We start from the raw sequence: 72,089 nt of genomic DNA, 5'->3' as shown, positions 1-72,089 counted from the left end.
GCGTGTGTAATACGCGTGGGTGGAGGCGAGGATTTAACCAGTGGTGGCGGAGTGGACGAGCAAGGACTGAGAGAACGGGGGACCGAAGCTCGCCGCGGTACTGGTGTAAAGCACGGTATGGAGCGGCGAGTCCTGGGGCGAGAGGAGGGCTCAGGAATGACTGGCGTAGGGATGTCGGGGGAGCCGGGGCTGTGGGTCCCTCGAGGCGGCAGCTGGGATGGTGTAGGAAGCTGGGAGTCCCTAGCCAGAGGAGGGAAGTCGTGGAGGGCAAGGGTGTCATATTTATTCTTCAGCTGGACATCGAAGTTATGGGGTGTAGGAGAGGGATGTCTCCCTATCCGGCTGCTGCGAGCACAGACCAGGGACCAGGGCTCGTGATGTGATGGAGTGGAGCTGACCAGGGCTTTAGGCTTAGCTCCGAGCCGTAGCCAAGAAGCCTCAGGAGCTGTGACCGGAGGAGGGGCCGCGGCAGCAGGACTGGAAGCGATGGAGTCATGCACATGGTCGCTGGCTGTGTCGGTTTGTGCTGGACCGAAGATGATGGTGTCCATGAGGTTCTCGGCATACTGGATCCTGTAGAGCGTGGATATTCTTCCTTCCAGCTCTGTGATTTTATCAACCAGGCGGGCGCAGCTGACACAGTCAGATGGAGAGGTGAGTGGAGCCATAGCAGATCTGGTGGACAATTGTGCTCCAGCCCGTAGTCCACAGCCTTGTCCAGGTATTAGCAAAGGTGGAAGCTGATTCACAGACGGTTCCGTTTTCAGTTTGACGTGTGTAGACACTCTATATCTGTGGTCTCCGTAGCGTTAGCTAGCTTCAGAGCCCAGGGCTAACAAACGAGCCAGTAGTAGCCCAGCAGGCTAAGCGGTCTGGGGAACGCAAAAACCTAAGAGGTCTAGTACGTGTTGGCTGACATCGTACTTCTAGTTCAATTCACACAGATCAGAACAGCTAGGATCTCAAAAGTATAAGGCAAAAAATGTGGCCAAAACTGGAGAAAACAAATGCCAATTTGTGAAAAGGGGTGAGCGGAGAAACAGACACGACGCCACAGAACGCTGACGTGGAAACAGGAAATGAATCGTCAATAGACGTATTCATATTAAACCGTTCGGTACGAGTCTTATGAACCGAACAATACGTTTGAATAATACTAGTGCATTTGGAAAATGCAGAAGCTTAAGTTGTGGGAAATATAATGTTTTCTGCGCTCACGTAGGAGACAACGGGCTGTGTGACCTCTGAACCGGAACAAAAAAACCACAACAAAAACAGCTGAGGCACCGCAAGTGTTCTGGGAGGCTAAGCTAAGTAGCTTAATGGGAAAACAGCAGCAGCAACACGCATTCTGCTACACACTCAAGGGCCATTCAGATATGAGATGTAAAAAAACAAACGCAGTTGACTTAAAGACAAACTCCATCCTCCTTTCTTTGTTGTTTAATCCCAACTCACAAATCCGTTTCTCCTCCTTCAGTCATTGAGTGTTAAAAAAACAAAGCTAGGTAAAAAAAATAAAAATCTACACCAAGCAAAATGCAAAACATGTCATAATTTCTTCCATATCTTACAATTTGAACTCTCACTACTCCGGCTAAACTCTGATGGCTACTTTAAGTTTCATTTTCCAATAGTGACGTGCTCGCCCACTGACCAATCACAGCACACGCTGCACCTGAAAACTGAGCTGCACTTAATGCTGACGTAGTTGTAGGCCAGCTAGCAGCTCTGACACATCAAAGAATACGCCCAACATGTCAAACTAAAGATCTGATTGGTTGAACACTATGACAATCAACAATATCGTCCCCATTCACTTAAACTGCACATGGATGCACTTGTGAGTCTGCAGGCCTCTGTTCTTACCTAGAGACACAGAGGTGAGATCTGATTGGATAAAAGCTCTACTTAAAACAAGCTGCACTGGAAGCAGAGCAACTGAGGAAGACAGGAGCTGTGCAATGAGAACATAAGATAATGGGGAAAACATTTTTAGAAATTATAATACATGTAGTGTATTTAAGAAAAATTATTAAATTATAAAATAGATATAGCTTTGTGATTCTGTTTAGGCCAGCAGAGAAGGCCTTGCAGGCCCTGACGGCCCACCACTGATATACACATATAATTGTATATGTGTATGTATATATTTCTCATATTTGGTTTGATTGTAAAAGTTCTTCACAGAGAAGAACCAGAGTAAACTCATTATATATGTGGATCAGCATTATATATCATGGATTGCTGTAACGGTCGTTGATCTTCATGAAGAAGCTGAAGAGGAAGCTGAACAACTGAGCTGCTCAGCTGTAGTTTGTGGTGCTGTTGAGCTTCACTGAGTTATACTGAAGCTGCTTCTCATATTTATTCATGTTGGATGGAAGAAACTGTAACCTTGCTGAGCTTAACATTTACTGCAGGGCTGTTATATCACAGTGCAACGTATTAGCTTTATAGAGGTCAGATAAGGTACAGGGGAGGTTTGATACAGTAACAGCAATAAAACCGTTAATATTTAAACGAGCCTACATTCCACATACACACCTACCGTTTGTCTTCTTCTACTCAAACATCAAGAGGTTGATGATCAGTGTGATCGTCCTCGTACAGTCAGATATACAAACATCACTGTACATTAAATGTAAGAAGTACCTGAACCTCACGTGTGTCTCGTACATCATTATTCATTAACCAGGACAGACTTCAACACAGCAGGACATTTCATGTCTGTGATACAGAGATCATGGAGGCTGCAGTGACTTTTGGACTCTGATAGTGTGTTGTTACACCGCCTGTCGAGCAATAAAAGAAATAGAAACCTTCTCAAGCAGCAAGCACCTGAGCAGACAGGTCAGAGATTAGAGGGACATTTCATTCTAGTAGACTTCAGATTCTTATCAGACTATTCCTATTTAGAAATAATTATTTATTATTTTTACAATTCAAAGTCTGTTTCAAAGATATGCACAAATCAAGCACCATGTCCCGATCCGTGCCATGTTCTGTTCTAACGCTGACTTGAGACCAGCCTTCAGGCTCTCCAGGAACAGCATCAACATGCTGGTCCAGATGGATGGAGCCATCAACTTGAGGTGCTGGTCTACTGGTCTAATGGTCTACTGGTCTACTGGTCTATTGGTCTAATGGTCTACTGGTCTAGTGGCTTGCTTGTGGAGCCTCCACAGGGTCCCTGCAGACATCTTTGTCATGCCACTAGCCACAGTTTGCAGGACTGTCCACAACGTTGTGGAGGAAATGATGATTGTCATCCACAGAATGATTAATTTCCCCAAACCAGAGGAGATGGAGGCCGGCTTTGTCCACCTTACTGGCCGTGAGGAACTCTGCTGTGCTGCTGGTGCCATCGATGGGTCTCACACGAGGATTCTTCCTCCTGCAGAGCCACACAAGAGATGTTATATTAACAGAACATGTTTCCCTACACTGTAACGAATTACTGTAAATTTACGGTGGATTTTCAACGGTATCTTACAGTATTTCATAATAACTGTAACATACAGTTAAATGTTCATCCTCACATGTAAATTAACAGTCAATGCTGTAAATTAACAGTTAATGCCGTCAATTAACAATAATAGCAGACTACTGTAATTTATCAGCATGATACAGTATTTTTTGTGAAGTGGTGGATACATGCTTCTCTATACAAGTTGAGTGAATCACGATCCATCTACATCGTACTGTCTATTGTAGGTTAATGTGTCTGTAATGACGATAGAATATTTTTATTATTCAAACTGCTCATTGCCTAAAAGTCATTTTTGAGTGACAAGACGTGAGCGACTGCTCCTGAACGTGACTTTGGACACAACAGCTTCAGTTCATCCTTCTGAGCGACAGCCATGTGGAGATCAACCAAGGAGCCAAGGTAATTTATCATCCGAAATTCAAATTCAAAGTCTCTAGTATTGTTTTGTCTTCATGATTATTGAATTGTTGACATCTCAGATAATGTTTCACTTGGTCTGTTTCATTACATTAGGTTGCTAGTGTTGGCGGAGCTAACGTTAGCTCTGTGACGTTGGCGGAGCTAACGTTAGCTCTGTGACGTTAGCTAGCTCAAGCTCAATTAGCCTTAGAAAGGTTAGCTAGCTAACAGCATAGCAAGTTAAGTTAACATAAATAAAGTTAATCACCAATTACAGTGTTAAGATGTAACGTTAGTAACCTAACTTGTGTTTACTTGTGCTCTTATTGAACTGTAGAACCGCAAACAGGACGATTATCAAAAGGGAGAGGAGAACAGAGATCACCAACGTGTTCAAGACGATGAACAGTTGAGGTAACGCTAACAGTAACGTTACCCGTGTGTGTGTGTGTTATTCCAGGAGCAACATTAACACCAGATCAAACTCATTTTAGTGTTGAACGTTAGTCCATTGTGGTCCATTGTCTTAGCTTTATTACTTCACCTAACGTAATCAGCTCATCACATAGTCTGTTCATTTCAACTGTACGGTATTCTTGTATTAGCTTTTTACAAAGACTTACATTGATATGTTAACATGTGTGAGGCACAGGCAAACCCACAGCTGCACACCCAAAGCTTCTTTTGTTTATCCTGGATGTCATAGAACTTTCCAGAAGTTCAGAACATTGTGTTTCTAAAGTTTTTATTTTGTTTGTTTACAGTCACTCGTCATCAGAGATTGAGGAAACCAGCCAGACGCTGCAGTCAAGTCCTCTTTAAGGTGTTCTCTCTCCTTATTGTTTCATTCATGTGAGTTCATGCTGTTCAAATTAACTATAAATGTGTATAAGACTTGTTTACAAGCTAGACTGTGAAGCAGTTCTATTACACTGTTCTTGATGCTGTTTTAATTCAGTGTCTGAGGGAGTGACAACGACATCGAAAAGTGGCCGATGGTATGCTGCTGTTGTTCAGCAGCATACCACTCCAGGGATCGGTACCTACCTCTGAACAACAACAGAATACCACTCCAGGGATAGGTACCTACCTCTGAAGAACAACAGCATACCACACGAGGGATAGGTACCTACCTCTGAATAACAACAGCATACCACTCCAGGGATAGGTACCTACCACTGAACAACAACAGCATACCACGCTGAACAACGGCAGCATACCACTCCGGGGATAGGTACCTACCACTGAACAACAGCCAGCAGCATACCACTCCAGGGATCGGTACCTACCACTGAACAAGAGCCAGCAGCATACCACTCTTGGGATCGGTACCTACCACTGAACAACAGCAGAATACCACTCGAGGGATAGGTACCTACCTCTGAATAACAACAGCATACCACTCCAGGGATAGGTAACTACCGCTGAACAACGGCAGCATACCACTCCGGGGATAGGTACCTACCACTGAACAACAGCCAGCAGCATACCACTCCAGGGATCGGTACCTACCACTGAACAACAGCCAGCAGCATACCACTCCAGGGATCGGTACCTACCACTGAACAACAGCAGAATACCATCGCCCACTTTTCGATCTCGGCGCTGCTGGTCTGAGGTTATCCTCATGAGTTCAGTTAAGCCGGTCATTCAAGATTTTATGATTTTATTTGTTTTCTTCTAAACATGCAGTACATTGTGAGTTTTGTGATGTAATACAAATGTCCCTTTATTATTTGTCTTGAGAACATGTAATAAACTGCAACAATTATGTATTGAATGTCTATTGTTATTCTTTTATTTGTTGGAAATTAAATGCAAAATTATTGGGTTGTATTACCTTTTCTAAATAAACGGTAACATTCTGGCATATTCCGTAAAATCACCGTAAAACCCAGTTATCCTACTATCACATACCGTAATCCAGTATACGGTAAAATACCATAAAAGTAAATTACGGTAGCTTTACCGTAAAATAATAGCAGCAGGGACGCCAGTACTGTACTGTTTTTTTACTGTGAAGTTAAATTGTTGAGAGTGCAGCTGTTTAATACATACCATCACACACACACACACACACTCAGGCTACATCCACACTACTACGTTTTCAAACTAAAACAGAGTTTTAAAACTAAAACGATCTCCGTCCACACGGCGTTTCAGCATCGTTTTCGAAATGATCTCCGTCCAAACTAAAACGCCTGAAAACGAATATCACGTGACTCTTCACATACACTGGGCATGCGTGTGGGTGTCGATGTAAACAGGAAGTAGATTGGTTGCTTAGTTAAAAGAAATATGACAGAGTAATAAACTAGTCTTTGATAATTAAAGGTTGTGTTTGATACTTAAAATCTTCCTCTATGAACTCAAACAGACATTTTGTGGAAAGTTTTAAAAGTTTTATTTTTCAGACTTCGTTACAGCGCTGCAGGTCTTGCTCTATCTCTCTCTCTCTCACATGTCAAATTTACTTTAAAATCAACACTTACACGTAAACGTTTACTAGATTATGGATCCATAAATGTGGTCAACACACGTCTCTCACTCTTTCCCTCGTTGTTGTTGTCTGTTCTCACTCGTAGCTCTGCTGGTGGCTTAACTATCTGTCCTACTGGATAGCATTTACTGCTAACTGCGACTTCAGACGTCCGCTCCGTAGGGCTGATAACGCCCTACTGGAGAGCAATTACTGCTTTTGTTCCTTTACATTTTATCTATGGACTTCACAATAGATGTGCAGAACAAAATAAGCATTAATAAGGACAGGACAGTCCTCCGTCTTGTGTCCATCACCCTCCCTAAAGCCGCTAACAGTGACTTCAGACGTCTCCGTAGGTCTGATACCTCCGCTGGACACGCTGCTCACTGATCGCTCCATTAACAGCTGCTTCCTCCGTAATAAAGCAGACTTTAACTGAACAACAGCTGCTAGTAAAGGCAACAAGGTCAGCAACGCCTGTAATCAGTTGTCCATGTTGAGTTAACCTGGTAGTCGATCGGTAATCAATGTTGTTGTTGGTGATCTTCAGGGTAAGGGTCACGTGATAGACGTCTGACGAATCAGGGAAGGACATGTCATGACTGCTAAGAACCAATCAAGTAGAGAACGCGTGGGTGTGGGCGTCATCGTTTCTAAACTTCTCAGTTTACGACCGTCCACACGAAAACGCAACCCGGAGTTTTCAAACTTATCCATTTTCGGTGCTCCAACACTCCAGCGTAGTGAAGACGCTCAGTGTGAACGTAGCAAAACATATGAGTTTAAAATAGAAACGGAGTAATGTGGACGTAGCATCACTCTCACACTCTCACAGTCACACACACACAAACACACACTCTCTCTCACACGCATACACACTCACACACACACACTCTCTCTCTCTCACACGCATACACACACACACACACACTCTCTCTCACACGCACACACACACTCACACTCTCACACACACACACTCTCACACACACACACACACACACTCTCTCACACATACACACACACACACACTCTCACAGACACACTCTCACACGCACACACGCACATACACACACACTCTCTCACACACACACACTCACACACACACTCTCACACACACTCACACACACGCACTCTCTCACACACACACACACACACACTCTGGCATCAGGGAACACAAGTTGTACTTCTAAGTTGATAGTTTTTTATTTGATGTTAGTACTTCGTTATTTTATCCAGAAGTTTGCTGATTTGGAGTAGATTTCTGATAGATTTAGATATCTTTGTCTTTTTTTAGTTATTCTTTTAGTTTAATTATATTTGTTGTTTCGTATATTTAGTTTTTTGGTTTGTGTTTTATTCTAAATGAACAACACAACGAGCAGTGGAGTCTGAACTTTGTAAAACGCTGCTGTAGTTGTTAAGTGTGTGTGTGTACACAGAGACAGTTATGAATGGATATTTCCATCAAACATGTGTTTTGACATCATGAATGTGTTCATCATTACAGCTTTAAAGTGCTGGAGAGTTGATCTGAGGTTCACCTGACTGCAGCTGCTCTTCATCTCCACCTGCTGTCACAGCAGCTTCCTGCAGACGAGAGCCTCAGTGTGGAACAACTGTGACAACGTCTCTGAACAGTTATGAAATTAATTTCATGTGTTCGGCTTTGTTTCTTTTCCTTCTTCTGTGGAACTTATGTGAGATGTCATATGATCCATAGAAGCTTTCCATCAAATGTGAAACTGAATTTATGCATTTAATTTCATAAATTGTTTTAGGGTGAAGGTGTGTTATTGGTTTCTTTACTACACCGAAGCAGGAACATTGTAAAAATATACATATATGTATACACTCGTTATCTTTTTCTTTGTTCCTCCTGTTTGTCTTTGTTTATAGAAGTTGTAGAAGTGAATATTTAGTCTTTTTCAGATATGTCGACTTGTATTCATTTTCTTTGAATTCATTATTTTTGGACAGTAGCTTAGATCAGCCCAGAGGATTTATTCTTTTTCTACCGTCCACAACTTTTATAAAGAGGGTAACTTTGTACATTTTGGAGAGGTAGAGTGTGTACACATGAACAATGAAAAACATGTCGGGGGGGAATGGAATAGAGGTCGATGAGGTTAAAACAAGCTGAAGCAACGTTACAGGGTCATTCATTCAATATCTCCACCACATCTGTCTGTCAGGGTTTCACAATCTCAGGAAGCAACCGAAGCTTTCTTACAAGCAGTTATTAAAATGACAAACATTCATCTGGACGCCCGGCTTGGACCTCAAATGTTCCTAAATACGAATGTGGAACATTGCAGTCGCAGCTTGAGAATGATTTGTAATGCTTTGTGAAACTCACACAGAGGTTTTTATCAGTCACCGTCTCCAACATGCGGCCTCCCCTCCACAAAAAGGTGCTTCCTGCTTCGGTGTAGTAAAGAAACCAATAACACACCTTCACCCTAATTCACGCCACACGTGAGAGTTTGCACACATCCTATGTGTCGACTGTAAATACTAAATATCTAACGTACATTAGTAGAGAAGATTTGGCAAATTTTTCATGGGCGCAACCCACATACTCCGCTCTGCTGCTCATCCCACAAATGCATGTTCCTTATGAATGTGGCACCGTTTAAAATGGAAATAAACAGGCTTTCCAACGGTATAACATTTATAGCCAAGAAGCATTGTTACAACAGAGAAATAATCTACCAAACACTAATGTCCTTACTTTTTGTGCGATGTTCATTTGTGACTGTGCGGCGCATTCAACAAATTACAAAAATGAGAGGTGCACGACCAAGTCCCGTGATCACTTAAAGACCCTTCACACACGACGCCAGGCCGTAATTACGTCACTTTCTGGTGCCGGCTTCACTACAGTGAGTGTGAATTAAGCTTAACTTCTGGGCGTGTGTTCATTGGGCTCCACCCACTCTACCCATAGAGTCCAATAGAGGGCGGAGCCTGTGTGAGTCAGGACGAAGGTTACGATATTGTAACCCTAGTTCTATAAGCACAGGCTGAGCCTTCTACCAGCTGTGCTGATGCAACTGTTATAGTGTGCATATACAGCTCGTTATTGGAGTAGATTATTACCCATTAGATCATATTTAAGAGATAAAGTTTGTTACACAACACTGGACAGTTCCCGCAACATCCCACCACAAACCTTCACAACATATAGTCTCAGTACCAGCATAGAGAGAACAACAATCAAGAGACTGAACTTCTTCTTTTAACTTTTAACTTTTATGGCAGATGGCATCGAGTGAAAGGTGCATTGCCGCCACATACTGTATTGGAGTATGGACCGGAGTATGGGCCGGAGTATGGGCCGGAGTAACCTATCCCAGAGACTGAACTCCTGACGCTTACTTTTATACTGGGCTCCCACTCTGCTGATTAGCCAACTTGAAGTTGGTGCAACCCATGGAGCAGCATGACTGGCCTTCACAGGTGGAACCCAATCAACTGATTGACACCTGAAGAGGAAATGAGGGAGAGAGAAAGAAAGAAAGAAGGGCAGGAGGGGAGAAAGAAAATAACACGTAACACATGGGATAGCATCATCTCATTCATTCAGAATGTTCTTCATAGTATCTCTAAAGCTACTTCTCGCATTCTATTGTTCAAGTGGATCTTCTCTCATCACGTTATAATGCCGTTGCACCCCAGTCTGTTTGACTCACACTATTCTCTGGTCTAACGTGACCATGGTCTATATTTGCTGGTCTATCTGACGGTTTCCTGTTTTAGGGGGATTAAGCCTTGTCTGACCTCAGCATCCCTATCCCTCGGTTATCCTACTTCAGGACATCGACAAAGACTTTGCACTATTCATATTTCATACATGTATAATACATTGTTTTCATCGACAGTGCATTTTTCTGACAAAGTGAAACTCACGGCATCGGAAAACAATCCTAACTCTTAACCACAACCCAACACAACGAAGAGGAGTCTATGGCAGCTATACCAAAGGAATGAGCTAGTGACTCCAAACTCAATACACTGGTGCTCTGGCTAGATACCAACAGGCACATAACATTTCGTGAGGCTAGCACTAACTTTTCAAAACTTTTCTCTCTATTACCCGAACCCAATCCGACAAACACCGTCACCTCAATGAACACCAACAGAGGACAACGCTAAGCAGTGGAAACATGACAGTCAATGCTGCGCTCTGTGCACGCTTACTGCTTTGCCTTCCTTTGTTTTGGCGTCTTGGCGAAAGACAAAGCTCATCACATGAACTCCAGAGAATCCGACAAATGTTCCTTTTTGTTCCAGGAATCTTTGCTCCAAGGTTGTTGTTTTTTAACTCTCTGTAGTGGCTTTCTGTCAGAGAGAAAAATATCAAAACAAAACTTACATCAGGATTTGCAGTGAAGGTTGATTTTATTGTAGTGATCAAAAGCAGTCTCTCTCTTAAAAATAATAATCAAGTAAAAACCAGTTCCCTTCCTGGTGTTCAGTGCCCCCTAGTGTCAACAAAAATAATTACAATAACAACAAATAACACAATAAGCAAACTAATGAAATAAATCCAACAGTCATAGTATTGTATGTCGTCAGAAATCACAGTATTATAAATCGTGAAAAGTAATAAAAAGTCATAGTATACATGACATCATACATGACTATAACATACAATACTATCACTTTTGGCAACATACTATACAATAACTTTTTAGTCAATTTCTTCGACATATATGTATGTTTATATGTAAACATATATACATATGCAACACTTCTTTTTACAATCAACACTTGAAATGATGAAGGCACTTGCAAATGACAAGCTAGTACAAAATGTGAATCACACTGATGTTTTAACTCTTTACTTAAGATTTCATTAAACTTGTTTTTGTTCTTTTTACAAAATGTACCAAAACACCGGCAATGAGGAAGATCTTAGGTAGATAATAATAATAATAAATATGATACTTTTTTTTATCATACCCTATACATATACAGTACATGTATATATACACATATCTATTGAAACATATACTATGTATATGTGTGTATATATATATATATATATATATATATATATATATATATATATATATATATATGTGTGTATATATATATATATATATATGTGTGTATATATATATATATATATATGTGTGTATATATATACACAGAGAGAGAGAGAGACGTCTACATTCTCTTCCCATCACTTTGTCCCATCAGAGGCCTCATCATGTCAGACAGAGATCAACTTTATTGTAGAAGTTCATGTTCCCGATGACGCTGCTGTAGCACCAACATCACGATGTTCACTTTGGTCTGTTGAGCTGCATGAAAACCAGAAACTTTGAAGTTCTTTTCTCAAAGATTCAGGTTCATCTTGAAGAAGTCAGCAGTGCTGGAAAATCTAAAACTAAAACTCGTAACAAGATGGAAACTTGAACTTTAACATAAATATTTTAATGACCCATAAACAGGGTGTTTTGGTAAGCAAGTAGTTTTCCAGTTGAACCAGTTATAAGCAGTTGGTTTTCATGTAAATCCAGTAATAAAGAGGTCGTTCTCCAGTTAAACCAGTGCTCTTAAGAGAAAGGACAGAGCAGCCCCTAAAGCCAAACCCAGTGACAGAAAGAAAGCCATGATGGCCCCGGCTGTCTCTGCTTCATGAGGAAGAACATTCCTGAAACAACAAGTACTATATATATTAGTTACTCACGCTTATCACTAAATATTAAATAGTTTTTTATAACTACAGTAATTAAGATGAAGTTTACATGTACAAGAATACAGCAGTATTTTCATGAGACAGTTTGGGTTATTTTCAATGTTATTAATATAATCATAAATGCAGATGATGATACTGTAACTGTGAGTAATATGAATCAGACACATCAGAAGGTTACATTACTGTAACCCTGGTTCTATAAGCGCAGGCAAAGCCCTCTACCTCGGAGATCTGTCGTTCCTACAGCGCTCACTGAAGAGGATGTGGGACAGCAGTGTGTGCTGCCTGATGTACTGTGGGCTCCACACATGGAAGAGAGTGTTACCTATTGAGTCCCGTTGAGGGCTCAACCTTTGCTTATAGAACTAGGGTTACATTACTGTAACCACTGTTTCTTACTTTGGACCAAAGCACATGCAGAGGCTGGCCAGGTATCCATTACTGAAGCCGAAGAGGATCATGAAGAAGATGAACCAGCCGTCGTGATGGAAGAAGATGGGAAGGTGAAGACGAGGCTGAACGTTACACAGCATGAAAAGAGGGATGAAGATGTACTGTCTTAATCACCACGGTCATTATCGTGCTACCTACTGCCACCCACTGGCACGGAAGAGTATTTAATTACGTAGCCAGCTACTATGTTGCAGGCCCAGATGCTCAACCATGGCCTTCTTCAAACCCAGCACACGGTCTAAACACTCGGCTTTCCTCCACCAGATAAAATAAATAAATAGAATCAATAGATTAAACAAAATCCTCCTTGGCACACATCCCGTTAGTCCCCGCCGCCGTTACAAACCTCCATGACCACGTCACACTTGACGAAGCACGTAAACCGAGCTAAACTGACACCAGTTCTTCTCGGCATCTCCATCTTCCACGACGAACACATCACTAAGCCGGAAGACATCCAGCTTTTCACAGACGCAGCACCCTTGATCAGCTTCGACGGCTTCTACAGTGACAATCGGTCCTTGGCCGCTTGAATCTCATCCCCCACACCGCATTTAAGTCCACGTTCTTGCCAGCTTCTTTCGCTGCTCCGAGTTCACCACCTTGAACTCCATCCGTCCCGACATGCCACCGCGTCAGACATCACATACATCCTCCCGACACAATCGTCTATCAGAAACTGCCATCGGCATCAGTCTTTATGGAGCTATCTTTTGGGGACTCTGCTCCGCCAGAGCTTCCAAAGAGATGGCCCCCACCCTACAGTCTCCAGTCCCCCCGTTCCCGCCAGTTGCCGGACATCAACGGTCCCCCATCGATCGCCTAACCTCCTTTCTACAAACCCTCCTCATTTCTTCTTCCTGACATCCCTCTACCCTACATCCCTTCATCCCTCTAACTCGAGCCCTACCCCTCATCCCTCTACCTCGACCCCTCATCCCTCTACCTCGACCCCTCATCCCTCTACCTCGACCCCTCATCCCTCTACCTCGACCCCTACCCCTCATCCCTCTACCTCGACCCCTACCCCTCATCCCTACCCTTGATCCCTCTACCTCGACCCCTACCCTACATCCCTTCATCCCTCTACCCCTACCCTACATCCCTCTACCTCGACCCCTACCCCACATCCCTTCATCCCTACCCCCACATCCCATCATCCCTCTACCCTACTCCCCTTCATCCCTCTACCCCTACCCTATATCTATTTCATCCCTCGACCCCTTCCGCTTCTTGAATCCGCCAGATTCAAGAAGCTCTGCCAGAGCTTCCGAAGAGACGGCCCCCACCCTACAGTCTCCAGTCCCCCCGGTCCCGCCAGCTGCCAGACATCAACGGTCCCCCATCGATCGCCTAACCTCCTTTCTACAAACCCTCCTCGTTTCTTCTTCCTGACATCCCTTCATCCCTCTACCCTACATCCCTTCATCCCTCTACCTCGACCCCTCATCCCTCTACCTCAACCCCTCATCCCTCTACCTCGACCCCTCATCCCTCTACCTCGACCCCTACCCCTCATCCCTACCCTTGATCCCTCTACCTCGACCCCTACCCTACATCCCTTCATCCCTCTACCCCTACCCCTACCCTACATCCCTCTACCTCGACCCCTACCCCACATCCCTTCATCCCTACCCTCACATCCCATCATCCCTCTACCCTACTCCCCTTCATCCCTCTACCCCTACCCTATATCTATTTCATCCCTTGACCCCTTCCGCTTCTTGAATCTAACAATCTTTCCACTATGCAATAAACCTCTCAAAACTGATACTGTTATTGGCGTGGTCCTTGTTAGTGAATCTTCAAATCCTTTTGAACCTTTTCCACTTTGAAATGCTCATCTTTCTGTCATGGATTTAATTATATTAATTACATTTTATTTTACATTATTTTCAATACTTACACTTTAATTAAAAATACCTTTCAGTGAACACTCTCCATGCTGTGCTTCAACTCAAACTTATTGTCGTGCTTTGTTCACTTCTGTCACTCATCTTCTTTATGTGATCGGGGTCGCGGGAGCCGATATATGTTCGCCAGACTATCATCACAGACAAACTATTAACCTGAGCTGCATGTCTGTGGACTGTGGGAGGAGGCCAGAGTCCCCATGCTGACACGTGAAACACACACTAGCTCCACACAGAAGGGCCGTCCAGCCGGGGACTTGATACCCGGCCCCTCTGTGCTGTGAGGCAACCACAGTGCAGCCCTTTTATATGAGCTCTTTGTATGGCGATGGTTGAAAACATAAGACCACCACAGAAGAAGAAACCTTTTCTGAGCACACCCAAAGGGACGACTTACCCCAGGAGCCTCCGTCAGCGAGGGTGGATTTGGTGTCGGCAGTGATGGCGGGAAACGTTCCGATGGTGACGGTGAAGGTGAAGCAGACCAACAGAGCCAGCCGCCAGATCTGAATAGTCAGCCGGCAGGAAGACACATATTTACTCAATTTAATTAGTGACAACAACATCATATAAAGGTGCATGTACGGTATGTCCTGTTATACCTCAACATGATGTAAAAACATAGAAATGAGTGGATTGATTATTGATAGTTTTCTGTTTGTATTCTTTTCCTCAACGCAGATCATCAACAGTGAGCTGAAGCCGATCGATTGACTTGATTACAAATGGTGATTCGATCAATGGTTCTGAGATAAAATCAGTGAAAACTTTGTGATTCTTGTGTCTCTGACCTTCTTAAAGATGTTTATCATTGAAACGGTCTGCTTTATGTCCTGGTCAGCAGATTCACCTTCACTCAAAGGAGGAGGAGGAGGAGGAGGAGGAGAAGGAGAAGAAGGAGAAGAAGAAGAAGGAGGAGGAGGAGGAAGAGGAGAAGGAGAAGGTTGTCGACTGTTTGGAGCTCACACACTGTGTGCAGAACAACAAACAGTTATGGGCAGAAAGAAGACATGAACACTGGTTGTGTTACCAAAGATGTGGAGTGGATACCTATATAGTGAGTTTGCATGACTTTTAACTTCATATCTTTTCTTCAAGTCATTACAAGTTTTACCAATTCATTATAAATGAGTATTATAATAAATGATACAAAACTCTGTTACACTAAATATATATATATATATATATATATATATATATATATATATATATATATATATATATATATATATATATATATCTCACAGGGTGACTCTGGTGGAGGAGTGGTGTACGATGGCAAGATTTATGGTGTCATTGTATTGGGTAGTGATTATGCCTGCAATAAAGGATCTGCATCGATGGATGTCTGTAGTTACAAGGGATGGATTGAAAGCATTATTCCCTGACCCTGACAGTGATGTGTAGGCTGAGCTCTACTTTAAAATGTTCTGTCATTAACAGACATTTCTCATGCACTAAGAAAACTGTTGAATATTTAGCCAACAATAAGTCCATTGTCCGGACAATATTTTCAGGGGGGCTGAACGGATCGAGGTCGCCGGCGTCCTCGCGGGGTGGAGGAGATTTTAACAGACATTTGCATTAAGAAAACTGTTGAGTTACTCTAAATTTGCAGTTGATGAATTTACTATTGATGAAATGTTAGTAAAGCCCTTTAAGACAAACAATAACTGTTATTCTATGACTTTATTGTTCACAGTGTAGTGTCTGAGTTATAACTGTTAGTTCACACATTCTTGGTGTCAAACCCTTATGGTAATAAATAATATTCAAAGTATATACAAACACATCTGTAGATTTGAACATGTGTTATTTTAGTCATTGTATTGAAAAACAACAAAGCACCAAATGTCATAGTCTGCTATTCTTTCAACAACACTGATAACTATGATCATCAATGTGACTCTTCTTGTACAATGTTGTCAGTTTGAATAAATGAAGATGACTCACAATCGTTTGTTGTTGTTTTTGTTTTCAGTGTCACAGAAAAAATCCACAAACAGATTTCTGTGACATTTAAAGCTCCACTAATCAATATCTCTAAACCTACAATAAGATGTATTGTGGCCATGTGGGGGCAGTGTGTTCTTATGATAACAGTGGTTATAGCTGCTGTACTTACTACCTTATTATTTGTGGGGGAAGGGCAGGAAGAGAAGGGATGCTTTTCTTTTTATTAATCCATTTTATTTATGTATTTATTTCTGGTGAATCAGGGGAGGGTCTTTTACTTTCTCCTCAGAGTTCTATATTTAAGTTGAAGCCCTCCATGTGAAATGTTAGTTGTGAAGAAGGATCAAACTGTGAGATCACAAAGTGATCTTTTTATGTGCCATGGATCATAAAGGTTTGAATTGTGCCATATCCAGAAGACAACAATAGAATCCGTTTGACACAGGCCAAGGTTAAAACATCTTGTTCAGTTTAAAACAAACGTAAAGACATTAAAGCACACGTGAGATCACCTCCACTGTGCTGCTGTTTGAAGGTGAAGGAGACGCTGTTGTCTTATGACGGTAGAAACAACAGGTTAGTCTACTTCAGTCATGTGGAGAACCACTAATCGCTCGTAGAAGAGTTCGTTGTAACGTCGGTACATTCAGCATCCAACAGTAAAAGTGATCTGCGGTCAATGAGCCTGTAAAGGCTTCCAACGGCCACAGAGCCCTGAGGAGTTGGTTCGATAAAGAAAATGTGAATTTGAATTGAATCAGGAGACTCATAAGTGTTTTCATTATTAACATTCAACAATCTTTTTCCCTAAACTACACCGAAGTATTGCTTTAACTTTAGGCTCCGTAGGATTTCACTACTTTGCTCCTGGGAATAAATGTTCCCACTGGACAGACTCCATGTTAGCTTTAAAGTGCACTTCTATCGTAATAGAACAAAATAATGAGCAGAATGAGAGCTTTAGATGACGTCTTTAACACCTGATTCCCTTCTCACCAACACACACACCTACACAAGCGATGAGCGATGTTTCCCACCTGGCGGGGAGACAACGATGACCTCTCCCCCATTTACAGCATTAGTCAGCTAATCTGTGATTAGAGTCAGATTGATGTCTCTGTCCTGATGTTTCGGCCTCTGGGAAGGCAAAGTGAGACGGATGATGCTCGCAGCAGATGGTAGAAATGCAGTCAAATACTTCAGCGTTACCTGAGCTCCTCCATGTAGACGATGACCCGCGACTGATGCTGCTTTCAAGGAGACGCGGAAATATGCAATAACTGGAAAAGCACAGGTTTGATCCTCACATGTGGTTTACTAAAAGTGGAAATAACATTTTCTCCGCGGGTGTTCTTTCTTGATAAAATGTCTTTTATTTCAATATCACAACAAATAATACGTTTGTTCATAACTTTTGTTCAGATACAACATTGTTCAGCTACAAACTACATTCCTGATCCTCGTGTTTTTTCATTGTTCATCACTCTCAAAACAACAGTCGAGAGACGTTGTGAACCGATCTCGCTGCAACACTATCTTTGCACTCAGTACCAAATATTATCACTCAAGACGGGTTTATTGTTGCCCCCTGAAGGGCAGTGAGTGGATGAATGGTGGCACATTGGACAAAGCTAGCACTCTGCTCCAGGTCTTACATTGAAGGGGGTGAATCTGTGTGAACCGGGGCAGTGTGTTCCACATTTAGTGATTTATTCCGGTGAATTTGTATTTTGTACAGAGGAATTCTGCCTGGCACAGAATCTATAATGCACTTTAAAGATCAGTCTCAGTGTGCTGTACAGACAGGTTTGCTTCCGTTTTATCATGACTGCAAAAGCATTATTTATTATTATCTAGTGGAACTCTATTTGTAGTTTTCTATTAGAAACATAACAGAACTTTCAAATCTTCTTCTTTAACCTTCGGGTCATCGGTCTGAATCTCTTGCTGTCTTCGTTCTGGTCCTGCAAGAACCGAAAAACAGCGCAGTCCACATAAATCTGTGACATCATCGTACACAAACCAGACCGGTCTCCCAAAAAACGACATTCCAACATATCTGCTTTTTCAATTACGTATTGAGAAAAACATATTTTCTCCCAGATTGAAGTTGTTTTTTCATCACAAATACGTTTCCAATCAAAGTCCACAGAAGTCAGTTGGTTTGGGTCAAACACACACAGGACCTTCACTCAGGAGACTGCTGTTCACGTCCCGTGTGAGACCAAAAGTCTGTTATCTGAATTTACGTCCGGAACTTAAAGAACGTAACAAACGTTTTTTGTTTTTTTAAAACCTAACCATGATATTCTACTGAACTTAACCAAGTACTTTTGCTGCGTTTTTGTTTTGTTTTGTTTCAATTGACAAAGTTAACCATGTTCCATAAAATTGCGACCGTAATCCGAGAGAAACTACGTTTCCCTTGAAACGTATATGAGGATGCAGTTTATATTAAGAACAATTACTATCTCAGCAAAGAAGGGACTCGTTATTCCACATGCAATTGTGGAAAAATAATTGCTCTGACACACGTCTTTAAAGTCTCTCTGTACATATTGAAATAGCAGCGGGATGCAATGAGTCGACAATGATTATGCTAATAATAAAGAGCGACAGCTCAAAATGAGCTCCTCTTTGTTCTTCAGACTGTGTTTTTTAATCACAAATGTTCTCCTGTGGAGAGAGAGCCTTGGATCGTTGTTTGTCCAATCAGGTCTGTGTTCAGTCTCCTCTTCCTGAAGGTTTGGAAATAATGACCCACGAGCTTTTTATTTCATCACTATTCTCGTCGTATCACCCCCCCCCCCCCCCCCCCTTCATTCGTTCTGTCTTCACCTTGCAGCATCTCTCTCTATGATTCTCTATGATTCTCTATGATTCTCTTTGTCAAGTGTGTGAAACTGCTTGTGTGGTTAAAATAGAAGCCTTCGGATCGTCTCTCGGCGATGGTCCAGTTCTCGCTGCCCAGTACGTGATCAAGAGTCCTCGCAGGTGGAGCGGGATGTGTTCAGACTTATGATCCAGGAAAAGCAAACTGAGGAATTAATGGTCGTGACCCCTCCTTCCTTCACTTGTGCGTCTTTCAATAGGCTTTTTATTATCTATTTACTTGTTAACCATAATTAAATGAATGACAGCTGAATTCCATTTAGCTGCTTTGATATCTTGGTATCTTGCATGTCTCACTGGGACACTTGAATGGAAGGCAGCCATCGTTAGGCCTCTCTGCCTCTGTGTTCGCGTCAGTCTTACCGTCTAGAGCAGTGAGCAGGGCTTCTTCTTCACCTTGGTGGGCTGAGGACAGAGCACGGCCCGGATGGCCTCATCAAACACAGTCTTCAGGCCGCGCTGGGTCAGAGCCGAGCACTCCAGGTACTTCACTGAATCTGAGAAAGTGACAAACGTAAAGTGAGGTTTAGTAGGCTGAAGGAAACAAGCTGCAAGTGTCATCCAGCACATTAACGTTGTATGTAAACGGCACTTTTTGTGCTTCTGTCCACCTGGCTCATGAAAGTCCAATATTTATTCTGCTTTAAAAAAAGGCTGTTTAGCTGCTAATAGCTCCACTTTGCTTTTGTTTAGGAACTCATGTTTACAATGTTTACTGAGGTAATAAATCAAGAGAGAAGTAGAGTCATTTTCTCATAGACTTCTATACAACCAGAGGAGTCGCCCCCTGGTGGACACTAGAGAGAATGCAGCTTCAACACAAGAAACTTTTCAGACCCGGATAAATGAATACGTAAATCAACCGACATCAAGCGCAAACTATCCAAAATATCACATTGACCTCCATCCCAGTATCTTAGTTAAAAGGCAACACATTCCCGTCACAGAAGACCTGAGAGGAGCCCAGCAGCATCACTCACCTATCTCCTTGGCCAGAGCCAGGCCCTGCGGGTAGGTGATTGGTGCCAGCTTCTTGTCCTTCAGCTTCTCAATGGTTTCCTTCTCGTCCCTCAGATCCAGCTTGGTGCCCACCAGGATGATGGGGGTGGAGGGGCAGTGGTGGCGAACCTCCGGGTACCACTGGACAGAATCGAAAGGCGGACAAAATGAGAAGAGAGCAAAAAAGGGGGAATACACACAGGGAGGGATGAAGATAACGACGGCAGTGGGGGAAGACGAGAGGAGAAGGTTGGAGGCCGAAAGGATGGATGACGGAGTCAGCCTCGTTTTAATGAACTGTCACGAAATCTGAGAATGCAAAAATAAAAGTTATAGGTAATGAAACATGAGGACATGAGTGAGGCTTTCATCTTCAGACCTGTTCTGGCTGCTTCCACCTTCTTCTTTGGTTGTTATCTCTCATCCCAGACGGACACTATCTTCCCTTCTTTTTCCTCTGACCTCTAGTTTGCCTCTTCCTGCCCACCGTACGTCTCCCTTTCCCGACTTCTCTCTCTTTCTCGCTCTGCTCTTTACCTCTTCTATCCTCTCTTCGTCCATTTTCCTCAGTGAGGAAACGAGAGATGCTATCTGCTGAAAGAATTAGGTTCGGAGAAAGATTCTGTAAGCGCCCCAAAGTGACGGTTGTAGTTTTTGATTGGCAGATCTCAGCAGCTCAGTGGAGTAGTCTGCTCACACAAGCCAGCTGACCTGTGGGGATTATGGGAATCACTTGATGTAACGCACTGCTGCTTCTTTGAGCCAATTCTATTTCAACGTCGGTAAATTTAGCGTTGGTCGCTAAACCACACTTCAACACATCAAGTTAGTTTGACTCGAAGCTTCCTCTGAAGCGCCTTCGACTTGTCTTGAATGACCTCAGATCTGACTTGTACTTGAGTTGACTTAAGACTCGACTGTGACTTCTCCTCGATGACTTAAAGCTTGACTTTGACTTGTCTTACTGGACCTGACACTTGAGTTGGACCTATGTCGACTAACTTGGACTAACGGCAATATTCAGGCTGTCCTCATCCAGCTTCTATAGATACCTACAAAAAAGAATGCACCATAATTCATCCCACAGTCCAGCAAACACGGCTCTCCCACCTAAACCTGCCTTAACCTAACTAAGTAGTCTTTGTTTCCTGTGAAGATGGAAGTTTATTTTGAAATGTATGCATCGAACAAGTGGAAATGAACATGTGTTGCTGGTCTATCGTAGGAAAACGCACAAAAAAGTATCATACGAACCGTTGTATGAGGATACGTTACAACATTCCACCGTTAGCGACACGCTGTCGGATGGCAGCATGCGATTAACAGCCAGACAGGGTGGTTTGTGTGATCTGCTTTCTGCTTTACTTTTGATCCCGTATCTTGATGTAGATGAGAGATCTCATTTCCTTCTAACTCCATAAATATCTCTGAGCTTTCTCTGCAGTTGGTTGTGTCTCGTGTGATGTAGCACGGAGGGAATGCGACGTGGTTGGTGATGGATGGACATTGAGAAAACAGGATGCTGGTCATTCTCTACACGTCGTTGCACTTTAAAGGTGCCTCGCTGTCAACAGTTGTCGACCTCTCCACACACAAAGAAAGACCTACTGACACGGCTGAATGAAGGAATGTGAAGGGGAGTGTGAAGTCAATGAGCTATTTCTAATAGTGTGTGCATGCTTAAATGATTGTGAAGAGTCGGTGCCGGTTAAACATTGAGCTTCCTTGTGACGTCATGATCTAATCAATATTCCCGATGTTATGTCCTTTGTGACGTTGCATTGACGCTCTCATATGATATCTGCCGGGTTTGAAGAGAGGCGAGTGGTTCGGAGAGAAGCTCTGCTCTGGTTGGAGTACTCGTCCTCACGTCGTCGCAGCGAAAGGCAGAGCAGAATATTACTAACACCGAGAGAGCGCTTGACACAGGCTACACAGTGATTGACAGGTCTCTACCAGAGACGTGTGCTTACATGTTCAGTGTCCCCTGTAAACAGTTTCCGTTGTGTTGGGAGCTTCTTGCAGCACTTTTTCCAAATGCTGCCCACGTGTTGTTAAATAGTGTTCTTTCTATTTGCATGTGTTTGTTTGTTTTTGGTTTGCAGTGCTTTGAGCTCTCAGGGCCACCGTACTATCGGCACATTAAAGTCTTCACCGTCAGTGTTCAGTGGAGTCGTTCCCTTAAATTAGATGAATTCAATTATCTGTGACGGCCCAGAATCCAATTGTCTGTCAGACCAAATGTCAAACTGTTGCATTTTATTCATTCTCTCTGCAGAACCAGAGGCAGCTCTCTGCTCCTCTTCAAAACGTCTTTGTTCGATTATTGTTGTACGACTAAGACTGCTCTTTAAAGTCTGACTTTTTGTTTTCCTGCACACTCAAGTGAACCACCTCCGTCCGCCTGATTCGGCAAGAAGAGGCAACAACTAGATGATTGTTTTGTTTCTATTCATTAACCCCTTGTTGTTGCTACTTGAGTTCACAGACTAAAAATATGGATACAAATAATCTACAAATATGAATGTAGCTCAGAAAGGAGACTCACCTTGGCTCTGACGTTCTCGTAGGACGCCGGGCTCACCAGAGAGAAGCAGATGAGGAAAACATCCTACAAGGAGAGAGCATGAGATGAGACGGAGGCTGCATTTCACCTTGATGACTTATTGTACATAATAGAGCATCATGGACCTTTAGGTTCTGGTTAATTTGACCCCAAAATCTATTTTTAGTATGAGGACTTCCACGTAATTGTTCTTGTTTTACCACGAAACAAAAAAACTGTAATTGAAGGCTTTTTACATCAGTATGTAAATATGTGCTACATGGTGGAGTTTTGGTGGAGGTTGAGTTTGAGTTAGAAATCAGATTATGAAGTTGTAACGTGTGCGTTTTGTGTCAACACTATGAAGATCCAATGTTCTCTAAAGTGAAGCCGGTGCTGGAGTGAGTTAAAACCTGCGTGGGTGTGCGGGTGTGCTTCAGTGTGTGTGTGTGTGTGTGTACCGTCTGGGGGTAGGACAGTGGGCGGAGCCTGTCGTAGTCTTCCTGTCCAGCAGTATCCCAGAGGCCCAGGTTGACCGGCTTGCTGTCCACCATCACGTTGGCCGAGTAGTTGTCAAACCTGTGGGGAGCATGAAGGAGCACATGAAGGAGCACATGAAGGAGCACATGAAGGAGCACATGAAGGAGCACATGAAGGAGCACATGAAGGAGCACATGAAGGAGCACATGAAGGAGCACTCGCTTAATCGATACAACAATCAAGCAAACTGATTTATAAAAGCCATCACACCAAGCTAAGGTGTCACAGTTTTAGGTTTTATAAAGTGTTTTATTACAGAAAGAGTGTTTTAAGGTTTAGGATGATCAGAAATATGGCTTAAATAAAAAACAATGTTTACTTTCATGTTTAGCACAATAATCAGCTCATGAACCTAAACGGACTATTTATCGCCCGGTTCCAGTAATGATGCTTTTAAACGTGGCCTCTGTCTGTTTGCTGCTCTAGATTATAACATTTAAACAGCGCTGCCCTCGTGTGGTCACATTGGAGCACTGCAGTCTCATCCCTCAGCTTTGTGAATTCATCATAATAAAACTACATTTTATTTGTAGAGCACTTAACACCCAACACGTCGTTTACCTTCTCTGGACCTACTGTTCGGTTTTACTTCTCTTACTAAGTTTTTGTTCCGAACTTGCAGGCTGCTGCTCAGACCTGTCAGAGATCTACAGATGTACTGCAGTGTGTGTGTGTGTGTGTGTATTTATGTCTGCATAGTACAGTACATAGTACAGTACATAGTACAGTACACATAGTACCTCGTATACCTTCAGAGGGAGAACGCAGAGAGCAGCATACTCACACAGTAGGGATGTATTCCCCGGGGAACGCGTTGGTCGTGTAGCTGATGAGGAGACATGTTTTTCCCACAGCTCTGAATCACACAAGTCAAAAACACACAGAGTGAGACATGAAGACAATATCACTGAAGACAGACAGAGACTGAAGGACCCAATAGTAAATATAACAATATTACAATAAATAGAATACAGGTTTGGACATTCTGCATAATGAGTACTTTTACTGTTGGTACTTTAATTCCCTTGTGGACAAAATGAAAGAAGAATATTAAACCTGGCTTCATCAAATGTTCTGGTTTCTGTTCTGCAGATTTACGCAAATTCTTAAGTTGTCAACTGGAAAAAGTTTCATGTTGATATTTATCAGTTAAAATGTCGTTTCCCTTAAAGAGAAACGCTGACTGAAGGACGGAGCTTTGGTCCAGCTGCTCCTACAAAGCTTAAGAACAGACAACTGAGTCAACATATCTGTCTGTGATTAGGATGAACTGACCCCGAAACGTAAACAGGTGCAGCAAAAGTCAATTAAAGACTTTGTGACACTAAAATCTACATTTTTTAGATTAAAAACAAGTCTCTCGTCATATAAGGTGGCATTTTAAATGTGCTCAGCCCAGAACTAGATGACTCAATATGAGCAGCCCAGCTGCCAGCTAAGAACAGCTGTGTGTGTGTGTGTGTGTGTGTGTGTGTGTGTGTGTGTGTGTGTGAGAGATCATCTATCTTTGTGAGGACCAGGGGGAGCGTGACGACATGTTGTCGAGCTGTTTGAAGACTCAGACGTGGTTTTTACGTGTTTTTAAGGTGAGACTCTGGTTTTGGGCGGAATGTGAACGTCGGGGTTATCTATAGATTAAAAGAGAGACGTCTGCTCGGATCACGGAGAGCGTTTTGTCATGAAGTGTGTGTTTCGTGGCTGCGTGAGTCATAAAGGGAACTGATCTGTTTCAGAAGTTATTACTGAAAACAGGAACCAGCTAAACTACAAAACGTCAAGCTCTGATCTCGTCTCTTTCCTCTAAATCCGGTTGTCCGTCGTCTTTCCTGCACACATTAACTACCTGGTTTGAACTCTTTTATTCTCTTTGTGCATCCTTCTTATTCTTTCTTATTCGTCTCTCTTTGAATCTCGTAAACCATCACTGACATCGTGCTTCCTCTCATTCTACTCCATCTTACTTTGAGACTCCGCCCTGTCTCCCTCCACATGGTTTAGTCCAAAAAGGATGAAGAAGAAATGGAGTCTGATGGAGTGAAGCTTTAATGTGGGGCTCAGTTTGTATCAGTGGCTGTTTGATGTGAACTATCTTTAGTTCTTTTACCCTGAAACATCACTTCATTAAATACCTTAAAGGATGCTGACAACACAAAGTGGAACAGTGAAATTCATTTAGAAACAAGTCCCGCTGGAGGCTGGGAGACGTAGCTAAGCGCTAACAAGCTCTGAAACAATCCAGTCAGTCCAAGCAGCTTTCCAAACCTCTTTCTATTTTCTCTTCCCCGTGTCGTTCACTCCGCTCTGGCCTTTGCCTCTCAGGATCGGAGGACTTCAATTCATTTAGGAGTTGAAGAAGGATGAAAGCTGTCTGAGCTAGCCGCCGTTGAAGCGCGTTAGCTCGGCCGCTAACGTCCACACAGTTTATTCACAATCGACGCCTAACCATCTGCAGTTAGAATAGTTTTACTCTACTTTGTCGTCTACACTGCACCACACATTCACATGCTTGTTATAGCTCTCATCATTCCATCAAACGAAACATATTTCTAGGAGCCTTGTTCTGATTTATAACATATGTTCTTAAAGCCAGTCTGCCGTATTTTGATCTCCATTAGAATTTGAGATGCTGTAAAGTTCGGTGTGTTTGTGTTTACTGTCCGACAGGCCGCTGCTTGTCAAAGGTTCCCCGTAGAGTTCTAAACTGGTCGTAGCGCTGTGGGGCTGTTTCTCAGCGAGTTGTTTCCCGGTTTGCTCACGTTTGAGGAGTGACAGAATACACAGAATGTAATTAGGATAAAAACTGTAGTTACAGGCAGGGGCGTTTCAAGGATTCAAAGAAAGGGGGGGCTTAGCCCCAAGGGGAGGGGCATGTTTGCACGCGGCAATTGTTTTTGGGGCCCATGTGGGGCCGCGGATATCCATTGTTTCAGACAGTTCAATCAGAGAGAGTGTGATTTTGCTCTGTAGCTTTGCTTGCATTCAGTATATGATAACACAAGAGACAGAATTTGAGGGTCATAGTGAAATTTGACAACACAAATATGAACTTTTCTCAAATAAAGAATATCCGCGTCACTACCAAATCCTAATTCTTAAAGGGACCGCACACAATGGATGGAGAATGGACCTGACAGTGTCAACTTTACATCGTTCAGTATGATGAGAGGCTGTTGGATTGTAATTTGAAGGGAGAGAAAACATACAAATCAGAACGCACGCACAGATGTAGCATGTTAGAGTTATAAATAACGTGTCCATGTGAGAAACAATAGTTTAATTTAATGACATCACCAAAATAAAAATATTTTTTTTTCTTTTTTTTTTTTAAAGCCAATAATGCCAAATTATTAGGAGGGGCTGAATAACATTTGAGGGGGGCTTTAAAAACATGTTATAGTAAAGAACAATATATAATGTACTTCTAGACACACAACACTCACGACAGTCTCACGGCAGTTTGTGAAATAGTCACAAAAAGCCGTCTACGTACGGTTAGATAAAGGCAACAAAGCCTCACTTTGGGACACGCGGCGTCGGACACCGGTCTCATGGTTGAAAGTCTGTCGATATTTAGCACTGAATCACGAGCTCTGACCGTCGCCTTGTCACACGGATGCATTTCATTTGTGTGTCCACCACAACAAAAAGGATCCAGATGTGCTTCCCATTGGAGTCGTTTTTGTTTCTGTGTCCATGTACACAACTTTCTACAACCTGCCAGGACACTGAGCTGACACAGTGGCCTCTGATGTGAGTGGAGAAAAGGCTTTCATCGCGTGGAAGTTTCCCCGTTACATGGTTTGTTAAGAAGAAACGTAAAAACAACATCACAGCACAACTTCACCTCCCAGTTCACCAGGATCATTGTTTCTGCTGAGAGGCATCGCAGCGTGAAAAGACGGTTCATTGAAAGGAGCGAACGGCTTCGTGTTTCTGTTTCTGCAAACAAAACAGCGGACTAACCGGTTAATCTGATTGAATCTACATGAGAGCTGCTGCTGTTGATCAGGTAACACTGATAACACTGTTACACTGATTGTCATGATGGGATGACAACATTTGCACAGCTGGAAGGCAGCAGGTGAACTCCACCGTGACGTCGTTCCCCTTTTCTGCTCTGCATGCATCGTCTTTTTGGTTTTGACGAAATCCGGTATAGTTTCTGTGACACTGGGATTAGATTACTGACTACACTTCTTAAACAGGCGACTAGTATTTGTAGCATTTTTAAAATGCGCCTTCCGTTCCAGCAGAGGACGGGAAGAAGACAAAGACGAGTGGACGTGGTTGTAAATTGTGTTTTATGAGGAATGAAATGCACCCGATGTGTTTGTTAGGCCTCGAGGACTTCCATTGAACTGAACTGTTGTTGAAGCAGTCCATCGACCCTAAAGGCCAACACCGTAACAGGGCCCAGCACTCTGTGCAGACTTCCCCACAAACCTGAGACCAGCTTCCTCTTCTCTCTCTCTTTGTCAACAGAAGCTTAAATCCGTTTTTTTTTTACATCTGGTGTCGTCACACTTCAAGCAGACGTGTAGCTGCTGAGTTTCTCTTAAAAGAAGCTTCACAAGGTTCATCTTCTGTGTGAACTGGTGGAGCCTCAAACTCAAACTCAAAGGCGATGTTTGCAGCGTGATGCTACGCTACGCTACAGCTCATGGCAGAAATGAGTCACATCCCAGCCAGCTTCAACTGACAGCTTCTCGGCTCTCGTGAGGACAGAGTAGTTTCATCTCAGCGGGGGGGATTCTGAACTATTCTGTCTCAGTTTTACAAAACCGACAAATCACCACTCTAGTGAACGGCCGGGTGTGAAACTGGGTTATTGTCCTCGCATTGCTCTCGTTTCCTGGTTATTGCTGTCGGTGTTCTCTGCAGCTCTGCACCCATCTCTCTGTGTCAGCGCTGTGTTTTCAAAGACAACATTTCTTTGTGTGTTTTCCTACAAAAGTCCAGCAACACGTGTCAATTTACGCTCGTTCCAGGAAAACTTTTCAAAGTAAAAACTTCTGTCTTCACAGGAAACTCAGTTGTGTTTAGGAAACAAAACTACTTAATTATGTTTAGGAAAAGATGGTCATTTGGTTTGAAATAACTACGGAAGTGCCGTTACTGAAGTTACGTGACGAATAAATGAACAGGAGGAACTGACAGAAGGCTGTTTGTTGGACCCGTCCTCGCCTCCCTCCTGTGGGGGCTTCAGCAGTGTTTTTACTTCCTCCTTCAAGATTACGTGGAAAATATATGAAATGATTTTATAGGTATAGGACTGCTGGATGACACCAGCCTGATTAATTAGAACCCATGAGGTTGTAAAATATATTCAGATTATTTCCTCAGAATAATAATTAAATGTCACGACCTCATTAGAAGCCAAGATGTGTCACACATTTTCATTTACTTTGGCTCTGAACTACTTTAGATTTTAAATAACAGAGTAAAAGTGCTGACGTTCAACTTTAAGTGATTTTGACAAAAACAATCCTCTAAATTAAGTGAGTAAACACGGCCTTCTTCCATTTTCTCCAGAGTGGAACATGACGCCACATCTGCATTTTTAAATAACAGTAAAGTAAAGTAAGAGTGTTTGATGACTACAGACGATTACACTTAAAGACTAAACTGTTTGGGTCTCTGCAAAGTGAGATCCAAAAACATGCAGTTAACGCTGAGGCGTAACTCAAAAGCTTCATTATGATGACACCATGTTATATTAATTCTTTGGACAACGATGTGATATCTGCTGATAAATCTAAGTCACCATACGACTTCGATTCAATTCAGGCGCCTGCGATCGACAAGAGACGACGTCACATGACCCTTTAACACAAGCGGCTACATTTACATCAGCTCACAAAAGCAGCTAACACTGAGCTCTGTGGGGGGGGGGGGGGGGGGGGGGGGCTGTTGGATGGAAATGGGGACACGGACGTGTCATGGGAATTTCAAAATAAAAGGCGCATCTTTAAAGATGATGATGTGTGTCGACGTCTTCACTTTGTTTTTCGATCATATTGGCTCGTTGATCACTGAATTGATCGACAGATCGTTGCTCCCTATACTCACTATACTCACTATACTCACTATACTCACCTCCACCAACGAAGAAGAGATCTGTGACACTCTGACTCTGAGGTTTGGTTTGGTTTAAGCAAAATAGGTTAAAAATCACAGTTTGTGTTAGAACTTTGTTAAGATGAGCAGCTTTGTCGTCACGATTACAATAATAAACACTCGACTACGTTGTGATTCTTGTGATCATGAACGTGTTCACCGCTAAAACAAAGCTGACCGTCATAGACGCTGTTTAATATCGATTTAGTGCGTTAAAGTCGACCAAACTTTCCAGTTAGTTACATGTTGGGTCTCCGACCTTCTTCACTCTTCAGTTCAAAATCACAGAGTCACATTCAACACACACACACACACACACACACACCAGGAAATGTAACCTGTGAACATTTGACTTTATCTAACTTCAGCTTCTGCACTTCCGCTCCACCCCCCCCCCCCCCCCCCCCCCCATCCTGACAGCCGGCCCTTCTGCCGCACCTTGAAGAAGAAGTGAGTCTCTGATGTTGCAGACGACACATTGTCCAAACTTGTTCAGGGTTTAGACCCGACAAATTCTGCATTTCTTTCCAACACTAGAGAGTGTAACGTTGCCCAACTTTAACATGAAAACTCTCTTCCTGTCTACTTGCGTCTCTTCTGAGCCGCTCTTCTTTTAGGGTTATTTCTTGTGTTCCCATCTGCAGTGAGCAGTGTGTGCTCGCTGCAGCACAGCATGTCCCTGCATGCCGCGGCCTGCAGCGTCCAGCTCTGAACCAGCGCTGTCAAAACACACACGAGACACTTCAACGAGTTTAACAGCAGCCTCACGTTAGCTCGAACGAACGCCACATCACACAGACGCATCACTGCGGAAGTTTGACACAACTGTGACTCGAGGCTCTTCAGGTCGTGTGAACATCTTTTGAATATTTCTATCAAATGAATCCTGAGCCTGAGGGCCAAACGTCCCCCGGCATGCATCAGCTGGGTCAACACCTCTTAAGTTACAACAATGTAAAAAGTAAAAGAATAATGGCGTACCCATCTCCCACGACCACACATTTGATAGCCTGCATCCTGTTCCGCTCAGCTTCGCCTGCGCTCTTCACTGTGACACTCAACGGTCTCGCAGACGCAGATCAGCATGCAAGTACAGGAAATTGTTGCACCCCTCCCTCCCTCCCTCCCTCCCTCCCCTTCTTTCTCAGCTTCTCTTCCTTCATTTTTGCACCAATCTCTTTTCTTCTTCTTCCTCTTAAACAACGGAACTTGTGCAAGCGGCGCGTAAACGGTCCAGCTAAATGATATCAAGTGTTGAATGACGGAGAAAAAGACCGCTGCAATAAATAAGGAGTGTGAAACAGCCAAGAAGTGTTTTAACAGGCGGAAGATGCAGAAACAATAAAACGGGGCTTTATTTGACACTTCCTCTTACCCCACCCACACACACACACACACACACACACACACACACACACACACACACACACATTACACTAAATACACACACACACACACACACACACACATTCAACTAAATACACACACACACACACATTAAACTAAATACACACACACACATTAAACTAAATACACACACACACATTAAACTAAATACACACACACACACACACACACACACACATTTTTTCAATTTGAAATGTGATAAAAAAGGAAATTAACAGAAATAATTCAGTATTACACAAAAAACACTACTACTAGTACTAATACTACTACTACTGCTACATACACATCAAACACACACACACACAAACTATTTGGTTAAAGTGGAATAAGTTTAATTTGTAACGTGAAGTATCACACAAATACTACTACTACTAATACTATACTATTACTACTACTACTACTACTACTGCTACTACTGCTACTACTACTACTAATGGTACGCCTGCTACTGTAACACACATTTGTAGACTAGTTCAGACTTTAAGTGAAGTTTGATTGTAGTTTGTAAAGTGATAGAAAATGAGAAACACAGCACATCTCCACACTCATGGTCATATAAATATTGATATCTGTGACCTCCCTTTCTCACCACTAGATGACACTTCAGCATCATTTTTCTTAATGATTTTCACGCTCAGAACTCTGAGCAGAGGAGCAGTTAGAAATATTCACCTTTGCGTATTACTTATACGTTTTGTAATATTCCTAATCTTTAGTGCGGTTGTGTTCATAATTTAATATTTCTGCGGATCGTCTGCAGCAGCATCTGTAACACAGAACAGGGATGCTGAGTCCGAACACAGGTTTTCAGATGTTACTGTCACAAGTCCGAGTTACAACAACACAATGACACAAGAAGGAGTGGGATATCATTTTCAAAATAAAAGTCTCATCCGTTAAAGCATCAAGTGACGAATATATTTCTGTCACAATAACAATAAGCCTTGTGACGAGCTTCTTTCTAAACGCACTTCCTGGTCGGTCTTTGTGCAATTGAGTTTCATCGTCCAACCAAATTTCTCCGTCACAAAATGTAATATTCAAAAAGCAGATTACAAAACTGTGTTATTGTTGTTGTTTTATGGTGGAAAGCTGCTTCCTCTTTTGTCAACGTCTTCGTTCAACCTACAGTTTCATTTTTTATTCATTACAGGTCAACATAATCAGTCCTGACCATGTTGTAGAGGTCTGTCATGTTTAATGAAGGAGTGTGTAAGCCTTGGAGGGGTTTTATTTTGAAGGCCTGCTCTACTTGCCCCTCTGTCTGTGTGGTGTTGTGATGGAGAGGTGGGGTTTAAAAAGAGCATCTGCTTCATTCAAGCGTTACTGCTCTGTGTGTCGGGGTGGTCGTCACGCTTTAACTGCTTTGATATTGACAATTCTTGATTAATCTTCTCGGATATAAATGACTGATTGTCAAATGGGTAAGACCTGTTTCACTCTCCTCTGTTTTTATTGCTGGTTCTCATATTTCATATTTCATATTTCATATTTTTTCCTCATAAGTCTAAAACAACTTTATTGATAAGGTTGAAGCTGAGGCGTAAGGATTTGATTCATGACATTATGAACTGTGTTATTAATGTGTTACGAGGTATTTAACGAGCCTGTCTTTAACTGGACAATGAACTTCATCTTTGAGCCCTAAGTTGTGCTCATCAACACACTGGGGCTCTCGACACAGAGTGGACAAAACAACTGTGAAAGTTTTATCTTAAATAAGTTACGTTACCAGTTTACAAACAGCCGTGGAACAGAATTATATTCAGAATGAATTTGAGTCTTTCTTGTGTTGATGGTGCACAGTTGTCACAGTCTGACACAATGCACATGGCGGACAGCTGAGATGGGGAAGAGACGGCCACACTCAGAGCTCACAGGACGTCCACACCGCTGACAGCAACACAAACACAGAAGTTGCTCTCTTTAGTTGGACGTCTAAACTCTCCGCCTCTAAAGCGTGAAGATATTTACTGTATCTGCACAGTTACTTTATAAGAATGAAGCTCAAAGCTTTAAGAATAAAATCTAAGTGACGTAAATGAAGGGTTGGACGTCAGCGTTGTTGCACAAGGTGTGCAGAGGAAGGGCGGGGAAGTGGAAGTGCTGCGGACAGATGACGAACGTCAAACAGATCTCTGCAGGAAGTGCTACCTTTCTGTTAACTTTACATCCTAAGAAGAGTTGTTTCTCACTGAGGGAGCCATCTTTTACTCACATGCTGGTGTCTCAGCCTGCGTGAAACTAACGTGAAACACACTCTGTTGTGTTGACTGTGAAATCTTCGACGCTGACGAGAAGTGACATTTATACGACTTCTGTTTTTGTCTTGTTTTTGTGGGAAGCGCTCTCTGCTCGCTGAAGGTCAAATCGGCCTCTGAACTGCTTTTCTACATGCAACAGCTGATTGTCTTCAAAATAAAGTAGTGAAGAGAGAGTTGTAAGAATGTTACTTGCAGCCTCACCTGCTCCGGTCCAGCAGGAAACAAATGCATCATCCGACCACGAGGGTCAGACCTGCTCGCGTGTGACGGTGTTCAAGCCAATCGAGAGAAACTCAATAGAGTTCATGTATAAACTATTTAAAGTATATTTAAGTACTATTCTCATACAACTACCGTGAAAACAAATGGTAGCAAATGAACACATAAATACAAATAAAGACAGAAAATTGTTCTAAGATCAATTTCAAAATGGGAAAGTTTGAAATCTGAGAGGAAAATATAAGTTTTGAAGGGAAAAACCTCCAAATTCCAAACCTCCAAGTGATGGATGCATTACATCACCTCAAGTAGAGTTCACTGAGCAATCTTTGTATTTTAGGAAGTAGTTCCTCCACAGAGCCTGTTAGCTTTGTTTGAATATTTATTTGCATTCTCGCGTCCTTTTCCCGAGAAATGTATCCGTGGTTATATTTAGCGGCGACCACACCACCTGTCTCACGCCTCTTCCAGAGAAGTCTCTCTTTGTAGTGCTGTGGTTGATATATGAAATATACATGTGTGTGTGTGTGTGTGTGGATTTATTCAAATGATTATACCCGTGAAGTGATCTGTGAAGTGACAGAGTGAAGCTGACTCATGCATGGCGTTAACATTTCCTCTGCTTTACAAAGAGCACCAAACTAAAGACACGTGACTAGAACGTCACCGCTGCAGACAGAGCTCCAGTGTGTTTCCACAGACCTGCCGACATCTGCAGAAAAGCTTTCAATAGATGATTAAACCATCAAAGTAGATTACGTCATCGTTTTAACTGAGTGTCCTGATGTGACGGAAGTTGTGTGGCCGGAAATCTGAGTCCCTGAGATCCTGTTTGACGGATTCGTTCCTATTTTTTGTACAGTTTCCTCAGATTTTACAGCAGACGAGAAGATGGAGATCGAGAGCATCAAGACGTATAAGAAAGCCCTTCTGGATGATATCCAGGTACACACACACACACACACACACACACACACACACACACACAGAAAATATATGTTTCCTAAATAATGTTTAATGTAAAAATCACTGGGGAAGGTGTCCTCCTCCTAATATTGAGGAGACAAATATTAAAGCCTTTTCTTTCATCCTGTGCAGAAGTTAAAGATGGAGATAGACACCATCATGGCGGATGTACTCAGCTTTGAGTCTGGAGAGGAAAAGTGAGTTTTACTCCGGGGGGGGGGGGGGGGAATCCCCACAGCAACCTTTCTGTTTATAGAACTCCCACTTAATGCTCCTACTTAACTTTTCAATGTCACGCATGTTTCAGTTTCAGTTGCTGTACAACAACTTTCACCCACCTCCATGTACTCAGAGGATTTAGAGAGTTCGGTCTATTTAACTTCCATATTGTCTTCTTTCAGACGAGAGGAAATAAAACGTTTATTTTGCTACTTTGTCTGTTTACGTCTGTAGATTTCTCCTGAATCCACCAAAAGTTGCCATGACATATTGCCTCATTTGCATATTTAATCATAACATTTCAGAAAACTTGTAATACAACAATTAATTGTCTTGATGTTAAATATTAACCGGGGAAGTTTCATGGTGATTTCTATTCATTATTATCTTCTAAGCTCTTCACCTGGAGTGTTTCTCCTGAGAGGTACTTGACTTTCAGATCAGTCTTCGTTCTAATCGTCTCTTTTTGAACATTCAGCCAGCGATGGCGCGCTCATGCTTTATAGTGACTGTAACTCTAAACGCCATCCAACACCAACACCACCTTTAAGCTTGTCCAATCAAATCCCCTCCACACAAAATGAAACACAAGTGCATCGGTGATATCGGTATTCTCGTCTAACGCTCATCAAGAAAGCAAATAAGTATTTTATATATATATCTGTGACTGTACGGCTACATTTGAGCACCTCAACTAATATTGTGTTAAAATCTTGCCTCTCGAACCATTTTGATCTGTAAACATACTACAGCAAGCTAATAGTGCTAGTTGTTATTGTAACATGTCAGCCAGTTAGATAATAATACATTTATTACTGCTGATAAGCTATATATATAGATGGTGGTGTACTTTCCCTGACGTCTAACATTAGCATCACCCACTTCACAAACCGAAAAGTGAAGATTATTTTTAGTTTAAACTAATGGATCGTTATGATTCTCATATCAACAGTGAAATGTTTGTATATCTCCATACTGTCAAAATATAGATTATGTAGAATTACCTCAAAACCAAGTATTTTGATTGATACCAGTCATGTGATGTTGTTGCTATTCAACGATTGAAATGAAAATGATCTCTATCGAACTATTTTACGAAGCCTTTGGACAGAACTCCTCAGTATTATGTAACTTTTAATACAGACGTAAGATATAGAACGGAGAACGGACGTTGTTTGGCCGAGGCTGGTGGTAAATAAGTAACTAAATGACTAACATGACCGCTAGTGAATGTAATGTGTAGCTTCTCACTACAGTTCAACCATCTCAAGACTTCTGCTTACAAATCATTTACTTTTGAGGAGAATTGGCCGTCTGACAGAACTGCTTCATAGAATAGAAACGTGAAGCAGTCTTTGATTACAATGAGTCACTACTTATGATGGTTGTTGCTTTTGTGTTGCTTTCTCTGCAGCAAGACCCCCGAGAAGAGCAAACAGTTCTCAAACGGGAAGAAGAAATTCAACATGGACCCCAAAAAGGTGAGCTCAGGAGTGTGTGAACGTCTCGCGCTCGGTGAAAAATGACTTCTTGCTATTCTTGTGTTGAGCTTTATCGTCTCTGAGGACTTCCTCTCACTGCACCACAGCGGAGCTGCAGTGAGCGTGATGCAGGTCCACACGACACTTTCTGTGGTTTGTTCAGCAGCACCTCAAACAAACAAATACAAAGTAAAAGACTTCACGTGAAGCTTGAATTCCTATTTTAAGATTTCAGCGAAATAAAACGCTTTCATCTCTGGTTTCCTTCTGTTACATTCTGCTTCTGTGCTCGTATGGTTTGTTTTTAGATTTTAGTTCAATAATCTGGATCTCAATCTTCAGGAGACAATCACAACCTCATAGAGCATAAAAAGCTTGAGCCCATGTCACAGATCCTGGCCTCCTGACTCTGGCTCCCTGATGCTTTTACAATTTATTCTTCAGATATTATTGATTATGTAGAAAGCCCTGAGAGGCATCGCCCCAAGTTATTTATCAGATCCCCGATTGCCCCGTGTCCCTGCTCACACCCCGAGGGCCTTTAGGATGAGATGAGATGAGATAAAACTAGATAAGATCCTTTATTCATCCCACAGCGGGGAATTTGCAAACGAACAAACAAGAGACATAAGTAAACATATAAAAACAGAATAAGTATAATAAATAACGAATCACACGGTAAAGGTATAATAAATTAAAAAACAAAACAACATAAAAAACAACTAAAATAAGATATAATCGGACTGAACGGTTGTTTATATTGCACAGATTGTCACACAGTGGATACATTGAGATACATATTGTACATAATCTACATAATTACAGATACATATTGTACATAATCTACATAATTACAGATACATATTGCACCGGTCCTTGTTGTGAGTCCAGATTCTTCCACAAAGGAGTCTTTGCATTCAGAGTCTGGAGATCAGGGCTGCAAACTCTGAGTCGGCTTCTTTTAGAGATCATCCTTGTCTTGTTTTTATTTTTTTGATTTCTATAACAAATGTATTTTTACTCATCCTTTTCCTCTCCGAACGCTGTGATGGAGGAGAAAGAGGAAGAGAAAATGGTTTTAAGGAATTAGGATTACAGAAGCTGCGAGTTTGCACGGTCGTACCAACCGGAGATGAGCTCATTATGAAACTCAACACATTTAACCACCAAGCCAGTAGGCACTGTGTGTGTGTGTGTGTGTGTGTGTGTGTGTGTGTGTGTGTGTGTGTTTAAGCACTATGTCATAATTTAAACGTGTTAATTATCTGTGCAAGTTTAGCCGTATGTGCAATTCAACAAAACAGAAGATAACGTGGAAGTAGGAATATAAACCTCCAGTAAACTAACATGTGTGTGTGTGTGTGTGTGTGTGTGTGTGTGTGTGTGTGTGTGTGTGTGTGTGTATTGGCCTGCAGGGCATGAACTACCTGGTGGGGAATAAGCTGCTGGAAGGAGGTGCTCAGTCCATCGCTGAGTTCCTCTACAAGGAGGAGGGACTCAACAAAACAGCCATTGGAGAATTTCTTGGAGAAAGGTGAGGAAGAGGAGGAGGATGATAAGGACAATGGCGAAGAGTAGCAAGTAGGAAGAACGTAAAAAGGAGGAGGGAGGGAGGGAGGACACTGAAAGGTAGAAAGAAAATGAAAAGGTAGATAAAGAAGAAGGAAGAGATTGATGATGGGACGAAAGAAAAGCAAAGAATTAATGAGAGAGAGATGAAGAAAGAGAAGTGGAAGAGCTTTGAGGACCGGTTCCAACAGAACAAGTGAATACCTTCCTCTGTTCATGTGTATGCCCTCCCCCCCTCCTCTGTCCCACAGGGAGGAACTCCACCTCCAGACCCTGAAGGCCTTTGTGGAGCTGCACGAGTTCTCCGACCTCAACCTGGTCCAAGCCCTCAGGTCAGATCCCTCTCATCTTCATTCCCGTCTCATCTACGCTGACACACAGAGCCTCAATGGAATAACTTAAATGTTAAGAAAGAGGGAACAAGAGCGAAGCAGTGCTTGATAATAGAAAAGGGTTTACTCGTCAGTGAGTGAGTGAGTACAGTACAAACACAAAGCCTGCATCACAAACTGGTGGTGTGGAGTCTGAAACATTGCCAACCCAGTCTGAAGAAAGTGTTGGCACTTGACGTTGAATATCGATGTGTCTGAACCAAAAATATGTTTCATAAATACGTTTCATATCAGCCTGGTATCACGCTTGCAGAAACGCACAATGCCACGAGGCTAACGTTGTGAAACGATGGGTTAGGTTTAGGAACAAAAAAACTCCTCGGTTCAGTTTAGAAAAAAAGATCACGGTTTGTGTAACAACAGATTAAATAATAACCGTCACAAGCAGACTATCTCATGCAGCATTAAGTAGTAACAATAACATTGACTGTTAGTATCACACAGGACAAGACACTCAGGTCTTCTGAGTGAAAGTCCTGTTTCTTTGACCCATCCACCACCTCCACGACCATCAACCCTCAATTATTATACCACGTAGCAGTTTATATCTGAGTGAATGCGTCATCATTCAACATATCCGTGGTTTACAGCTGACTGTGATGAACAGGCACTTAGAAAGTGCACTTAGGGAGGAGGGTGGATCAAACAAACACAGGACTTTCACTCAGGAGACAGATGTTCATGTCCCATGTGAAACAAAAAGTCAAAGTTGGCTAATTTTAACTTTTGTACGTTACTTTATTAATGTTACAAACACACTTATTTAAACCCAAACCTTGATCTTTTCCTCCTGAACGTTATTGCGTTACCTGACTGGAAAGACGAGGAATGAGAGTCTGTAACCATTACTGCTATCTAACGTGGAGAATTAATGACAACACTTTCTGTGTGTTTGTATGTATGTGAGTAAATGTTAGCATTATCACAGTAAGTCATGCTAACAATCTGTCGTACTCGTCACTTTGGAAACTGCCGCCAATGCTCACGCACTCAGTTCACAAACCTAAATATATGAAACATGTATATACGTTACATGCAGAGGTTTATGTTATTCTGGTGTTTCTGTGACAGACAGTTCCTGTGGAGTTTCCGTCTGCCCGGTGAAGCCCAGAAGATCGACCGCATGATGGAGGCTTTCGCCACGCGCTACTGTGACTGCAACACTCATGTCTTCCAGTCGACCGGTGAGCTTTGCTAAATATGCATCTGTCCACTTCCTCTCTGGGCTGCATATGTGTGTTTGTGAAAACATGTGTTTGTGTGTGGGGATGTGTTTAAATGGCCACATCTCTGTTTGCCTCTCTGACTTTCACTGACTTTTTTTGTCTCTCTTTACTGATTCTGTATTAATGTAAACTACATGACTTCTACATGATGAACATTATGTTGCTGTCTTTAATTCTTTGTGTGTGTACGTCCTCCTCTGTAACACCAGACACGTGCTACATCCTGTCCTTTGCCATCATCATGCTCAACACCAGCCTCCACAACCCCAATGTGAAGGACAAGACCACTCTGGAGCGTTTCATCTCCATGAACAGAGGCATCAACAACGGAGAGGATCTACCCAACGACCTGCTATCGGTGAGAACCTCTGGCCAATCACAGGAAGAAAATTGGACACGTATTTGTTTTCCTTCAGGCATTAGAGGACTCAGTCCAATACATGATACAAGGCCCAATGTATTTAAAGGATAGGTTCACAATTTTTCAAGTCTGTTTCAAACAAAAGTCGGATGCACACATGTCTTATACACACCTACTTTATAGAAAAAATGTTGGCATTGTGCGTTTCTGCAAACCGAATCGATACGTTGAATTTTGAGATTTTTTAACCAAAAATGTGTTTCATATCAGTCTCGTATCACGCTTGCAGAAACGCACAATGTGGTTAAATGATAAGTTAGGTTAAAGAAACAAAAGTAACGTAACAACGTATCAATATACTGTAACGTAGTAACGTAGTAACATGCCGTAACGAGACGTAACAACGAGACGTAACAACGAGACGTAACAACGAGACGTAACAACGAGACGTAACAACGAGACGTAACAACGAGACGTAGCGAGACGTAACAATGAGACGTAACAACGAGACGTAACAATGAGACGTAACAACGAGACGTAACAACGAAAGACATGCCATACTCTTTGTGGGAGGTCAGAGCCTCATATAAAAATTTAAATGTAAAATAATAATACCACTATCTCACAATCACCACATCATCTGTAACAGAAACTTACATACTTGACCACGTTCAGGTCGTTCTCAGGCCCAATTTTCCACCTGCAGATCAGTCACAACGAACATTCGTCGGCAGAAGGAAACATTTAACAGAGTCCCAGACGGTGGGCTGGTGTGACATTAAATATGTGTGAATGTCCCACTCTCACGAAAGAACAACTGAGTCATTGTCACTCATAACTAAAACACACACACACTTGTGTTTGTGCTTTTGTGATTTCCTCTGATTGGTGTTCAGGCTTTAGCTCCCAATTTATGTTCATCGTATGGTACAAGACGTTAAATGGTAGCAAATATTCATGTTTTCTTTTTTCTACCTATTTATCTTATATCTTCTCAGAAACTGTATGACAGCATTCGCAACGAGCCTTTCAAAATCCCAGAGGATGATGGGAATGATCTGACTCACACCTTCTTCAACCCTGACAGAGAAGGCTGGCTCCTCAAACTTGGTAAAATATCTGTATGACTAATTATGAGTAATTTGGGTATTATTAAATAGCTAATCATCAAAATCTCTATGACACATGAGTAGGTTTAAATGTGCTCTGTGTTGCTATGCTACATTAAATCTAACTAAGCTGCAACATAAGACTAAGAACAGGAAAGTACAGAGGAAGCAGTCAGACAATGACACAATAATGGAGTACACCCTCGTGTGTTTGCAAGCAAACCACTGGTGTTGCAGAAGGTTGACTTCAAAGAGGTGACCTTTTGGTCAGCTTGTTGTAAAGTTACACAAACTCTCCTCAGTTTCCACTGACAACTGACAGCACAACAAATAACTGCTTACAAATGTCTTTATTTTGTGCGTTCTCTGTATTTCAGGAGGTCGGGTGAAGACGTGGAAGAGGCGATGGTTCATTCTGACTGACAACTGCCTCTACTACTTTGAGTTCACTACTGTAAGGCTCCCACACTAAATCTCATCCACTCCACCCCTCTTTACCATAGACACAATTTTGTCTTTTAGGGGGGGCAGAGTATCTTTAGTCAACAGTCGATGCCACATAGAAGTGGGATACATCATCTAAAAGCTGCAGCTAAACAGTGTGTGCCAAGTTGTGCTCGACATAAATCATGAATTATAAAATCATTAATAATTGTTTAAAATAGATTGTGAAAGAGCTTAGAACATTATTGTGGAATTATATGATGGCCATTCCCATAACCTATTATGTCTCAAAAGATGATGCACCAATTGTTGTGTTGATACCATTTATACACAGATTTAGTGCTACATTTGAAAATGTTTCCCCCCCTTTGAGAATTGATAAAAATTATCAAATATCCCTTCAAAATGCCACATAAAGACACCAAGATCTTTGGACACAGCATAGAAAAGGTCGTTCCGGTGATCAGATGGTGAGCTGGAAACTGCTCAGAAATTTTACCCGCCTTTGTACCCTGCTGATGGATCCATCATCTGACCCAGTCCGTCTCATTTTAATCTGTCTGCAGGATAAAGAGCCCCGAGGAATCATCCCTCTGGAGAACCTGTGTGTGAGAGAAGTGCCATATCCCCGCAAACCGGTACGATATTGTCAGCTGACACGTTTACAAGCTTGTTGTATCGTATTGAAGAGTGGACCGTCCTGTGGATGTAACGCTTAAATCAGATCAATAGATTTTGGATTCATAGAGTAATCGTCGCATATATCTGGTGTCGTCTAGTACTGTCTGGAGCTGTACAACCCCAACAGCCGAGGGCAGAAGATCAAGGCGTGTAAAACAGAGACGGACGGCAGAGTGGTGGAGGGGAAGCACCAGTCATACACCATCTGTGCTGCCGGCGCAGAGGAGAGAGACTCCTGGATCGAGGCCATCAGGTCAGACCACAAACACATTTTATACACAAATAGCAGCATTGCACAGGAACATTCGAATATATTGTGTAACAACACATGCAAGTGTCCCCATAGTCCTGTTTGTTTGTATTACTATACTTGTGACGTCCGCTATTACATAAGTTATTTTCCTAAACATTTTTACATCTAACCTTAAAGAGTAACTCTCCAGTAGATCAACCTATATTTAGTTTTTGTGGTGAGGCAAAACGTCCTCACAACGTCCTAACAATGCAATCGGTCCTCATGAAGACAGTATTATGAGCCCACACACACACACACGCACTAATAAAGCTGCATTCGCCTCTGTATAATGGTGCTCTTTACTTCCAACAGAGCGAGTATCACCAAGGATCCGTTCTACGACTTGGTGTCGGTCCGTAAGAAGAAGGTGATAAACCAAGCTCCTCAGGACTGAGTGGTCTGGCGCCCCCTATGGACATTTAAAATAGTGCACCACAGTGGTGCTTAAGTTGTATTAAACACCCTGCAATACAAGTGAGCGAGGACACTGGAGGCCAGACACTGACGGTGGTCGTCTAGGCTAAAAGAGACTTCTCTTTCCACTTCTCTTTTTACAGGCTGAGCTAAACAGTGTCAAGGGTGAAAACGTTGACTCATTTTTGCTGCTCACACTTTCAGCGCAACAAGCCACAATAATTTGTTGATATATCTTCTGCAACGAGAACTTGATTTTCGGTTGATATCTGCCTGCTCCACAAGATTTAGTTTCCAGGATCAGGAAGACAAATTAAGCATGTGACGCCCCAGCAGAGCTACTGTACGCTACAAAAAGGGAAGATGTTTCTGAGCTTCCTAACACATGTCATAAGGCTTAAAGGCAGTAAAAAGGCGTGAAAAGAGAGCTCTACATCATACGCTACTGTTCCGGTTAGGTGTCATTTGAGGGCGGTTGCCCATGCTTCATTTTGTAAATACAGATATATTTACTCACATAAAACCACTCTTTTGATTTTATTGCAATTTGTACAGTGTATTATATGAAAGAAATGTTTTAGCTATACCTTTTATTGTGTCAGTTTGTTACGTTCTCTTGACTTAATTGATGAAAAGTATTCTACAGCTTGTTGACGTGAGAGACTGGATCCTGTTTTCGGTTTAAAGAGCAAATTGACAGCTGTGTTTCTGGGTGAACGCTTTCTGAAACCATCCGACCACACCTCGTTTTTTCTCATATGTACAGTGCGTGTGTGTGTTTGAATGCTGATGTGCTTCTTTAAGGGTGAAACATCTAAACCACCTTTGTGGTTCAGAAACAAAATAAAATAAAATGTAAATTAATAAAAATCGTTTTATCATTTTTACTGCACTAACACGTTATGAACCGCGTCCTCTGGCCTTCTTCATTTGATCAATTATCATGTAGCGTAAACATATTGTCCTTGACATCATATATGTTTTAGATGATTAAAACCTGAATTTGGTTACACAGGTAACATGTTTTAGACATCTGGTTTGTATCAACAGCATTAAATGATTATATTTCAGTGTGAGGCGGGTCCAGACTTTATTGAAAAAAATCTATCAATTGCTAATAAAACAAGTCATAACAACTATATATATATATATATATATATTCACCTGACAATAACGATGTATTTATTGTAAACTTCATGGTTTCATTTGTTTAATCATTCAGCAACTGTTCTGCTTTAGGATGAACATTAAGATGCGATTCTCACAGGAAATATATCTTCATGCCTGCTGTGTGTCACTAAAACTAGTCTAAAAACGAGTCAACGCCTCTTCCTACTGCAGCTCTGACTTCCTGTTTTAGTGTTGCACCACATCCCCCCCCCCCCCTCACCCCCCCCCCCCCCCCCCCCCCCCCCTCAACTCAGCCCTGAGTTCCTATCAGGTCTGCAGTTCCTCTCTGAGGTCTGAGCTGTGAGCACACGCCCAGAGAAGAGAGGCAGGGGTGGCAGCTAGCGGTAGGTTTTTGCAGCGCAATCATCACTTTTCCATCTGAAATGTTGCATTACTGGGTCTCACCACCAGGTGGAGCCATCTCCAAAGTGATGCCTCGTGTTTGAAATGACATGAATTCAAAATAAATGAAAAACAGTTAGAATTTCAATGAAAATAAATGATTAGGTTTGTTTTCAGACTACAATTGATGGACAATCTTAACCATTTATTGAACACACTGTAGAAGAGATCCCACGACTTCAAAGTATGGCAAAAGCACATTGAAATAAACACTGTGCAATATTATTTCACAGATAATTGACAACAAAGAATACAGAACAGTATTGCACACATATAAAGGCCCACAGTACCTCATCACTAGATAGATCATTGTAAAACCTTCCTTTGGTTTGGTTTTGTATGGTAGGAGAGTCAGACAGAGACAGAAGAGAAATCAAGGCCTCACGATGTCCTGCTTTAGGTTTCTCAGAGAGGGTCTGACCCATCTTTGATCATTGCCCTGCTGGTCTGGACTTGACCTCAGATAAAGGCTTCCTTTAAATGCCCTTGTCCCTGAACACCTCCTCTGTTTGCAGAAATAAAAACCCAAGTTTAACCAACATTCAGCGACTATCTCATTAACCCTCTCTGCACCCCACCAGGGCAACATGTATCCCTGAGCATATTGATTATTGACTTCCACTTTAAATCGTGCACCAAACAGGAAAACTGCACGAGTCAGTGCAGCAAGAACTGTGCATTCATTTGGTCTTCCTGTAAGGCGCCGGACAGAGTACGTGCAACATTGCACAGTGAGAGGTGAGTGTAACGGAAGTCACTTTGTAATCCTCTTTATGAATGTAGTCCGCTCTGTAGTTCACCTCAGGACACGCTGCATTGTTTTGCTTGACGACGACCCTGAACACCTTTGAGAAAAACAACAACAGTGACATTATTAGAAAGATCGCTGAGATAAACGAGATAATTGTGAGGAATTCATGAGTCAGGATCCATAGAGGATGTCTCTAGGCATGTTACCACTATATTATATTATATAGAAGAAGTTCTGATACCACGTTGTCCTCCTCGATACCAAGTACCTCCGCTAGCACCTTCCTGATAAGGTACTGAGCATGTGCAACTCTCAGCAGAGATGGGTAAAATTTTGGACGCATCGATCGTCTTTTTCCGGAGATGATGATGGAAGTCGCTAACGAGTGAGCCGTCTCGCTTCCATCCCATCTCTGTTGAGGGTTGTACATGTAAAGGTACCGATCGGGCAGGATGTCCGGATCACTGGCGAGCGACATGTTGTTTTTCCTAAGTAGTGTAAATCTGATAAATGATATGATAACGTGATATTGGATCGGTGCATAGACTCGTGTACTCGCCGATAACGATCCAGAATTGTAGACATATGAGAGGAAAAGACAACTTGTGACCCACTGTTGTAAATGTATATAGATTATGACCGAGCTAAGGAGTATTTCTTTCTACATTAAAGATAAAAATGCAATGTTCTCCCTTTCTATCCTGCTAATTGTCTGATTGTGGTTGTGAACCACTGGATTAGTTTGTTTATTCTGGAGCACTTTATTCCTGACTTACCCTCATTTTCCTGTGCTGTGTTGATCGTTTGCTCAGAGTGTGTCCTCTGGCCCAGTTTAGGTAGCTTTATAGTCCTCCTTTTGGGTGGAGATTTCACGATAACCTCAAAGTTGTCCTCGTTCTCATCCGTCCTATTGGTCTCTCCTGGTGAAGGCTGCACACTGCCCGTCCCAAGGTTGTCCAAAATTTCCTTACTGGACAGTTTCCTCCTGGAAAATGTCTGCCTCCACCCGGCTCGCCCCTTCTTGTCCTGCGTGACTTTGTTGGGCAGCGGACTCATCCGGTCCACCTCACTGGTGGCCACTCGTGGCTCTCCTGGGTCCATCTCCTCAGCAACCTCAGCCAGAGCCGACCCTCCCGTGGGTCCCGGCTCCGTTGGACGTGGGGTGTCCCCAAACACCAGTGAGTATTTGGGGTTGTAGTATTTGTGCGCAGGCACCTGGATGTCAGCTTTCCGTGAATCCCCTAGGCTAACCTGGAAGCGGGATGTGGTCGCCGGTAGAGGTGGGCGTATGGTCCCCACTTTGGAGCGTATTGCCACGTTGGCAGCCGGTGGGCTGACGTGGAACTCCTTGTAGAGGTCCAGCTTCTCCGAGACGGCGTAAAGCTCACGGAAGTCGCGGTCAAAGAAGTCAACCACCTGCCCCGTCATCACAGTGATCATGTTCCGGTCCATACGAGACGTACACCATGAGAAACTGGGACGGAGACAAGCTGAACAAGTTAGATCTTTAGATCCCGTGTGTCCTCATTGGTCCATTACATTTACAACAAAGTCATTATATGAAAAACACATAACAAGTGCAACAAGCAAGCGTCAAACACTAAGGCATGCTGATGATGAGAGTGCCAAGCCTCAACTGTGCTTTGTCAAGACAAATGTTAGCATGCTAACACGCTAAATTAAGAGAGTGTAGCAGCTAAACACCAGCAACATCTTTTAAACGTCCAGTCATTTCATTTGACCCAAATGAAATGAAATGACTGGTCACTGGAAGCTGCTATCTTGACAGCTGTGAGTACAACAATAGCCATGTTCGTTGTTTGTCTTCATAATCAGAATTTTGGGGGGGAAGTGGCTTTGGAGGGAGGCCTGAAGGGACCGTCAGCGTTCACGATTAGTAAACTTGTCTTGCTGGATTTACTGACTTTTGTAACTAGTGCTACTTTCATTGGGAAAGAGTTGGCAACATTTAAAATAAATCTAGCCCACTCTTTGCTAGTTTCTCAAGATTATCAACCCTGGCTACACGTGATAAGAAATGTACGACGCATGCAACACAAACACACATTCTATTACCAAGTAGTGGAAACAGGTGCTGTATGAAATGGTCAGTTAAAAAGACATACACTGACAGTCAGACCTCACCTGTACGAGCCAAACACGACTTTGTCCCCGTCTACCAGCATGTACTTATTGCAGAGTGAACCAGGCAGTCTGCCGAAGGACAAACCGAAGCCAGTCCCCTCAAGCGTCCTGGTTCGGAAGTTCTGCAGCCACAGAGGGTCACAGTCAGACAGGAAAGGACAGCCAGCAGTGTCATCATTGTACCAATACTAGATAGGTTACATGTTGAATATGACAAGTGTCAGGACCCCTCCCCTAAAAAGTTCACTGCACCACAACCGTTCAGTGGCCAGTTAATGTTTGAGGCGATGATGTTTGCTGGATTCATAACTTCACTGGAGTGTGCATGTTATTGTCTCAGTCTACTGATACTCTTCACTTCATCCACAACAACATTAGTCTGGTATGGTTTGGATATTCATATCAGTTATCTTTCCAGATTCACGTGGCTTTGGTTACCAGACTAATCATTAGTTTAGAGCTTTAGCGACATTCTTCTGTCTGACCTCAGAGGGTTTTGCACAGGTAACGACTTTGTGGTTGAAATGCTATGCTACGCGTTGTGAAAGTGATCATATCATTCTACGTATGGCGGCCCTGGGTACATGTATCAAAACAAACAATAATCAATACTTGAACATGTGGTTGTCCTCTTGCCACCTGTCTTTGCTAAATTCATCTCTTATGTAAAAGTACCATCTTACCCGAAGGTGCTGTGAGCCGATCTGCATCCTGGAGCAGATATCCAGGAAGTGCGGAACACCGCTGTGATCCAACAAGATGTAAACGGGCACGGAGCGCCGACAGGACGCGTCCATCAGGTCCTGCAGGATCTGGACGTCTGTGAGCATGTCCATCACGATCGCTATCACCTGCAGGAGGACAGGAATAGTTTCAAAGTATTTTAAAATTCATATTCATATGTTACTCTTTGTTCCTCCAAGAACCCTCAGATCCACTGCTGTTCCTTAAAACCCCTCGAAAAAGAACAATTGGAGAAGCAGCTTTTTTCATTCATGCTCCCAAACTGTGGAACAGAACAGCCCAAAAACATTAGAGCCCCTTTCAACAACATTTAAAAACATATCTATCTCGCCAATAGTTTATTTTTTAACAGCACTTTATGTGCGTCTCACAGAGTCCCACATCTGTCTTTCAAACGATCTTTTATGTATTTAAAGTTTTATGTCTAAACGTTTGATATTTATTTAATTATTGTTGTCATTAAATGTTTTTATTCATCTGTTGAAACTTTTAAATTACACTTTAAATGTAGGTGCTAAATGCATGCTTTCTTCTGACCAATTTCATTGATTTAAAAGGAAGGTTTTGTTTTTACATATTTTTAATGCAGAGCACTTTGAGCTACATAGTCTGTATGAAATGTGCTGTATAAATAAAGATTATTATTATTATCATATTCAATGCATTCAGAAATAATTCACTTCTCAGTATTGAGAATTAATTTGTTTTGCTGCATAATTTGTTCCCTGATTAATCGTCACTACATACCTCAAGAAAGTGAAAACAGGATTTCAGAGAATGTTTTGAAATTTGTTAAAAAGGAACAAAATGAAGCGTAACATCAACATTTGCTTTGATGGTTGAAATGTTGCTCAGGCGTGAATCTTGATCATCTTTAGTGTTTCTACAGCTTGAATGGAGTCCACCTGAGGTGACTTCAACTGATTGGATGTAATTTGGAAAGACACACACACACACACACACACACACACACACACACACACACAGACCTGTCTATATGAGGTCTCTCACCTGACAGTGCACATCAGAGCAAACACCACCATGATCTGGGGAAAGCCACAATAATATCTGCTACAATAACGTGGGAATTACACTTGTATGTAGATTAATATACTTTGCCTTTGGGTCAGTTTGTTTTAAATGATATTGTGTCAGGAATGAAAACACATTAACACTAGAAAGCCTGAATGTCAGCGTCTTATTAGACGGCGAACAAAGAAAGCAGCAGGTGAAAGTAATCTGTCCAACCGAAGCACTTCCACATGAAAGAGGCTTATAAGCGGATGAAGGAGCCGCTGTAGTATCCCTCTGCTGTGCTCCAGTCAGGCTGACAGACCATACACTGATTTACAACAAGAGATCAGACTTCACTCTGTCTTCAGAAATGTTTCCACGCAGCTCTTGCTTTCTCCTCCGTCACAGTGCTGGAACAGTAGAGGTTTGCACTTTGCTGTGCTGAGCCGGTATCGTGTATTTAAGCAAAACCAAACAGATGTACGTTGACTTTTCCTGCAATTAACTGCAACTTGTTAAAAACTAAATGCTGAAAAACAGAAGTCATTATAGGGAATGCATCCGTTTAAAACCACTGTGTCCATGTGTGCAATATGTGTTGATATTGTGTGAATCCTGCATCATTAATTAAAGAATGTCAGGATAAAGGTTGATTACGTAAAGTTTAAAGTCGACCACGGAAAGTTTGAGGTTGACTACAAGCTAACGTTTAAACAAGAGTTTACTTCTTACTGAGATGACTGCCCCTAGAGGCTGAAACGTTCATTACGCCAAACAATATAAAAGTGTTGGATGGAATAACGAAAATACTAATCTGATCATTTTGTTATTATCCTTACCGGTGGTGTTGCTTGTTCCAAATCAACCCAAAGATTTGATGCATCTGGAGCAACGTTGGATACAATAATTCTTCTTGTTTCTATTCAGCTTAGTGTCACAGCGGAGGACAATCAACACTGTGTGTGCAGTGCTGTGACGTACTAGTGTCAGATCTTCGACCTTTTCTTTTGCCTTCTTTCACCAAGTTTGAAAACTTCCATGAGTCATCTGTGCTTTGCATATTCATTTTAGACTTCCTGTAAACTTTTGCACATTCCTCGGACCAATTGGCTCAAAACTACAACTACAACTTTCATTTTCATTCAGATGTATTGCATGTATTTTTAATTATGTTTCCATACTTTGTCATTTTCTTTTGTTTCTTGATTGTTGCAACACCTTCTTTTAACTTTAATTTTCTCTTACTATGTTTATGTTATAAATCAAAGCACATTCCTTTTTTATGTGTAAACCTAGTTGGCAATAAACCAGATTCTGACACGACGAAGCTAAAGAGAAATGTTTCTCTTCTTTTTTTAAATTTCAGTAAACCCGTCAGTGTTTGCCCTCAGATCAGGAGCATTGTACCGAACTGTGGACGCTACGCTGTCCTCGGCACACAGGTGCCGTCGGTCTGAAAGTTAACTGCTCGTCAGGTTTGGAGAAGTCTTGTGTGAGTTCCCTTTTGTCCTGAGGAGGGTGCCAGAATGTCAGAGAGTCTAACACGAACAAAAACGGGTTAAAAAGAAATTCAGAACAAGCTGCCCATTTTATTATTGAAGTAGCTGATGATAAAATGTGTGTTCCAATAATCAGATATGACAGATGTGCAGGATTAAAGATTCAAGGAGCGTCCTTTCAGACGTGTTGAAGCAGAGGATGAAGGTTTTAGGAAACGTGTCACTCGACTCCTTCCACTGTTTAAAACGCTGAGTCATGGAAACAAAATGTCTCTTTTAAAATTTGCAACAAATGTTGTTCTGTGGAGCAGAAGAGGCCGTTTGTTTCCACTCAAGAGTGTCGCTGAGGAAGAACATGCCGATCGGACAAGTGAGGGTAACAACGGAGACACGAGCTGAGACGTGTGAGTGCAAACAAAGCACAACTACAACCAATGACAACGCATTCAATATGTCGGTGAACTGGTTGCTCAACTTGTGTTATCTCCTGTGTGTGTGTGTGTGTGCGTGTGTGTGCGTGTGATTCTAAGAATAACTCTCTGCCTTTCTGATAAGTGACAACAAAGCAGTTTGTTTCATTCCACAGATGCAAACCGAGCTGAGGTTTTATTTCTCTCTCTTTGTCTGACTCCACCCACAAACACAGACAGACTTTGGTACAGTATAACATGAAGTTTAGTACACACACAGCTGCTTTATTACAACAGCAACGTATACCTGCTGTAGGCCCAACACAACCAGGAGGCACAGATGTGTGGAGTGAGATTACTGTAGATTACCGTTTTTAATTTGTATTAAAGCTCACAACCAGGGAAAAGAGCCGTCTTTGTTTCGCCCCCTGCGATGCTTCTGTACGGAAGGTTTGAAACCAGGAAGAGAAGAAGAAGAATAACACGAGCAAGAAACAGAAAACCAAAGAAGGGTTGGGAGGAAAGACAGAAAGGGGACTTCTGAAGAAAGTTAAATGGAAATCCACAGATGAGTTACGTAATAAAACAACACTTGAGAGTGACCCAGAAGAGGCAGGGTGTTACTGGGAGCAGGCGGAACAGATGACTCAGCAGAGCTCCGGCAGTCTATGAGCAAACATTGCAATGGGCAACTCAAACACACAGACCCACTTCACTTACTGTGTGTGTGTGTGTGTGTGTGTGTGTGTGTGTGTGTGTGTGTGGAGGTATTTACCACTCAAACATCCATCCACCCCGCCTATGTTCTCCTGCATGAGAAAATAATCTCTTTTCTTTGAGAAGATAGAACATAAAGTCGGTGGTTCCAGCTTCTCAAATGTGAATATTTGCAAGTTAGTTGTTTATAACTTCACTTATAGTTGCAGCTCTTTATCATTCTTATTTCTGCAAATAATAGACTCAAATGTGTAGGTTTGAAAGGTTGCACTGTATCCTCACAGCCTCTGTAATTATGTCTTTATAACTCTAATATTTAAAAAAAATGTCATTATTATATTTATAATGTCATTATTATATCTATAATGTCATTATTATGTTTATAATGTCATTATTATATCTATAATGTCATGTATTCACCTTACTGGCCTCCTGGATGAGTCGCCGCACCACCTCCTTGATGTGAGGTCCGTTCTCTTTGGGCGGGTGCGTGTGCACGGACACCCGGGTGACCCCTCTGAAGAACCCCCCGCCGGGCCAGCCGATGTCCAGCGGCGGCACCTCGGTCTCCGACATCTGGGGCCAGTAGGTGGAGTGGACCCCCGAATCCGCGTCGGTGCCGCCGGCGGCTCCCCCCGGTTCCGCCTCCGACCCGGACGGCTTTGCTTTGCCGCTGCTGCTGCTGTCATCATCATCATCATGCACGTCGTACGTTTTGAAGGTGCTCACCACCAGCTTGACTTCTCTGGCCGATAGAAAGTCTTTCATGTTGTCCTCTTTCAGGCGCGTTTTGAAGGCGCCGTCGCCGTTCTTGAGCAGCTCCTCGACGGCCGCGCGCTGCTCCTCGCTGTAGTAAAACTCCGGTTTGGACTCCGGGACTTTGACTCCGATGTGGCCGTCCTCCATGCACTTGAGCTGGGACTCGGCCATGGCTGTGGCGGCGGTTACCCACTCTGAACACCCGCTGAGTGTGAGTGTGCGTGTGTGTGTGTGTGTGTGTGACGCCAGATAGAGAAACAAAAATAAAGCTGGGAAAGTTTTCTTACCTGTCCGTCCGGGTGGGAGAGAGGTGGGGCTCGTGGAAATAAAGCCATGCTGCCTTCAAGAGCAAAGGGAATAAATAGCAATAGAATAAAGACAACACACCCAGACTGTCAAAGTGTAAAATGTAGAACAACATCATAATGTTGTTGTTTGACATCTGTTCCAAAACCTCACCATTCAAATATAAAATTAATTCATCTTTTAAAGAAACTGGATTTTGGGGGTTTTGTCGGCAGAATGACCAACTTCCAGATGTAACTTGAACGCAGCATTAGTTCCTGGCTGGTGCTGTACAGACATGTCGGGCTGCTGAAGAGGTTTCTCTTTTCCTTCCGGGGAACTGTCAGTTAAAGACCAACCCTGGTAATACGTTGAGCAAACATGAACTTCATATGTAGACCATAAGAGCCTTAACAGAATGATTGATAAATCCTATATTACTGTTTATTATGTACATTGTGTTACACCTGTCCTACTTCTACTCTGTTATTTTCAGAATATGCTGAAATGTAAGTTTGCAGTACTGAATATAAACTAACACGTGTTTATGACCCTGTACTCACTGTATATGTATATAGTGAGTTATAAACGTGTCACATTGTATTCACGAACCTTTTTTACTTTTTAGTATTTCAAAACAATGAATGAATGAATGATCCAGATGGTTCAGGTGGACCTGTTGAGTTTTCCGGATTGTTACATCTTGTAGTGAGTCGAATGTTACAGACTTCACTTCATGGGACCAGTGACATAACGTGAGGCATTTTAATCCAGATGTGTACTCTATTGCAATCATTCAAAAATGTGACTACTTTCATTTAGTGTTGGTTCTGTCGCCCCCTGTGGACTAAAGAGGTAGTGTCTCTGAGCACCAGAGTCCCTTCGGAAAACCTCTCATTCTACTGCAGCAGGGTCTGACAGTCTGCCCCTCTCAGTCCTGGTTCTGGTTCTCCCGGGCCTCCCTTCCCTCCAGCGGGTCCAGCAACACGTCCACCATTTATCATCATCAGAAAATACCTGAGGCATTAACGTGTATCAATTTTAATGTTTTATAAAGAGATTAAATGCTTTAATCGTAAAAAACTTGATGTGAAAAGTAACATTAATGTAGTGGAGTAGAAAGTACAGCAGTTCACTGAGGTGTAGTTGAGTAGAAGTATAGTAGCATCAGATGGAAATACTCGAGTACAAGTACTTCTAAACTGTACTTCAGTGCAGTACTTGAGTAAATGTACTCGGTTACATTCCACCTCTTTACAGGGCAGGTGAAAATAATGTATGAATATCAGCTCTCAATATTAAGGCTCATCACTGTTTTATTAAACCATAATTATAAAATGATGTGTGTGTTTTTACTCTGACACAGAGGGTTGAGCTGCTAGTTTATAGTTCAGGGTTAAATGAAGTATTGGACACGTGTGACGTGTTGGAGGTGGTTCGGCTCCTCTCAGATGGGTTTGGTGTAGTTGGAGGGGAACAGGCCGGTGTTGCCTCTCAGCTGGCCTCTCCACCAGGCCTGGTCGGAGCGCTCCACCACCTCGATGACGTCGCCGGCGTTGAACGTGAGCTCGTCCTTCTCCTTGGCGTCGAAGCTGTACAGAGCTCTGACCTGCAGCCCGGAGGAGGCTTCATGCTGGAGGAGGAGGAGGAGGAGGAGGAGGACAGACGAGAGGAGACTCATCACACAGACGGACAATGCAGCTCTCATATTGTTACCTACAAAGCATTCTTTCACACTTTGTTCATGAAGTTTGTGCATCAGTTTGTGCATCCATGTGAGCTGAGATCTCCAGACTGTCGAACCAGAATTAAATTTAGCAAAAAAAACAACATGCTATGGTGACGTATATGCTTTTAAATGCAGCTGACAAACATGTTCTCTTTGATAGCATCTTGCCTGGGTAGTTTAAAGAAGAAGCACACACAGTGCTGTCGAGTACCTGTCCTGATGCAGGTGTAGGTGGGCTGTCGGGCTGAGGAGGAGCGGTGGGAGGCGGTAAACTGGCCGAGCCTCGTTGCTTTTAAGACAAAGACAAAACTTCTGTTAACTGTATTTATCATTTATATCACTATATTTAACAGTTTTATACTTCTATTGACTGTATTTCATGTTGTTGTATTTAAAAGTTTTCTGTTCACTGTATTTATATCATTATATTTAACTTTTCAGAATAAAGTCCTCGTATGAAAAAGTACTGATACAAGTGGAGTCCATCACTCACGTGACACTCCCTCCTGCGGGTTTCCTACCTGTTGTCGCGGTTCTTGTAGGAATATTTGACTCTGTTTGGAGATGGAGTTGTTCTTGTAATACTCCACCAGCTGGTTGAGAGAAGGGAACTTCTCAAACCACAGGTAATACTGCCCTCTGCCGTCACGCAGCACCTTGAAGTGCTGCACGTTTGCTGCGTGTCTGCAGAGGAGCGACGCACAGAGCACGCTTTATTAATCTATATTTATACATTATATACTATATCTGTCGCATCCGTCAACATGTGGGAGGATGAGGAAATGAAACCCGACCGGCTTCTTCTTAACAGTCTTTTAATCTCGTTCTGAATACTGAAAGGTGAATAATTTGATGCTTTTATTTCATTTTCATCACAAAATATTTTAGAAACATTAACGTGAAAAAAGGGCCCAAGTTAAGGAAGGCCAGAGAGCATCACAGTGGACCTGTGTGTGTGTGTGTGTGTGTGTGTGTGTGTGTGTGTGTGTCATTTACGTACATTCATCCTTTTCAATCAAGATCAGTGAGTAGATACTATGAGAGGTAATAACCCTCCACACCCACTGTCGGTGTATTATTTTGTAAAGAATAATGTTTTGATCCTGTTTGAATCATTCCATGAATCTAAAAGATACATTTGCACGTCGAGAGAGTCTCAGTTTGTATCATTACGTTTTGTGTACGTCACCAGCTCGGCCGTTAGCTTGTCTCGCTAGCTAACTTAGCTTTGTTCCACACACTTCTTCATCAGCCGGGTCGAGGAAGAACGGTGAGACCTCGTTAAACACACAGCTTGAGACGTCCCTGAACACCACTTCAGGTGTGTAATAATTGTGTCTTTTACAGTCTTATACCTCAACAGTTTTAGGACAAAATAACACTTTATTGACGTGCAAAATTATCTTATAAATATACAAACATCACATGTGTAAGTCATTCAAACGGGATTAAAAAAAAGAATTTGTCTCTCGCCGTTGACTAACATTCATATTTATTCATGAATAAGGTCCCAAGGTAATGACACCCACATATATACCCACTCTCTCTCTCTCTCTCTCTCTCTCTCTCTCTCTCTCTCTCTCTCTCTCGATATATGAATATATATATAGATATATATAGATATATATACTGTATATATATATATATCTATATATAGATATATATAGATATATAGAGAGAGAGAGTGATAAATCTGAATTTGAAAGTGGACACCACTGTAGGAGGCCTAGCGTATGCTAATGCTAGCATCTTTGGAACAGTGGCACAATATCAAAGTTTCCTGCGATATTCTAAAAATCAGCTAAAACCATAAAGTGTTCAGCATGTATGGAACCATAAAGTGTTCAGCATGTATGGAACCATAAAGTGTTCAGCATGTATGGAACCATAAAGTGTTCAGCATGTATGGAACCATAAAGTGTTCAGCATGTATGGAACCATAAAGTGTTCAGCATGTATGGAACCATAAAGTGTTCAGCATGTATGGAACCATAAAGTGTTCAGCATGTATGGAACCATAAAGTGTTCTGCATGTACGGAGACACACTGAACGCACCTGACTGAGATGGAGAAGTAACCCGTAGCTGTGTTTCCACTCCCCCGTATGAGGAAGGCCCCCTCAGGCTGTGTCAGCAGCGTCTCCTGGGCCTCTCTGCGGCTGAAGACCTCCCGGTACCAGCTGGAGTCACGGAGGGAACGACAAGAGGTCTCAGCGGCTTTACAGTTAGGAATACAATACGGTGTTCAGAGAACTACGGTGGCCTACAGGTGGGGAGAGTCAACTTCAGGATTTTACTAGAAGCGACTCTTATCAGTACTCGGTTCTCATTCATGACGAAATCATTCTTTTTAAAAAGATAGATGGGATTTTAAAAACAAAATAAATTCAGAACAGAATTAGAAGTTATAATTTAGATATAACAAAACACTAATGTTTACAACATTGCATTTCTATATCAAGTCATTAATATCTCACTGGAAACAAATGTAAGACGTCAATAAAATAAATAACATTTCTGAGTGAAGTTCATAAAGAATGAAGAACACAGATCGGTCAGTATCAGTCGTCCTCTGTCCTCTGACCTCTGTCCTCTGTCCTCTGACCTCTGTCCTCTATCCTCTGTCCTCTATCCTCTGTCCTCTGACCTCTGTCCTCTGTCCTCTATCCTCTATCCTCTGTCCTCTGTCCTCTGCCCTCTGTCCTCCGTCCTCTGTCCTCTATCCGCTGTCCTCTATCCTCTGTCCTCTGTCCTCTGTCCTCCGTCCTCTATCCTCTATCCTCTATCCTCTGTCCTCTGTCCTCTGTCCTCTGTCCTCTATCCTCTGTCCTCTGCCCTCTGTCCTCTATCCTCTGTCCTCTGTCCTCTATCCGTTGTCCTCTGTCCTCCTGGCTGCTTTGTCTCAGACAGCACAAAGGTTTGCACAAATAAAAGCTTTCGGATGATGTTTCATGCTGTGCTTGAGTAAACAAGGTTTCACTTTTGTTTACGTGTCCAAATGTTGCAAATATTTTATTGCAGGAACAGTAACAAGCGTAGTTGCCGTCAACCTCTCTGCTCGCGCTCTGTGCGTGCATGTCTGTGTCTATTTCCAGGTCGTATCTAACAGTTCTTGTTTGAATACTCTTCAATTGTTGGTTTGGAAGAAACAAATGGTAGTCCAAATCAAATTAAGTCTGACAATGTTTAAGCGTGTGCAGTTTTATTAAAGAATTGTAATAATCAAAAAGACAAACTTGGTCTCATAATTAAATTTTCAGGTTATAATGTGAATTATTTTTTTACATTTCAATTTACACTATAGGTAACACCAATGACAAAGAAATGACACTTTCATTACTTAATGAAATGTATAAAAATAATAAAAATGCATTAAGCTCAACTTTCTGTGGATTCATCAAGTTTAGAAGTTAGTTAATGTTATTAATTGTGAAATACACAATGTGTATGTATCTCTGTGTGCTTCTCTCTCTGCCTCTATGTGAGTGTTACCTGGGCAGATGAATGTTGATGAAGTTTTTGGGTATGAACCCGTCACGCCCATTGAGTTCTGCTTTGTACCAGTTTCCAGTGGCCTGCAGAATCTGACACAGTGAGACACAATCACATGAGACACGTTCTCTTTCATTGAAGTCCTGTCGAGGTGAACACACCACACAGCTTTCCTTTCATTCAATACTGATTTGGAGGTACGACGGAAATAAAAACGAGTCCATAACTGTATGGTACCTGGAGGAATATGAACATGTTTAAAATGTTTTTGTTCATGCATCATGTACAAGCCAATCTTGGAGATCTTAAATCTGGAGATGAACAAGCTAGCTCTTGGAGTGGAGAAGGTAGCTAGCCAACGAGCCATCTCTGGAGATAGACGAGCTAGCTAGCTAACTAGCCATCTCTGGAGATTGACTAGCTAGCTAGCTAACTAGCCATCTCTGGATATAGATGCGCTAGCTAGCTAATTAGCCACATCAGGAGATAGACAAGCTAGCTAGCTAACTGGCCATCTCTGGATATAGATGCGCTAGCTAGCTAACTAGCCATCTCTGGAGATAGACGAGCTAGCTAGCTAACTAGCCATCTCTGGAGGTAGACGAGCTAGCTAGCCAACTAGCCATCTCTGGAGATAGACGAGCTAGCTAGCTAACTAGCCATCTCTGGAGATAGACGAGCTAGCTAGCTAACTAGCCATCTCTGGAGATAGACCAGCTAGCTAGCTAACTAGCCAGCCGTCCTCTCCGGAGCTCCCGTCTGCTCTGCTCCCGGTCTGCCAGCAGCGTAGGGGCCGCCTGATATGGGCCCGTTGGTTTATTTAATGTTAACTTTCTCAAGTAACACCCGCGACCCCTTAGATTGAGTGACTGCACATATTGAGAGAAACAAGTTTTTTGCTTTCAGTCATCATAAAAAAAGCAGCCAATAAAACTTGCTAGCCAGCGTGTTCAGAGAATTATTTTGTCTCCACCCACAACAATATGTCCTTATGTTTACCAACAGAAAATTGGTCTTTATTTTACATTTAGCTTCGTGGACAAAACATATATGTTGCTATTTTGCGTTGTGGGCTATTTCTTTGTACATAAACGTGCAGCAGGATGCAGTTTCATAACACATTTTCATAACCTGCTGCACTAACTATTAAAAAGTGCTGTTGATCTCGCCCACCGCCTACTGAACGTGCAGTCACGTAGGTGACAGTTATTTACATAAAAAATGTAAATTCTTTGTCCCAGCAGTCTGCAATTTGAATGCTTTTCACACACAGAGCTATTCATAACTTGGGCGTCTGCTATGCTGTTGAAGACACAAAGTATAGGAACTACGTAGATACTGAGGGTTTGGTGTACAGCACGTGTGTGTGTGTGTGTGTGTGTGTGTGTGTGTGTTCTCACCACCAAGAGCTCTCCCTTTCTGAAGCTGAGCTCATCGCCGGCTGTAGCTTTATAGTCGTACTTGGCCGTAGCCTCCATGGTGAAGGAGCTGAGAGAAAGGTGGAATGAATAAAACGTATAAAGGCGTTACACGTGTAGGTCCACAAACCTTAAAAGCAGGTCCTAACTACATGATGAAATACAGGCATAAACACAAATTATATCTGACACCTCAAATGTCTTTTCATCAAAATAAACCTCAATTTAACCTCGATGCCGATGCAGGTTGACTGTAATGCACATTATGAGCACATGTATAAAGTGTCAAAGGGCTGACTCTGGTGTAATAAACATGTCGTATCCACAGGAAAAAGCACCACGAAGAAGGCTTTAACCTCTCGTTCATTTCTCTTTCATGCACATTAAAATAAATGGCTTTGAAGATGAAATCAATGAGCTATCACAGAGCTTCACCTGGACTCATTCATGGAAATATGCCTTCAGTATAAGAGGAAAGTCTGTGTTGACAGTCTCAGAAAAAAACAGCATGCCAACAAACCCATAACTCAAAGAACATGACAATCAGTACCCGTTTGTGCCTCGTTGAAGAGAAGCAAACCCGAAGTTACTCACCACCTATGTGTCGGTTCTCCCTGCAGAACAGGAATCCTGCAGTCCACAAAGAGAAGTGAGGAGCTGTCAGCTCACAGGAAGCACCGTCGGACCGCAGCTGCCACTGAGACACACTTCCTGTGGCTGCTGACCACTTGCACTCACATGCTCGCACTGAAATAGATGCAGGTGCAACGATACGGTGAGATGGAAAGTTTAGAAACTTACACACATAGGAACTGATGCTGGATGAGTCTAAAGCTAGTGGAGGACCGGCAGCTGAATCTCTTTTATTTCACCTGTTAATAACCATCATTTATTAATAGTTAATCGATAGTTAATCAAACTTCTATAAACATAATGGACTACTTGTAAGATGTTTAATGTTTATTTATTGGTTTGTAAAAAGTCTATAAACATTTAACACAGTTTGCATTGTAATGATGACGTGGTAATAACTCACACTAAACACTGACCTTTTTAATGGCTTTTAATTTGAAGCCCTATTTTTTATCATTGTTTTTTACATTCTTTGTATGGGGTTTATTTAATCTTATTTTATTGACTTTTATTTATTTTCAATGTCTTGCTAAACCTGTTGTTTTCTATTTATTGTTTTCACGTGCTGTTTCAACATCGCCACATGAAGCACTTTGGGCTGCAGGTTTATTTAAAGGGGCGTTCGTTGTATGAATAAAGTTGAGTTCAACATTTCAGTGGTGGTTTCCTGAACTTAGTTTCTTGGGAGGAACTTCTGCATGTTTTACAGTTTTGTGTGCACATCAACAGAGTCTCTTCACTTCATTTCTCAAAGTTTATTTGGCTCATTCCTGTTGGAAACCTGAAGGTCCTGGATCGTGGCAGGAGATGTGGACGCTCTGAGAAACAGGAACTGAAACGCATCTCTAATCGCTGGATCTTTAAAAGTCATTCATCACAGTAAGATGTGACACAGTGAGCAGCAGACCTGCAGTAGATTGTGAAAGATGGAGGTTTCTATATTCGTGGTTGGGTGTAGTGATATTTGTGCCACATGATGGCAGCAGACAGTAAGAAAAAAGCATTATTGACATCAGTTCAGACCTTTACCTCCATTCTCTTATGTTCAACTAAAGAGCTCCTTACTTTTCATATAAATAACTTTGTAAACCTCATGTTTTACTTCCTCTACTTCCTCTTCTGTAAATGAACCGGGTCGTAACAACAGTATTTACCACAGAAGCAGTTTACATAACCTGGAGATTACACAACACAGACTGTAGATAAGAAATGGACGTAGTCATCGTGACGTCTCTCATTGGTTTGTGGACTGATGTTTTGAAGCCTTTTGGCATTTTGGCCGTCGCCATCTTGACTTTTTGCAAACAATAAACAGGAAGTGACCATATGTGGACTGAGGAGGAGTGACGTAGAGACGCCGTATATGTCTCTGGTAGAGACCTGTCAATCACTGTGTAGCCCCGCCCTAAAGCATCCCCTGCTTTATGGTCTGTGTGACTCTAAATGGACCATAATGTACTAAATGAACATCATGCTGTATTGAAGAAGACTTGAAACTAGAGATTGAGACCATAAACTCATGTTTACAATGTTTACTGAGGTAATAAATCAAGAGAGAAGTAGAGTCACTTTCTCATAGACTTCTATACAACCAGAGGAGTCGCCCCCTGGTGGACACTAGAGAGAATGCAGCTTTAACACATGAAGCTTTGACTTCACTCGGCAGAACAGGAGGTTGCCGCTTGAGCAGAGGATGCGCTTCTACTACCACAAACTATCTGAAGATGCTAATATATATATATATATATATATATATATATATATATATATACTGCATGTTACAGTGAACTTTTGGAATTGGTCTGTTGAAGGGGACAATTTTGAAGACTAAATGACTTCATATTTCGTAATTTAAATAAAGGAGCAGCGAGACGCTATTTGCTTGGCAGCGCAGTTCACGCCCTTACGTTTTTCTATAGCAAATAAAAGGCCCATTGTTTGGTACGAACATATTCAAACGTACCTCTCCTTCTTACCTTTCACAATAAAAGCCCTAGACATATAAACTAAACAGAGCCAGCATTAATAGTTTTAAAGCAAAATATTAGTGATGTTTTCTGTGACGTTTTTCTAAAGGCCGGTTACATTTCACCCTTTTTACGGTACACTGAGAACAACATGGTTTCTTCTTTTGTCTTATTTATGCCGGTCCAGTGGTCGCAGAAGTTGAACATTTTGCTGTTTCCAAGGTGACCCCCAGCTGCTCGTGCATGTTGTACATCCCATTATGCAGCATCAGCAAAAAACCAAAGCGGTACAGGTTATGACTGTGTTTAACGGCCTGAGCCCACATCAGGACAGAGCTCATAAAACTCTGTTCAAACAGGTGGAGAGGAGTCGTAGAGGAGTCGTAGAGGAGTCGTAGAGGCGTCTCGATGCGGAGCCGCCATTCGGCATTACCGGGCCCGTTAACTCTGCTCGGTGTGTGTGTGACCGAGTGTCGAACGCCGAGGGAGAGGAGGGAGAGGAGGGAGAGGAGGGAGTGACGGATGTATTAAGAGATTCATGATAAATATTCAGCGAGCAAACATCCCGTTTCATTCTGTTTCCCTCTGCTCGACGAGGCCGAGGCAGTGAGAGGCGGGAAACGAAAGAAAGGGCATTTTATATTTTCAACAAAACAGCTCTCTGAAAATCTAAAAAAGACCAAAAAATAGGGAGACCAACAGTACGTCTTGGCACTACAAATTCCTTCTAAACTCCACAGAAAGAAGCACGATAGAGTCTCCTGGGAACACGTTTGAAATGTCACATCAGACCCATCACAGTCATTACACTGACACTCTGAACCTCAAAGGAAAAGAGGTCTCCTCTCTCTGACAGATCTAATAAATTTCTATTCATATAATGTCAATAATTTGAGTCTTTATGTTTGGATACATTTTCCAAGAGACAATGGAGGGAACTAGTTTGTCTTGGAGAACAGACACCAAACCATCTGTGAAGTAATGAGTGACGCATTTCAGATACAAGAGATGGAGAAAAAAAGAGAAGCAGGCCGGACATCATTCATTTAAACATGTTAGTTCTAACTCATATGGAGACAAATGACAGCCTCATGCAGCACCTGTATCTCTGGAAGACAGATTCCTCCTCTGTTGCGTTTGAATCAAGGGTGTAAAGATGAGGGTGATGGTCTACATATTCTACAGTCTTCTGTAAACTTGTCTTTAGTTCACTAGACAGATGCAATGGCAACAGAAAAATGAGACCGAAATGCCTCCAATGTAGACAGACTACTAATAACATATCGCCGGTGTGCACACACATTAAATATATTACATTTGTTATCAGGATCAATTTCCTGTAAATGTTTCTTTCCAATAGAGTAAGAGTTTATTTGACTGCTCTTCTCTGCATGAAATCAGTCAGTTCATCATCTCTCTGCTCTCATTTCATGTTTCATTTTGTTTCAACAAAGAACAACACGGCACCTTTTACTACGACGTAAACTCTGAGCGCTCAGCGTCTGTCGGGCTGGACTGGAGTACATATGATGTGCTCGGGTTGATTTGAACACTTGTTGGAGGAGCTGCTGATCTCACACAGAGAATGACGAGAAACGGAAGCAGGAAAGTGGAGTGACAGGGCGGAGGATGGGGTGAAATGAAGAGGACGAGAGAGGAAGGCTAATGAGTTTCTGTCTCTCGAGTGCAGAGAATCTGCGTAATAAGTGATCTCACTTCTTCATAAGCGTGTTCCTGAGAGAACTACCAATCACCAGCGATTGCTTGACAGATGAGGAGCTATTAAGAGTCAGATTGAGTCGCTCACATCACTCTGCATTTACTGCCAGAGCATCAAGCAGCGTCAGACACAGTCGCATGTATTTGCATACAAGCAGGAACACGGTGTGATGAGGAGCAGCAGCATACGTCTACTAATGGTCGGTCCAAGCACTTTGCTCCAAACACTATAATGAATATTAACATATTAACAACAATACATCCGATTTCAATCAGTCCCAGCAGACTATCACAGGTCGAGTCATCCTGCTGAACCTTCCTGTGATGGGGCTCTTCTATGGCAACGGTGCGTGTTCATGCTGCGGACGGTAGCTCCCATGAATTTCACCACATTGTATTTGTTTGTTCATCACTAACGACATGTGACAGAATACTTTCACTAACGTGTGAAAAGGAAGCGTGAGGATTAAGAGCAGCAGACTTTGAGACCATCACCAAACAACCAGACAGACCTGCCGGACCAAACGCCACCAAACTGCCCCAGAGAGGAGAGACCTGATGGATGCTAAGCTAACCCAGCTAGGACCTGAGGCTACTCCACTACCCAGCATGCTCCTGGCTGTCTGATGGTCACAGAACAATAAGATGGATGAAAGCAGCGGGAGGTCGGTGACTGTTGAGCCCACATCTTCACAGATGACTTGGATGAAGTTATTCTACCCTGGAAATTCAAAAAATGCCTCAAGACCATGACAAAACCGAACGTGTGCATGAGTGGAAATAAGCAGTGTAGCATTGCAATCCTAGCACACGTCGTTTCTCTCTTCTCTGTGGACTAGAAGTTAAACAATCAGCACATTACAACATCTGGTGAGTCAGTGTTAATGATTATCTGCATTGTGATTTCCTACGCCGTTACAAGAGTGTGTGGATGAAGCATAACGTTGTAAATTGTACTCATTTAGCGGTTGGCTAGTTAGCAAGCTAGTTTGCTAATTCCACCATGATGCTACATTTACAGAATATTAGATGAAATAGTTTACGGTTGTTTTATGTTCATGTTTAGTAAACTTCACGGTTTGGCTGTAAATAAGTATGTTTCAGTAAGTTATTAAATGTACGACAGTAAATAAATATAAATCCACTTTGAGTTCTGGTCAAACTAACACAGGACTTTCACCCAGGAGGCCGCTGTTCATGTCCAGAGTGAAACCAAAAGTGAGCGTTGGCTTTACGCTTGTTAAGCAATGTTACATAAGCAGGTCCGCTTTGGTCGGTTATTGTTTATTCACAGTTGTTACGTCTCGTTGTTACATTAATATTTAACAGAAACATTTACACACACGTCAGTCTAAATCATAACATGTGGCTGCAGAGACGAGCATCCGTATTTCACAATTTGTGATGCTACATTCAGTCTGTTTGCTCAGATGAAGCTGTGAGACAGTAGATAGCAGCAGGAGAGCACATCCTGCAGACAAAGTCTTTTCACCACGTCTGTCAGACACACGAGCGCCCTCAAACAGCTCTGTTGACATTATATCACACAGTTTTAAGCGATTGAAATCCTTTAAATGTTCTAACATTCCGCAGTGGTTGAAGTTGTTTAGTTCAGCTTTAACTAAGTTCTTATCTCTCTTTGCTCGGGTGTAGCAGACAGAAGATATATTCTTTAGACACAAAAAAAACACAAATACACAACGTAACACAAATACACAACGTAACACAAATACACAAGGTAACACTAATACACAAGGTAACACTAATACACAACCTAACACTAATACACAAGGTAACACAATTACACAACGTAAGAGAGACTCACATTGTTCAAGAGGTGATTCCAGGTTAAAAACGTTCCTTTGATTTCCCTCATTAAGCCTCAGCCAATCATGAAAGAGGACATCTGGATTAAAAGATGATGATTTAAAGAGATCTGATATAATTGAGATGTGGATTCTACCAAACGGGTTCAATATGAAGGAGATTCATATCAAATATGTTTTACGTGCTGTGAACACAGAGAGCTTTGCGACACCGACGCCGACCAGCAGGGGTCAGAGGAGCGCTGCGGTCTGAGTCCATGTGTGTGACGGCAAACACACACACACACACACACACACACACACACACACACACACACACACGCGCGCACGTGGTTTGGTCTCTCGTGGCTCTTGGTGGATGCTCTGAGTAAACCAATGAACAGGTGAAGATATCTTTACTGAGCTGAGTCCATTAAGGTGAATACGGTACATTTAACTAACAGATATCATCATGAAACTTCCCGAGTTCATCACTCACATTAAGACAATTATTTTTTGTGTCACAAGTTTTCTGAAATGTTATATTTAAATATGCAAATGAGGCATTATCTAATGGGAACTTTTGGTGAATTTAAGAGAAATCTGTTAATTTCCCAGTGCATGAAAAACAATGTTTTTGCCTTAAAGTAAGAAGTTCAGAGCTAAAAGTTTGGTCTTCCACTTTGCTCACACGTCTCAACACGTCAGCCGTGTGGACAATTACTGAATATTTAACAAAACGTAATTCTCAGTAATTCTCTTCTCTACATACAAGCCTTCACATTCATAAACATTTTAAATCTCCTCCACGTTCCCACGTCTGCTCCTCTTGCTGTTATTTATCTGTCATCACTGTCTGCAGAGAGCCGTGTTCAGCACGTTGGTCTGCGGAGTCCAGGTCATACGGTTGCCTTGTTTTTCAGGAGCACCAGATGGAGAATCCACATTTTTATTAAGTCAAAGTTCTTGTTCAGCTGCTGTTAACATTTTATATTTGGCTTATTTTGTTAAACTAGGAGAAAGTAAAAGTTTTCCTTCAGGTAATAAACCCCAACCAGCAGGAAGAGGTTCCTCACATTATTTACACCGAGACAGTAAAAAGTGCTCGGCTCCGTCCACGAGCGCTGCAGCAGCTGTGAGCGTCTCCGACCCCGTCCCGACTGTTTTAACTTCCATCCTCAACCTCCCTTTAGACTGCCAGTGCAGGCTGCTAAATGTCGAGAGAGAGAGAGAGAGAGAGAGAGAGAGAGAGAGAGAGAGACAGAGACAGAGAGAGAGAGAGAGAGAGAGAGAGAGAGATTCTGTGCGTTAAGAAGCTGACATTTGAGCTGGGACCAGCCTGGAGTTTGGAGCTCGGTCCCTTCGCTTCAGGCTCTCTGTCGGCTCATTTACAGCACTGAGGGACCAGAGGAGGAGACGGAGGGAAAGGTTAGAGGAGATAAGAGGAGAACATGTGGAGAGAGGGGACACGGACAGAAAGTTTAGTTCATTTCACTCTTAAGGTGGGAATAGAAGCTGCAGAAAGAGGAACATCTGATTCAAGACAAATACATTTTCAAACAACAGGTTTTTGGACAAAAGCTGAGCAGATTGCTTTGAACTGGCGTCTCTCTCTCACGGACAGAAGGAAGCGATGGCCTTTTCAGTATGAAAATGAGCACGCTGCATGCACAAACTCGACACGCTCCCCAAATGGCAACGAGGGGTACAACCGCTTGACTTCTGTGGACTTCAATGCCCAGAATCCTCTGATGTGCGATCAGTGGTGGCCGCAGCGTGCTCACGCTCGGTGCAGCTGTTCTATGATCCGTTATGCTAAACGCTGCCGAAGATGTGACAGTTCCACTCAGTGAAGTCAAAATGAATGAACAAAATCTTGTTTGGATGATATTGCGTTTCCTGTTCCTGTTTCTCATTGTTTTACCAGTTAAATGCTTTAATGTTGAAGCCGCAGCAGGAAAAGTTGGGTTTGCATTCACGGTTACTACGTCTGTAGAGAACAGTGAACATGGAGGCTGATAGCAGAGAGATCACATCTGCAACATTTCACTGTGGACCCTTGTGGTGGACTCCGCCACTAACGATGAAAACTACTGAATGAGTAATGAATGCAAATACATTGATTGTCTATTACTGAAAAGTCAACCAATAGATATATCTATTCAAAAAACAACTTTAAATGATTATTCAGTGTATTTTTCATTTTTTTGACCACCAAAAACTAATTTTTGTTTACTTTAAAATCTTGAATGTCAACTTTTAGAGGAGGGTTATTCTTTTTCGAAAAATCAAAAGTGAAGTTGCTGCCAATATCCATTGATGATGGTGCCGTCAGACCGAACGAGTTCAGCAGAAAGGCGGAGAAGACAGACACGGTGAACACGCGGCTGTTTAAATGAGTGTGTGAGTGATGTGTGAACCTTCAGCACACAGAGAGGAATGAACGTGTGAAGTTTGGTGAATGTAAGAGCTGCTGAAGTGGAGATTTATCATCAGAGTCTGAGAACAAACTCATTGAGAGGAAACGTCCTTTAAAGAGACGTTTAGTTACATTACAGACATTTAGAGACTCTACAGGTGAACACATGAACTCACAGATATCACCATGAAACTTCACCACTTCATCACTCACATTAAGATTCCATAATACGAATCTGAACATTGGATAAATCCAGGTTCTTGTTTCAGGTTGTTGACACATATTTTGGATATCTCTCTGTATCGCTCCATAAATCAGAAAATACTGTTTTTAGGAGTACAATGTTAAATATACATCAGGCTATGAATGATATATGAACAAGTCGCTCTGTGGAAACCTTCAGAACACAGAGAGGAATGAAACCGTAAAGTTTGGTGAAGATTCCTGCCATGCACGATGGACCGTCAGATCAGACGATTTGGCGGCGGAGCAGAAAAGACTAGAAGACAAACACGTAGAACCCGAGGTTCTGTGGCCTTGTTTTGTGGACACCATCATCTGTCAAGATGTCTCAGCAAATCCTGCCAAAGCCCCGTGCACTCGTTATAATTGGCCGTTAAAGTGTCATCACGAACGTCTCGTGGCTCTTCGATGGAGAGATCGACTCTTCGCTGTGCAGAGCTCAGAGGCCGGCAGCTTCCCCTGGAGCTCCCGGATGATGAGGCGGCTCTCTCTGCCATCGCAGCCCAGTCAGGGGCCCCTAATCTGGGCCGTGCAGCCAGGGAGCAGGGGCCCTTGGAGCGGATCCAGCTCCTCCGAACAGGACAGAGGAGAAGCATTGTGTGTGCATACTAATGCATACGTGTGTTTTCCTTCATAACATATGTGGCGCGATGAATAATACATGTGCCAACACGTAGGTGTTTAGCTGTGGGCTCACATCTGTAGTGTGGTATGTGTGTGTCGACAGATGTTCAATGACACATACAAGCGTGCACGCACACACACACACACACACACACACACACACACACACAATCACACACACACACACACATACAGTATGTCTTCATCTCGAGGCTCAAATCTCACACATTTGAGATGCGTTCTAGGTGGGTTTTAAAGCTCTTATTTTCCCGCCCACGTGTGTTTGATGTGAGCCGTCCTGCCTCACACGCCCACACATCTGTATCGCCGGCACCACAGCGACTTTCCACTGCAGCAGAAGGCTTCGGTGCTTTGCTCAAGAGCACCACGTCAGTGTTCAGAGAGGAAGAGAGACTTTCAGGACTGACCTTTCCACATTTCCAGAGCTGGAGGTTTGTTGTGTCATGTCACACTTTAAAGGGTCAGTTCACCCAAAATACACATGCTCAAAGCACTTGATGATTGTGCTGAAATTATTTTAGTTTTTTTAGTTTTGACTCTTTAGAAGGTATTCTTTTAATCTTTTAATGATTTATATACCTAACAATAAGTTGACATGTTGGTGTTCAGAGAGAAGATAACACAGATGTGTTTGACTGTTGGAATGCAGCCTGAGTGTCTTTACGTCTTTCTCAGTCCTGCTTCTTCTGTCTCTCTGCCGGTTCTCCATCTGTCCACCAGATGCCCTCAGACTCTCCCACCTGTCCAGGTCACCTGACCCTCTCATCCACCTGCTCACCTGTTTCCACTTTCGCTCATCAGCTCTGCAGTATATAACAATCACTCTGACACACACACACACACACACTCACACCCTGACGCCGTACAGTGTGAGACTCACATCATGATCAGAGAGAAGGAAACATTGTAGAACTCTGGTCGTCTGAAACACAATAAAACCCTCACAAGTAAGTTCATCACAACATGTGACCAACAAGCAGAACATCAATGTGTTTGTGGAGCAGCCGTCAGGTAATGGTAGTGATGTCATACGTCAGTGATGTCATACGGAGTTTGATCACAAGAACAGGATCATCAATGAAAGGTAATTGTAAAGACAAACCCTTAATTAACATAACTATAGCAATTCTCAGATGGTCCAAACCTACGCAGGACCCCGTGTGGTGATTATGCTCCAGAGTAGCACTGCCTCATCTCCCTTTAACTCTCAGGGGAGGACAGCTCTGATATCCTCCCCTGCTGTAGGACGAGAGCGACGAGGCTCTGAGGGGAACACACAGACGGACAGATGGGCGAAGAACACACTGGCGTCAGACAAGAAAACGTGCACCATCGGGGCCTGCAGAGCACCAGGGAGCTGCATGAGTCTCACATTTAATTATCCACCGAACGGTCTCACTGTAGCGTCATGAGGGAGAGAGATTAAATCAACTGAACACGTTACACCTTCATTTATATCAGGAGTTTAAGGGGATTTTTATCGGACTGTTAGCTAGCTAATTGTTAGCCACATAGCCTAAATGTTCAGTGTACAACTACTTTACAGTGTTTATATTAACATTACTGTCACTGCAGCTTAAAGGTGGAGTGTTGTAGTCCTATGGTTGTAGTTGGTGGTGTTGTTTTAATTTTAAGTTAGCGCTCTTCATGAGTGTAGTTCTACTATTTGTATAGAATAAGGTTTTTTTTTATGCAAAAGTATGCTTAGCAGTTTGTTTTAGCTAACTTTACTGGACTATAGAGCCAATGAATGAATGCATAACAGGTACAGGTACAAACCAATCTTTTTATACCAGTAGTTATGTTAGCATCACAATACTGGCTAGCTAGTCAATGCCTATACTGTAAAACTATACTGCGATAGCATAATGCTAACATCTTGTGCTTCACAGAAAAGGTTTGTTGGTTGTTTCCTTGACTTGCAGAGATGATTGTTTTTTGTTTGTTTGCTTTTTTCTAACGTGTGTCATCGCCGTTGGTGCTTTTAAAAAACCTTTAAATCCCCTTTCCTTCTCTCTCCTTATCTGCGTATCTCAGTGTGTATTTTTTTATCAGAACTTTAATTTCTTCCCCACTCTGCATATTGATGAGTGGATGAGAGATTAGAGCGGCGTAGGGCTGTGATGATGGGAAGCGGAGGAGGGAATGATGAAAACACAAGATATATATATATTACAGCTGAGAGGCACGGAGGAGGATGTGGCCTCGGCATTTCAAAGTCTTAGATAATCAATAAGCCGAAGTGAAATCACACTTGAAAGGGAGATTTCGGCTTGATCCATTTTGGCGGTATTTCACTTAATACTGCACTTGTAAAACGGGAATTATTTATATATGAAGAAGTTTTACGCACGTACCAACTTACCAACCTACAATCACACAAAGATGTTTCTTTTGGAATATATTACTACTCTGTCTTTCTCAATGATCTCTTTCTCTCTGATTCCTTTCTCTCTTCTCGCTGCCGTCTGTCTTCCACAGCTGAGATAAAACAGCCAGGGTGACGACTGAAACTACTCCCCGCCATCATTGTGTGTAGCTTTAGGTGGCGTTCCCACTCCAACTCTTAAACCATTACCAGAGACATTACAGACTAAAACCTTGCTTCTCTGTGCAAACTGTGTGAGGCTCTCCACTGTGGAATCCTCAGATACAAATATAAAACACTAATCTGATTATTTCTATAAATACAATAAAATATAACATATATTTTTCTGCGAGTCTCTGGGGAGAATATCCTCCATCCAGAGTATTCTATTACCTCGATAGAACGCCCGTACAACGTAACGAGAGTGTACGTGTAGATTGACAAAATGATCAACCAATCGTACTTGGATTTGTCGCCAATGGGCGTATTCTGTTTCAGAATCTTCACGGCTCCAGGGTTTTCTAGGCGACCCGCTCACAAAACCTAGCTCAGCGAGTTAGCGGTTGGTTAGCGGTTGGTTAGCGGTTGGTTAGCGGTTGACGCAGCCGGTGGAGATAATATTGCCGCAGGTGGAAGATGATACTATCGCGGATTTATTATCAGTTCCCTTTTCAAGACGATCATTCAATGAAAAGATGGACATTGTTAAAAAAGATTCTTAGCTGTTTAACTAAAAACAAGCAGGACCGTCAATCAGGACACCGGTGTTCGACCCCGCGTTTTGGATTGATGGTGAAAGGTTAGGGTTAGGCATTTGTTGCCTCAACCGTTGGTGTTCAAGCCCAACCACCATGTTTTCCTTAACTTAACAAAGTGGTTTTTGTTGCCTAAACCTAAGTCGTCCGGAAAAGAAAGTCGTGACGAGGGACAGGAAAAAAAACGGGCAATTTGTGTCTATTTCACAAATTGCCGTGAGACTGTGTTGTTGTGTTTTGACCTCATTCAAGTTTCTTCTTCCCTCTTGTTGTGACATGAACAGGCCCATTTGTTGAAGACGCTCCACTGTCTCATCAAGGTCACTCCAGCTGACGCAGCGCCACAAGTGAGTTGAGATGGAGGAGGAACCGCCGCGTCTGCAAAGATCCCCCCCCCCCCCCCCGCTGAGGTTGTTCAATGGCCCATCAGGCCAGCCACATCCAACATCTGTCAACAC

The 72,089-nt window shown here is 42.4% G+C and overlaps 4 protein-coding genes across 4 annotated transcripts; 1 reads left to right on the top strand and 3 right to left on the bottom strand.

The window, feature by feature from the left end:
* Positions 1–17,753: 17,753 nt before the first annotated feature.
* rac2 (Rac family small GTPase 2) lies at positions 17,754–30,597 on the bottom strand. Its single transcript, XM_076082943.1, has 7 exons — positions 30,478–30,597; positions 24,164–24,235; positions 23,301–23,418; positions 22,843–22,905; positions 20,276–20,435; positions 19,659–19,792; positions 17,754–18,367 (listed from the first exon to the last, which is right to left on the bottom strand). Exons 1-6 carry the CDS (start codon positions 30,510–30,512, stop codon positions 19,662–19,664), a joined length of 579 nt encoding a protein of 192 aa, XP_075939058.1. The 5' UTR covers positions 30,513–30,597; the 3' UTR covers positions 17,754–18,367; positions 19,659–19,661.
* Positions 30,598–32,192: 1,595 nt separating this feature from the next.
* Positions 32,193–43,413, top strand: cyth4b (cytohesin 4b). Its single transcript, XM_076082967.1, has 13 exons — positions 32,193–32,327; positions 34,249–34,331; positions 34,485–34,549; positions 35,986–36,052; positions 37,468–37,586; positions 37,873–37,953; positions 39,085–39,197; positions 39,449–39,597; positions 40,599–40,710; positions 41,087–41,163; positions 41,720–41,791; positions 41,933–42,087; positions 42,442–43,413. Exons 1-13 carry the CDS (start codon positions 32,309–32,311, stop codon positions 42,521–42,523), a joined length of 1,194 nt encoding a protein of 397 aa, XP_075939082.1. The 5' UTR covers positions 32,193–32,308; the 3' UTR covers positions 42,524–43,413.
* An 832-nt stretch (positions 43,414–44,245) lies between these two features.
* fam83fb (family with sequence similarity 83 member Fb) lies at positions 44,246–52,575 on the bottom strand. Its single transcript, XM_076082966.1, has 5 exons — positions 51,816–52,575; positions 47,695–47,862; positions 47,012–47,133; positions 45,643–46,340; positions 44,246–44,960 (listed from the first exon to the last, which is right to left on the bottom strand). Exons 1-5 carry the CDS (start codon positions 52,323–52,325, stop codon positions 44,917–44,919), a joined length of 1,542 nt encoding a protein of 513 aa, XP_075939081.1. The 5' UTR covers positions 52,326–52,575; the 3' UTR covers positions 44,246–44,916.
* Positions 52,576–53,464: 889 nt separating this feature from the next.
* grap2b (GRB2 related adaptor protein 2b) lies at positions 53,465–59,707 on the bottom strand. The gene is made up of 7 exons (XM_076082987.1): positions 59,672–59,707; positions 59,060–59,147; positions 57,660–57,751; positions 56,225–56,347; positions 54,690–54,852; positions 54,380–54,457; positions 53,465–54,072 (listed from the first exon to the last, which is right to left on the bottom strand). The coding sequence occupies exons 2-7, from the start codon at positions 59,135–59,137 to the stop codon at positions 53,887–53,889; spliced, it is 720 nt and encodes a 239-aa protein (XP_075939102.1). The 5' UTR covers positions 59,138–59,147; positions 59,672–59,707; the 3' UTR covers positions 53,465–53,886.
* Positions 59,708–72,089: the final 12,382 nt, after the last annotated feature.

This window comes from Anarhichas minor, unplaced genomic scaffold (assembly GCF_050575085.1).
Source record: "Anarhichas minor isolate MPS153535 unplaced genomic scaffold, ASM5057508v1 ptg000114l, whole genome shotgun sequence".
NCBI lineage: Eukaryota > Metazoa > Chordata > Actinopteri > Perciformes > Anarhichadidae > Anarhichas > Anarhichas minor.
The sequence above is the reverse complement of the archived record's forward strand: the minus strand, read 5'-3'. Positions and strand labels throughout refer to the sequence as shown.

What these genes read in the sequence shown, in the direction of transcription:
- rac2 (XM_076082943.1), bottom strand. Translation starts at nt 30,512, where the DNA reads ATGCAGGCTATCAAATGTGTGGTCGTGGGAGATGG. An exon ending in GGGGAATACATCCCTACTGT is followed by an intron (nt 23,419 to 24,163) that starts GTGAGTATGCTG and finishes TGCTCCCCACAG; the next exon opens with GTTTGACAACTACTCGGCCA. An exon ending in GGCTCTGGCCAAGGAGATAG is followed by an intron (nt 19,793 to 20,275) that starts GTGAGTGATGCT and finishes TCACTTTCTCAG; the next exon opens with ATTCAGTGAAGTACCTGGAG.
- cyth4b (XM_076082967.1), top strand. An exon ending in AACCTGGTCCAAGCCCTCAG is followed by an intron (nt 37,954 to 39,084) that starts GTCAGATCCCTC and finishes TTTCTGTGACAG; the next exon opens with ACAGTTCCTGTGGAGTTTCC. An exon ending in TGCCATATCCCCGCAAACCG is followed by an intron (nt 41,792 to 41,932) that starts GTACGATATTGT and finishes GGTGTCGTCTAG; the next exon opens with TACTGTCTGGAGCTGTACAA.
- fam83fb (XM_076082966.1), bottom strand. Translation starts at nt 52,325, where the DNA reads ATGGCCGAGTCCCAGCTCAAGTGCATGGAGGACGGCCACATCGGAGTC. An exon ending in TCGGCTCACAGCACCTTCGG is followed by an intron (nt 47,134 to 47,694) that starts GTAAGATGGTAC and finishes CTGTGGCTGCAG; the next exon opens with AACTTCCGAACCAGGACGCT. An exon ending in GTCGTGTTTGGCTCGTACAG is followed by an intron (nt 46,341 to 47,011) that starts GTGAGGTCTGAC and finishes TCTCCGTCCCAG; the next exon opens with TTTCTCATGGTGTACGTCTC.
- grap2b (XM_076082987.1), bottom strand. Translation starts at nt 59,137, where the DNA reads ATGGAGGCTACGGCCAAGTACGACTATAAAGCTACAGCCGGCGATGAG. An exon ending in ATCAACATTCATCTGCCCAG is followed by an intron (nt 56,348 to 57,659) that starts GTAACACTCACA and finishes CCGTGACTCCAG; the next exon opens with CTGGTACCGGGAGGTCTTCA. An exon ending in TACTTCTCCATCTCAGTCAG is followed by an intron (nt 54,853 to 56,224) that starts GTGCGTTCAGTG and finishes GCTCCTCTGCAG; the next exon opens with ACACGCAGCAAACGTGCAGC.